This window comes from Humulus lupulus, chromosome 6 (assembly GCF_963169125.1).
Source record: "Humulus lupulus chromosome 6, drHumLupu1.1, whole genome shotgun sequence".
In the NCBI taxonomy this organism is placed as follows: domain Eukaryota; kingdom Viridiplantae; phylum Streptophyta; class Magnoliopsida; order Rosales; family Cannabaceae; genus Humulus; species Humulus lupulus.
Genome location: NC_084798.1, coordinates 21,871,204 through 21,943,292, shown reverse-complemented (window position 1 = coordinate 21,943,292; position 72,089 = coordinate 21,871,204). Strand labels below are relative to the sequence as shown.

General features: G+C 39.9%; 2 protein-coding genes across 9 annotated transcripts; both read left to right on the top strand.

The window, feature by feature from the left end:
• The first annotated feature begins 34,822 nt into the window (after positions 1 to 34,822).
• Positions 34,823 to 40,532, top strand: LOC133781859 (pentatricopeptide repeat-containing protein At2g22410, mitochondrial). Of its 7 annotated transcripts, none has more exons than XM_062220964.1 (5): positions 34,823 to 37,412; positions 37,530 to 37,725; positions 37,996 to 38,054; positions 38,773 to 38,889; positions 39,053 to 40,530. In XM_062220964.1, exon 1 carries the CDS (start codon positions 35,114 to 35,116, stop codon positions 37,178 to 37,180), a length of 2,067 nt encoding a protein of 688 aa, XP_062076948.1. In that variant the 5' UTR covers positions 34,823 to 35,113; the 3' UTR covers positions 37,181 to 37,412; positions 37,530 to 37,725; positions 37,996 to 38,054; positions 38,773 to 38,889; positions 39,053 to 40,530. The 7 variants fall into 7 exon arrangements, with proteins under 7 accessions (XP_062076948.1, XP_062076950.1, XP_062076952.1 ...); XM_062220966.1 differs by having other exon boundaries at positions 38,773 to 38,798; positions 39,053 to 40,529; XM_062220968.1 differs by having other exon boundaries at positions 37,535 to 37,725; positions 38,773 to 40,532.
• A 5,192-nt stretch (positions 40,533 to 45,724) lies between these two features.
• Positions 45,725 to 48,490, top strand: LOC133781858 (probable ribosome-binding factor A, chloroplastic). Of its 2 annotated transcripts, XM_062220961.1 has the most exons (4): positions 45,725 to 45,878; positions 45,972 to 46,332; positions 46,923 to 47,096; positions 48,203 to 48,490. In XM_062220961.1, exons 2-4 carry the CDS (start codon positions 45,976 to 45,978, stop codon positions 48,347 to 48,349), a joined length of 678 nt encoding a protein of 225 aa, XP_062076945.1. In that variant the 5' UTR covers positions 45,725 to 45,878; positions 45,972 to 45,975; the 3' UTR covers positions 48,350 to 48,490. The 2 variants fall into 2 exon arrangements, with proteins under 2 accessions (XP_062076945.1, XP_062076944.1); XM_062220960.1 differs by having other exon boundaries at positions 45,737 to 46,332.
• Positions 48,491 to 72,089: the final 23,599 nt, after the last annotated feature.

Sequence of the window (72,089 nt, the reverse complement as noted above, 5' to 3'; positions counted from 1 at the left end):
CAGAGTAGTTGACAAAGAATTTTGTCGGTGAGCTCGGACAAAAAAAGTTCTCTTTGTGGTTTCGGTTGTTCACAATGCGTGCAATTTGTAAATAAAAATCTGGGGGTATTTATAAGGACCAAAAACGTGTTTTTGATCTAATAGTTCGAAATGATCCCCCACATCGGACGGTCCTGGATCATGCAGGGGTTTTAATTATCCCACTTGAGTATCGGATCACGGTTTCCCCAAGTCACGATCCACGCCACCTCGATCCAATGGTCCAAAGGAAAGGAATTTCAAAAAATTTCCCATCCAACGGTCGTCAATAATGCAGGAATATTCAAGGATCCGTTCGTACAGATGGGACGCTTCGGAATTTACGCTGACGTTTGGTTGTCGCCACAATAACCAAGAGATTGTCTCCAAATCTGTCAGACGCGAGTACCATCGACGCGCCAGTTATAGGGAGACACGTGTGTGTAGCATGATGAAGTTGAACAGTCGAGGATTATCCAAACGACCTTGAAGTAAATGAACCTGGGCTCTGGTAAACAAACCAGGGTCCTGGTAAATGGATTGGGGCTTTGGGATTTGATCAGGGATGCTGACTCGGATGCTTTTTATACAAGTTCCCATCAATAAATCCCCCACGAAAACAGACCCGTCGCCTGAGGAACGAACAGGGATGTCGAGAATTGATCTGGGAAAGGAAGCAAGCCTTCATTGCGCAAGCACAGATAAAGGCTTGGGGGTAAATGTAATCCCCGTTTCCTCCCTCCATTCGGGAATCCGCACATTTAGTCCATGGGCCACCCTGAAGGGACTTACGGCCCAGATCAAGCCTAATAGACGGAGAGGGCGTGAGTCCCGACGACCCTGTAGCACCCACATTATTTTGATATAATATAGCCAATAATCACATGATTGCATTGCGTTACATATCATACAGTATGTATAATTTGATCATATGCATATTCTTATAAGTGTTTTCATGTATAAGTATAAAAGTTGTGTATATGATGTCTATGTGTATGTTCAACATTATTAACCTTGTGGCATTTGAGTTGTCTTTTATGGATGTTTTATGTGCTCAAGATATAAGAAAGGATGAAATATATGGACAAGGCATGAAATCAAGTGAGAAAAGTGAGATATTGAAGGCAAAAGATGTTAAGCGGTGAAAAATAGTACAATGTCGATTACTAGTATTTCAATGTAAAATTGAGTATTAGTGGATTTAGCAAATATAACTGAGGTATGATTAAGGTCTCATTGATGAGGTAAAAATGGTTTTAGAACCATTAGATCAAGTCTTGATGGGAGGTATACATAATCAGTGGTGTTGATGCAAAGTCAAAACGAGCTTAGCATAAGTGCGCTACACTCAGTCAGGTAAGCATAACTATTGGGTATGAACTCATATGGACCTATGGTTTGGTGTGAGTGTTTCACACATAAGGAGAGTAGGCCTAGGAGATGATTAAGTCGAAATTATTGAAGTGATAAAGTTTTCATAAGTCAAAAAGTGAAATGATAAGGTGAAAGGTGTCAAATTTTGATACAATAAGGCCAAATCATTGAAAATAAAGAATTGTCATCAACCTTATCACTTTTCACGACCATTACTCTAAAAAAACGAAGAGAAAAGAAAACCAAAAACATTTCTTGGCTGGTTTGAAGAGATTCTAAGGAGATCCAAGTGAAATCAAAGCCAAAGAAGTGGATTAAGCTTAGTTTTAGCCTTTTTATGGTAAGTTCTTGTACTTGGGAGTTAAACAACATTTTTGAATTTTTCTGAGAGCTTATCTATGGTGTTTTATCATTTTTAAGATATTTCTTGGTGGTTTTCAAGTGGTTTGAGGTTTAGAAAAGCTAGAAGAGATTGTTTTCGCCAAAAAGTGGCTCAAAAAGTGAAAAATTTGTGTTTTATAAGATTTTTGTGGTTCTTGGAGTACAAACTGATTTTTGGTTATTTGATTTAGTTTATAAGAGGGTAGATATGTTTATAAATGTTTGAATAGACGTGGATGCTCATTTAATTTGGGTGATGATCTTGGAAATTAGAATTTTATCAAAATCGGTATATGATAACTTTGTGATGAATTATGTTGGTATTTGGGATATGTGGTTATGACAGGTTATTTGATGTTGATTACTAATTGATTTTGATATTTGGGGTTAGCTAAAATTAAGGGGAAACTCTATCAAAATTTCTCCAAGTGTCTAAGATAAATCTAACGCTCGATCTAAGTGGTTTAAGACAATTTAAAGATGATTTGGATATGATGTTTTATGGATATTTTTAAATAATAGTTCAATGCCTTATTGCCATTATTATGATGTGAAATTCATGCCATTGTCAGGATAAGCACATCAACACCTAAGACACCACTTGTTACATGGTGAAATATATATTGGATAGAATGTAAGTAAAGTACTCAACTACAACACAAGAATTACATGTTATGTGAAAGTATGCATTATATGAATATATTGTGAGTAAGTGGTATTAACATACATTGACACTTCATCATAAATTTGTATGCATGACATAATAGTGATATGGTGAATTATTGTATGATAAAAGACCATGCATGATAATATGTGATGACTGGGTAAGTTTTATGCAACATAAAAATAAGTTGTAATAAGAAGTTTAAGTTCAATGCCACTATTTTGAAAAGGCAAATGAGAATGTAAGTAAATGTAAACGGAGGCCTATAGTTAGCCTCATAATGGCAGCCCAATAATTTGAGTTAGGTTTTAGTGAACCAATTATATTGTTTGTCATGTTCCCGTTTTTATTTCTCCTCCATATGAGTTATTGTTATATGTATTGACACCACAGTGTGTGGCCGCCTTAACTCTTGAGCCTGACGGGGCAACGATGGAATAAGGTTTCTAATGCGCCCTACTGTGGTGATGTCTAGCTGGAGGAGAACCCATGGGATTTTATATTATATGTGTAACAAGCCCTGTAGGCATTGGCCTAATCAAACAATGTGCATAATATTTAGGGGCCCAAAATTTATAAAGAAGTTTTGTATATCCATTAACATTGGGTAAACATTAGCATTGCATGCATTACTTTGCTTACTGAGCTTTAGGCTCACAGTTGTCTTGTGTTGCAGGTAGAGAAAGAAATGAGTGAATGATAAAGGAGAACTGAAGCATGTTCCTGACCATGATTTCTACATATGAATATATTGACCTTTTGTGGGTTATTTCAGTTTATCAGTGTGTATGTTTGTAATAAGGTGTGGAGTTATGTTTTGAAAACAAATTGGGTTATTTAATACTTATGTATAATATGTTTGAGACACACTTTATGTTTAATGTAACTAATGTGAAATAAGTTTTCAAAAAAAATAAAAATAATCCAGACGTCCGTTGAAAGTAATGATGATATAGTTTTAAAACATAACACCTTAGATATGGTTTTGACTAAAATAAGTGTGGGTGTTAAAAGTTGGTATCAGAGCTATGGTTAAAATCTTCTTGTAGACTGTTCATATGTACACATTGAGGAAAAGATAATGCTCAGTTCACCTGTAAGTTTTATGTGTACATTTATTATGTGCTGGTTGAATGTCTCATGTGCATTATTGGCTAAATGACATACGTTATGAGAATTTTATCTTAAGATATATATAATAATACAGATGGATCGTGAACATGAAATAGGGGCTACTGAAGGCTCTTGCAGTAATAAATATGAACAATAAATGGCTGAACTTCGAGCAGTAGTGAATAGACAAGCTGAACAAATTGAGAAATTGTTAGCAGAACAACGACAAAGACAAGCACCATCACCACCTACTGAAACTCCAACACCTCCACAAGCTCTACCTCCACAACCCCTACATGCAGTGCACCCCATGGAACCACTATATGAACGTTTCCAAAAACAATACCCACCAGTATTTGAAGGTAGCAGTGACCCATTTGATGCACAAGACTGGAAGAGTTCCATGGAAGACATCTTATAGTTTATGCAACTAAGTGACAGGGAAAAGGTTTCTTGTGCTGCACATACACTGAAAAAGGATGCTAATATTTGGTGGGAAATGGTTAAGCAGACAAGATAAGTGAATCAGATGACTTGGGCAGACTTTGAACTGGTCTTCAATGAAAAGTTTTATAATGAAGCTATGTTAGCTGCTAAAGTAACTAAGTTCACTAGATTACAACAAGGGAATCTTTCAGTGGCTGAGTACGCTAGGACATTTGACCGATTAGCCAAGTTTGCACCAGACTTGGTTAACACTGAAACTAGTAGAGTGAATCGCTTCTTGGAGGGTTTGCAACCAGAATTGGCTAGAGATGTGGATATGAGACGTACAGGGCCTCTTTCTTATGCTCAGGCAGTGGAGAAAGCTTTAAGAGCTGAACACATAGATGAAAAGATAACAAAAGCTAAAGCTGCTACTAGCATGCCTCGTAGAGACACTCCATTCAATAAAGAACAAGGCCGCTCTCCCAATGACAACAATAGAGGGACCCAAAATTTCCAATTTAGACAAGGACAGAATAAGAAATTTAAAGGAGGTCAGCAAAATAGGCAATCTGGATTCCAACAACAGCCACGATGTCAAACTTGTGGAAAGAATCATTTCGGGGAGTGCAGGATTCTAAGTAAGAGTTGCTTCAAATGTGGCAAAGGGGATCTTTTTATCAAAGATTGTCCATTGATGAAGAACCAATAAAAGAAGGATGAACCTCAAAAGACAAATGCTAGGGTGTTTGCGATTACTCAGGTTGATGCTGATACCAACAACTCTGTGGTGTCATGTGATATTTTTGTATCTGGTATTCTCACTCATGCATCAATAGATTCAGGTGCCACACATTCATTTGCATCCTTAACATATGTAAAAAGGTTGGGTAGATCGTGTGAGAAAATGTCAGAAGTTTTTAGTACAATGTTACCATCTGGAGAGATTTTGTATTCTACTCATTGGTTGAGGGGGGTTCCTATTTGCATTGATGGTAGGGAATTATATGTTGATCTAATAATGTTAGAGATGCACGATTATGAGGTGATTATTGGTATGGACTGGCTTTTAAAGTATAATGCCACTATTGATTGTAGAAAGAAAACAGTGATATTTAAGTCTTCGAAGGAAGATGAGTTTATGTTTATTGGAACGACATCAAAAATTTTCATTCCTTTAATTTTTGTTATGAAGGTCAGAAGACTGTTGGAAAGTGGATGTATGGGTTATCTCGCCAGTGTGGTTGACACTTATAAAGAACACAAGTTAAAATCGGAAGAAGTACCGGTAGTTAGAGATTTCTTAGAAGTGTTTCCAGAAGATTTACCAGGATTGCCTCCAGACAGAGAAATTGAATTTGTGATCGAGCTACTTCCTGGTACAACCCATGTGTCGAAGGCACCTTATAGAATGGCACCAGCAGAACTAAAGGAATTAAAGATACAATTGCAAGAACTCCTGGATAAAAAGTTTATCAGGCCTAGTTTTTCACCATAGGGAGCTCCAGTGCTATTTGTGAAGAAAAAGGATGGGACAATGCGAATGTGTATTGATTATAAAGAACTGAACAAGTTGACAGTCAAGAATAAATATCTACTTCCTAGAATTGATGATCTTTTTTTATCAATTACAAGGAAGAGGGGTATTTTCAAAGATTGACTTGAGATCTGGGTATTACCAATTAAATATTAGAGAAGAGGATGTACCAAAAACCGCATTTCGAACTCGGTATGGCCATTATGAGTTCCTTGTGATGCCATTTGGATTAACTAATGCTCCAGTTGCATTCATGGACTTAATGAACAGGGTGTTTAAGGACTACCTTGATAAGTTCGTAATAGTGTTTATTGATAATATTTTGGTGTATTGTCGATTGAAAGAAGAACATGAGGAACATTTGAGGTTGATGTTGGAGAAATTAAAAGAAAAACAACTCTATGCCAAATTTAAGAAATGTGAATTTTGACTAAAGAAGGTGGCATTTTTGGGCCATATAGTCTCAAAATATGGTATTTTGCTGGATCCATCAAAGATTGAAGCTATTAGTAAATGGAATAGACCAACAAATGTTTCAGAAGTAAGGAGTTTTCTGGGATTAGTAGGCTATTACCGAAGATTTGTTGAAGGATTTTCCAAGATAGCAATGCCATTGACACAACTGACGAGGAAGAATCATAAGTTTGAATGGACTGAAGCTTGTGAGAAAAGTTTTCAAGAGTTGAAGCAAAGAATGGTTTTTGTTCCAATACTTACTATTCCATCTGGATCAGGAGGACTTGTGATTTATAGTGATGCTTCAAAGCAAGGATTAGGGTGTGTGTTGATGCAGAATGGCAAAGTCATAGCTTATGCTTCTAGACTATTAAATGACTATGAACAGAAGTATCCAACACATGATCTGGAGTTGGCAACAGTTGTTTTTGCACTAAAGATTTGGAGACATTATCAATCTTGTGAAAAGTGTGAAATATATACCGATCATAATAGTCTCAAGTATTTTTTCAAATAGAAAGAATTAAATATGAGACAAAGGAGATGGTTGGAGCTAGTGAAAGATTATAATTGTCAAATACTTTATCATCTTGGAAAAGGAAATGTAGTTGCAGATGCACTAAGTAGAAAGTCTCATGGTAATGTGTCATTTTTGAGGAAATTGACAAGACCACTTCAGGAGGACATGTGCAGAGCGGAGATTGAGGTAATCACGGGAAGATTATCAGTAATGACTATTCAGTCTACCTTGTTAGAAAGAATCAAACAAGGTCAATGTGAGGATCCTTACTTAGTGGAACAAAAAGGTCAATTGGAAAGTGGGAAGGTCAATGATTTTAGTGTGTCATGTAATGGGATGCTACAGTTCAAGGAAAGAATTTGTGCTCCTAATGATGAGGATTTGAAGAGAGAAATCCTTACAGAAGCTCACAATACTTTGTATTCAGTACATCCGGGGACGACAAAGATGTATAATGACTTGAAAAGACACTACTGGTGGCGCAACATGAGAAAGGTTCTGGTCAAGTTTGTAGCCAAGTGTTTAACCTGTCAACAAGTGAAAGCTAAACGTCAGAAACATGCTGGTTTACTACAACAAATATAGATACCAGAGTGGAAATGGGAAGAGATTACTATGGATTTTGTAGTCGAATTGCCAAAGGCTTCTAAACAACATGATGCTATTTGGGTTATAGTAGACCGATATACCAAATCAGCACACTTTCTTCCAGTACGCATGACTTATAATATTGATCAGTGGGCTGAATTATATGTTCAGGAGATTGTTAGATTACATGGAGTGCAAGTATCTATAATTTTAGATCGTGATGCTCGATTTACTTCATTGCTTTGGGAAAGTTTGCAAAGAGCATTGGGCACAAGATTGAAGTTTACTACGACATATCACCCCCAATCTGATGGACAATCTGAAAGGACCATTCAAACTCTTGAAGATATGCTCCGAGTTTGTGTCTTAGATTTTCAAGGATCATGGGAGAAATATTTGTGTCTGATAGAGTTTTCTTATAACAATGGCTTTCATGCAACGATTCATGTAGCACCATATGAAATGTTATATGGCAGAATATGCAAGCCACCAATTCATTGGGATGAAATGGGAGAAAGTATCTTGGTCGAGATCTTGTCAGAAGGACAACTGAAGCAGTATAGAAAATAAGAAAAAGAATGTTAACTGGTCAGAGTAGACAAAAGAGTTATGCTGATCGAAAGCGAAGAGATTGAGGACAAATGTATTTTAGAAAATTTCCCCTATGAAAGGAGCAATGAGGTTTGGAAAGAAAGAGAAGTTAAGCTCGAGATTTATTGGACCTTTAGAGGTATTACAAAAGGTGGGAAAGGTAGCCTATAGACTGGCATTACCACCATCATTGTCGAATGTCCACGATGTTTTTCATGTATCATTATTGAGAAAATACATTCCAGATCATTCACATGTGATAAACTACGAGCCAATAGAAGTTGAACAAAATCTAACATATGAAGAAAAACCAGTGAAAATTCTTGACAGAAAAGAGAAAGAGTTAAGAAATAAGAAGATTTCACTGGTTAAGGTCTTGTGGAGAAATTCAAATATTGAGGAAATGACATGGGAACGGGAAGATGAAATATGATCCAAATACCCAGAGTTATTTGGGGAAGAGAATTTCTAGGACGAAATTTTTATAAGGTGTGGAGGATTGTAGCACCCACATTATTTTGATATAACATAGCCAATAATCACATGATTGTTGTGTAAAATCGATACGCAAGTGTACGTAATCGTAACAAGTAATAAAGAGTAAGTGAGATCGTTCCCACGAGGACTGTATATTATGTACCAAAACTTAATTCCTATTTCTATTTGGCTTACGATAATTGAGTCTCAAGAATTAACTAAAATTGTAAAACCAAAAATCTAAAATTAACTTCAAGAACTGAAAATAAACAACGTTAAGAAAATTCAATGGATTAAAAACTAGGGCAATCAATTTCATCAACCATCCTCTTTAATTCTTATTAACACAAATCTTACTATTCAATTTTTCTCTTGTGATAGCAGGTCAACAATAATAACTTATATTCGTACTAGGATATATAAGTCTCAATCTTATGCAAATTTTCTACATCTATGTGATAAATAAACATAAGATAGGCATTAAGATTAACAACCCTAAAACTACACAGACCACACAGGTACTCTCGTCCTAATATGAAATCTATGTTTATTCAATTATAGCATATTCAATTCTCACTTCTCAGATTTCGAATCAAAATCATATATTTCATGTCAATGGTGATCAATCATTCACAAGCATTAAATTCAAATTGAATGAATCACAAGATCAAATTGAAATCATAAAACTTGCATTAATTTAAAATAAAGGTTCAGGAGAATCCATTAACACCCTAGAAAAAGAGTTTAGTTCATGATCAAATTCATAATAACAATAGAAGAAATAAAAAGCATCCAAAATACAGAAATTCAAAGTAGAAAAGAAGAAAACTGTGACGAAATCTTCAATTCCGCTTGCAATCCTCTCCAATGTGCCTTCAGCCGTCTCCTCAGGTTAATCTCCCCCTTAAAAACGTCATTAAGAAAGTTTTTATAATCCCTAATTAATTATGTGCGAAAGGACAAAATTTCCCTTGAAAAATGCCCTAACTTCGGGTTCCGTACGGACTGGCGCCGCGGCTCTAATGCTGACAACTTTATTTTTGCCTTCTCTGTAACTCTTAGGGCCGCGGCTCTACACCATAGAGCTGCAGCTCTAATTCCATTTTTTCACCAAATCTTCAATTTGACCCCCAGTTTCACCTAGCTTCCATTCCTTAGCCCGTTTAACACCGTTTCTTCAAGAATCAAGCGCTTTTCCTTCAATTTCAAACTATTTTCTTTATAACCACACTTAATCTTGAAAACACAATAAACACCGGCATAATATCGCACAAAACCAAATAAAAGATTAAAATTGCCTCTTAAAATACGCCATAAAAACATACCAAAACTAGTCCTAACAATGATTGCATTGCATTACATATCATACAGTATGTATAATTTGAGCATATGCATATTCTTATAAGTGTTTTCATGTATAAGTAGAAAAGTTGTGTATATGATGTCTATGTGTATGTTCAACATTATTAACCTTGTGGCATTTGAGTTGTCTTTTATGGGTGTTTTATGTGCTCAAGATATAAGAAAGGATGAAATATATGGACAAGGCATGAAATCAAGTGAGAAAAGTGAGATATAGAAGACAAAAGATGTTAAGCGGTGAAAAATAATACAATGTCGATTACTAGCATTTCGGTATAAAATTGAGTATTAGTGGATTTAGAAAATATAATTGAGGCATGATTAAGGTCTCATTGATGAGGTAAAAATGGTTTTAGAACCATTAGATCAAGTGTTAATGGGAGGTATACATAATCAGTGGTGTTGACGCAAAGTCAAAACGAGCTTAGCATAAGTGCGCTACGCTCAATCAGGTAAGCATAACTATTGGGTATGAACTCATATGGACCTATCCTTTGGTATGAGTGTTTCACATAAGGAGAGTAGGCCTAGCAGATGATTAAGTCAAAATTATTGAAGTGATAAGGTTTTCATAAGTCAAAAAGTGAAATGATAAGGTGAAAGATGTCAAATTCAGAGACAATAAGGCCAAATCATTGAAAATAATGGATTGTCATCAACCTTATCACTTTCCACGACCATTACTCTAAAAAATGGAGAGAAAAGAAAACAAAAACCATTTCATGGCTGGCTTGAAGAGATTCTAAGAAGATCGAAGTGAAATCAAAGCCAAAGAAGTGGATTCAGCTTAGTTTTGGCCTTTTTATGGTAAGTTCTTGTACTTAGAAATTAAACAACGTTTTTGAATTTTCCTGAGAGCTTATCTATGGTGTTTTATCCCTTTTAAGATATTTTTTGGTGGTTTTCAAGTGGTTTAAGGTTTATAAAATCTAGGAGAGATTGTTTTCGCCGAAAAGTAGCTCGGTAATGAAATTTTGTGTTTTATAAGGTTTTTGTGGTTCTTGGGGTACAAATTGATTTTTGGTTATTTCATTTAGTTTATAAGAGGGTAGATATGTTTATAAATGTTTGAATAGACGTGGAGGCTCATTTAATTTGGGTGATGATCTTGGAAATTAGAATTTTATCAAAATCGGCATACGATAAATTTGTGATGAATTATGTTAGTATTTGGGATATGTGGTTATGGCAGGTTATTTGATGTTGATTACTGATTGATTTTGATATTTGGGGATAGCTAAAATTAAGGGGAAAGTCTGTCAAAATTTCTCAAAGTGTCTAAGATAAATAGTTCAATGCCTTACTGCCATCATTATGATGTGAAATTCATGCCATTGTCAGGATAAGCACATCAACACCTAAGACACCACTTGTTACACGGTGAAATATATTTTTGACAGAATGTAAGTAAAGTACTCAACTACAACACAAGAATTACATGTTATGTGAAAGTATGCATTATATGAATATGTTGTGAGTAAGTGGTATTAACATACATTGACACTTCATCATAAATTTGTATGCATGACATAATAGTGATATGATGAATTATTGTATGATATAACACCATGCATGATATTATGATGATTAATTATGTGATGCCTTGGCAAGTTTTATGCAACATAAAAGTAAGTTGTAATAAGAAGTTTAAGTTCAGTGCCACTATTTTGAAAAGGCAAATGAGAATGTAAGTGTAAACGGAGGCCTATAGTTAGGCTCATAATGGCAGCCCAATAATTTGGGCTAGGTTTTAGTGAACCAATTATATTTTTTTCCTGTTCCCATTTTTATTTCTCCTCCATATGAGTTATTGTTATATGTATTGACACCACAGTGTGTGGCCGCCTTAACTCTTGAGCTCGATGCGACAACGATGGAATAAGGTTTTTAATGCGCCCTACTGTGGTGATGGCTAGCCGGAGGAGAACCCATGGGATTTTATATTATATGTGTAACAAGCCCTGTAGGCATTGACATAATCAAACAGTCTACACAATATTTAGGGGCCCAAAATTTAAAAAGAAGTTGTGTATGTCCATTAACATTGGGTAAACATTAGCATTGCATGCATTACTTTGCTTATTGAGCTTTAGGCTCACAGTTGTCTTGTGTTGCAGGTAGAGAAAGAAATGAGTGAATGACAAAGGAGATTTGAAGCATGGTCCTGACCCTGGTTTGTACATATGAACACATCGACCTTTTGTGGGTTATTTCAGTTTATTAGTGTGTATGTTTGTAATAAGGTATGGAGTTATGTTTTGAAAACAATTTGTGTTATTTAATACTTACGTATAATATGTTTGAGACACACTTTATGTTTAATATAACTAATGTGAAATAAGTTTTTTTTTTTTTTAAAATCGAGACGTCCATTGAAAGTAATGATGATATAGTTTTAAAACGTAACACCCCAGATATGGTTTTAACTAAAATAAGTGAGGGTGTTACACCAGGATTTGGACAAACTGCTTCAGCAAGAGGTGAAAATGCATAAGGAGGCCCGCCAAGGGAAAAAGCAGGCATATGCCTTGTTGGAGGCCACCTTCGACGAGGTTATCTACATGGCCTGGCTCCAGGACAAGAACTTGAACCTCATGCTTTACCTCGATCCCGCCGCAAATAGAGCCGAATTCGAGGCTAAGGAGAAAGCTGATGCAGAGCCCTTGGCCGAGGAGGAGACAGATGGGGCCAACTCGGAGGCATCAGGGCACGATGAAACCTAGGCTCGGGTCTTTTATGTGTTTTTCTTTCTCTTTTTTTTTTTTTTGTAACACTTATATGGACGCGGGTGGGTCCAAGACAATTTTTGTGTGTATCTATTTTATCTTTTGCACAAGTTTTTCCCGTTCCATCCGTTAGAATTTCACTAAGTGTTTTACCACCTTGCATGAATGAGTCGAATGTTCGGTCCTGGTTCCAACGGCCGGGACCATTGGGGAAAATTTGTAGAAAATGTTTATCTCGTCTGGGGACCCATGTTCGGGTCTTTATGGTCCGGAGTAAGTCACCCCGACTTTATAATACGGGCTCCAACAGCCTGGACCATCAGAGATCTCTTTTTAGATTTTAATTTATTAACTCACTTTAATCCTGTTGTTCAGGTTCCAACGGCCTGGGCCACTGGAGAGTTAACAATTGTCACCAAATTTGTTTGTCTTGATTCTAGTGTTCAGGTTCCAACGGCCTGGGTCATCAGAGATTAGTTGATTAGCTTATTTTGGACCTATGGGTATGGTTCCCATGGCCTGGGCCATTTATAAGACTAATTTTAGATAATTCATAACTAGGACTCACGTTCCAATGGTTCTGGGCCATTATGGGGAAGGTGTGGACAGGTATTTGGTTATTTGGGACCACGTTAGGTCGACCGATTTTTAGGTTTTTTATACTCTCGGACCATGTATGTTCGAGTTGGGACTAGGCCTGAGCCTTACATCCTATTTGGTTAGTACCCCCCTGGCCATGTATGTCTGGGTTAGGGACCAGGCCTGAGACTTGCGTCTTATTAAGACTAGACTTGAGCCTTGCGTCCTATCGGGTCCGCACCCCCCAGACCATGTATGTCTGGGTTAGGGACTAAGCCTGAGCCTTTTGTCCTGTCGTGTTTGTTCCCCCTGGACCATGTATGTCCGGGTTGGGACTAGGCCTGAGCCTTGCGTCCTATTAAGACTAGGCCTGAGCCTTGCGTCCTATCGGGTCCGCACCCCCTGGACCATGTATGTCCAAGTTAGGGACTAGGCCTGAGCCTTGCGTCTTTTTGTTAGGAGTTGGGTTTATGCTACCCCCAGTCTGTATGGTCTGAACTAGGACTAAACTTTGCGTTTTGCATCCTGTTTGTTTTTATTCCCGGACTTATTCGTACGAATGGTTATACCCCCCCAAGTGAGTGAAGACTGTAGTCTTGGGTCACTTGTTTGTGAAGACGGACGCAAACTTTCATTTCTTTACAATATTTCTTTATGATGCTTTGTACACATCATTTTCATTGAATAAGAAACCGCCCTGGGGCTTGATAGTACTTACGAAGGTGTTATGCGTTCCAGGCCCTTGGGACCTCTGTTTCATCAAGTCGCCTTAAGCGATATGTTCTCGGACACACTTCATGTTGGATTTCATATGGTCCTTCCCAGTTTGGGCCCAGAACCCCCACTCCCGAATCTTGGGTTGCAGGGAAGACTCTTCTCAGGACCAGATCGCCGGTTTTAAACCTTCGACTCTTAACTTTAGAGTTAAAATGTCGGGCAATCTTGTCTTGATACATCTTCAGCTAAACCTGGGACTCTTCTCAGATCTTTTCAATGAGGTCTAAAGATTCTTGGAGTAAGGCTTGGTTCTGGGCGGGATCATATGTGTCTCGTCGGTGGGACGGGACAGCTATTTCCACTGGGATGACTGCTTCGCATCTGTATACCATGGAGTAGGGAGTATGCCCGGTAGATGTTCTTTCGGTGGTCAGGTATGCTCATTGTACGTGGGGCAGCTCTTTCGACCACTTGCTTTTGCAGGCTTGAAGCTTTTTCTTCAATTTTCCCTTCAAGATCTTGTTCACGACTTCTGTTTTCCCATTTTCTTGAGGCCTGGCGACCGCGGAGAAGCTTTTGATGATGCCATGCCTTTCACAAAAGTCAGTGAAGTGGACGTTGTAAAATTGCTTCCTGTTGTCGGACACGATCTTGTGGGGGAGGCCATATTGGCACACAATGTTGTTGATGACGAAGTCTAGGGCCTTTTTTGAGGTGATGGTGTTCATGGGTTCTGCCTCGACCCACTTGGTGTAATAATTGACGGCCACGATGGCGTACTTCACACCACCCTTCCCAGTCGGGAGTGACCTTACTAGGTCGATACCCGATATTGTGAAAGACCAGGGACTCATCATCAGGGTTTTTTCCGTTGGAGGGGCTCGCGGGATCTTCGTGTACCTTTGGCATTGTTCGCACTTGCGAACGTAATTGACACAATCCTTCTTCATTGTTGGCCAGAAATATCCTTACCTTAGGATTTTCTTGGACAAGTTAAGTCCGGCTGTGTGATCTCCGCAGAAACCTTCATGCACCTCGTGCATGATTGCGCTCATTTCGCTCCAAAAGAAAGGAGTTTACTAATAAACAGGTTCTCCTGCAGCAGTTCCTAATTTCTCTCACTTTCACAATTTATTGTTGTCAGTCATTAAGATTCATTGATTATTCCAAAATCTCAAAACTCCAAAATAATGACCAAATAATGGGTGTTCATAGCATTGCAAAGAGATATAAGCTTCAAATGACCATGTATAATAAAGGAAACCAGAGTAAACATTAAAAAAGACTGTAGTCTTCATTTAGATGTTTCCTATGAAATGTAACAATCAAGTTTCAAGAACAGATAAAACTTATACAAGAAAAACACATCATAACCGCTAAAAGCAACAGAGACTTACTCCTTGAATCGTAACCATCACCTCTTGACACCATAACCTGATACCGATCAGCAAGGGTGCGTTCTGCTAGGCATTCGAGTACAAGATAATTAAGTTATTTCACTCTTTGACAGTCGAACAAATAGATCTTGTCCGCTGGAAGGAAATTGTCGAATATCATAAAGATCTCCAAACCAGACGACGCAGCCACTGCCTTCACCTCTGATATCTGAGTTTGTATAAGCCGTACAGGAACAATTGCTCAGACATTTAGCCCTACATTCCCGTAGATTCATACTCTTGTTCACCCATGTATGTTGAGCATCCAGCAATTTCCAACCAGAAAATTTAAAAAAGAAGTGATAATTTGGTTAGTTTTTCATTCTTTTCCAGCAACCAAACAGCTGTTAAAACCAAAATACTCCGAGAAAGTAAAGAAAAGAAGAAAGTACCTGCTGTTTCCGAGGCTCTTCGTCCAGTGCCTTCTTTCGTTGTTCCTCATATTCTTCTTCTTCTTCTTCCATCTTCTTCCTTTTCATCTCCATGGTCTCGAGCCAGGCCTTCTCCCTCTCCTCGAACTCCTTCCTCTCCCTCTCGGACCTCTCCGCATCTTCGTTCTCTATCAAGTGTACCTGACTCGTCAAATCAACCATGCCATTCTCCGATTCACCATCGCCACTGCACGTTTGTTGAGCTCTACACTGAGAATGATTTGGGCAAAGATAGAGGAGAGTGGTTTGGGCAAGATAGAGGAGAACATGAGAGAGAAGTAGAAAAAAAAATAAAGATATATTTTTAGTTTCCCTCTAAATAAATTCACTCACCCGCCAACACTATAGCTCATTTTATATCCCATTCACGTGTTGCCCAATATAATACACTACCATAATACTTTTTTTATTAGTATTATATTCATGTGTTATGGAAATGGGTATTTGGTGTAGTGTCAAGCTCCAGATCTTCATAACTCAAAATATGATTCACATCAGATACATACCTCCGAAGAGCTGAAACATGAAACACATTATGCACGGCTGACAACGCCGAAGGCAAAGCCAATTTGTAAGCCACCTGACCAATCCTCTCCAGGATCTCAAATGGACCTACAAATCTGGGGCTCAACTTGCCCTTCTTCCCAAACCTCCTCACCCCTTTCCATGGCGAGACTCTAAGGAAGACATAGTCTCCCATTTGGAACTCCACGTTCCTGTGCTTGGGATCTGCATAGCTCTTCTGTCTACTCTGAGAAGCGAGCATCCGAGCTCTAATCTTCTCAATAGCCTCACTGGTCTTCTGAACTGCCTCAGGACCCAAGTATCTCCTTTCACCTTTCTCATCCCAATGAATGGGAGATCTGCACTTCCTACCATATAGCATCTCATAAGATGCAACTCTAATGGTAGACTGATAAGTTGTAGGAGAACTCTATCAAAGGCAGATACTTGCTCCAAGATCCACCAAAGTCCAGCACACATGCCCGCATCATGTCCTCCAAAATCTGGATCGTCCTCTCATATTGCCCATCTTTCTGAGGATGATAAGTTGTACTGAACTTCAGCTGTGTCCCCATGGCCTTCTGCAAACTCCCCCAGAACTTGGACGTAAAAGTGGGGTCCCGATCTGACATGATTGACCTAGGTGCTCCATGGAGACGCAGGATCTCTCTCACATAGAGATCTGCATACTGGTCAACTGTATAAGTAGTCCTCACTGGCAGAAAGTGCACTGATTTGGTGTAGCAAACCACTATTACCCAAATAGAATCATGCTGACCAACAATCCTGGGTAAGCCCACCACAAAATCCATTGTGATGTCCTCCCACTTCCACTCTGGGATATCCAGAGGCTGCAATAACCCTGCCGGCCTCTGATGCTCAGCCTTGACCTGTTGACATGTCAAGCACTTAGCCACATACTCTACTACATCTCTCTTCATCCCTGGCCACCAATACAGCGATCTCACATCTTGATACATCTTCGTGGTGCCTGGATGCAAAGAGTAAGGTGTAGTATGAGATTCATCCAGAATCTCTCGCCTCAAAGTAGTGTCCAGCGGAACACATATCCGCCCCTTGTATCTCAGCAAGCCTAACTCAGACACTGTATAATCTCTGGATGCTCCAGCCAGAACATCTTCTCTGATCTTGATCAGCTGTGGATCACTCAACTGACCCTCTTTGATTCTCTCCAACAATGTATATTGTAGCGTAATGTTAGCCAACTAGCCCACCAGCAACTCTATACCAGCTCTGGTCATATCATCTACTAACTCTCTGCTATCAGCCTCATACCATGAATCTGTCCCGGAGCCTTCCGGCTTAAAGCATCAGCTACCACGTTGGCTTTTCCTGGATGATACAGAATCTCACAATCGTAATCTTTCACTAACTCCAGCCAACGCCTTTGCCTCATATTCAGGTCTTTCTGGGTGAAGAAGTACTTCAGGCTCTTGTGGTCTGTATAGATCTCACACTTCTCTCCATAGAGATAATGCCTCCATATCTTTAAAGCAAAAACCACAGCCGCCAACTCTAAATCATGAGTAGGATATCTCTTTTCATACTCCTTCAACTGACGAGAAGCATAAGCTATTACCTTTTCTGATTGCATCAAAACACAGCCCAAACCCTGATGAGAAGCATCACAATAAATCACAAACTTCTCCTGATCTGTCGGAAGACTCAGAATTGGAGCTGTAATCAATCTCTACTTCAGTTCCTGGAAGTTGTTCTTACACTTATCTGACCACACAAATTTCTGACTCTTGCGTGTCAGCTCAGTCAATGCAGTAGCAATCTTTGAGAACCCTTCCATGAACCGCCTATAATAACCTGCCAATCCAAGCAAACTTCTAACCTCAGAAGCATTCTTTGGCCTTGGCCAATCTCTGACCGCTTCAATCTTCGTTGGATCTACCTTAATCCCCTCCTTACTGACAATATGCCCAAGAAAGGATACCTGAGACAGCCAAAACTCACACTTCTTGAATTTAGCAAACAATCTGTGTTCCCTTAGTCTCTGTAGAACCAACCTCAGATGCTGCTCATGCTCTGACTCAGTCTGAGAATATACCAGAATATCATCAATGAAGACGATCACAAACTGGTCCAAATAATCCTTGAACACTCTGTTCATCAGATCCATAAAAGCAGCAGGGGCATTAGTCAATCCAAATGACATGACTAAAAAATCATAATGCCCATACCTAGTACGAAAATCAGTCTTCAATATATCTCCCTCCTTGACCCTCAACTGATGATAACCAAAACAAAGGTCGATCTTAGAGAATACCTTCTTACCTTGCAACTGATCAAACAGATCATCTATCCTTGGCAAAGGATACTTGTTCTTAATTGTTAGCTTATTTAGTTCTCTGTAATCAATACACATTCTCAGATAACCATCCTTCTTCTTCATAAACAGAACTGGCGCCCCCCAAGGTGAGAAGCTAGGTCTGATAAAACTCAAATCTAACAGCTCTTGCAACTGTACCTTTAATTCTTTCAACTTAGCTGGGCCATTCTGTAAGGCGCTCTAGACACTGGTTCCGTCCCTGGTGCCAGTTCTATAACGAACTCAATTTCTCTATGTGATGGCAACCTGGCAAATCTTCTGGAAACACATCCAGAAACTCATAAACAAGTCTGGTATCTTCTGGTCTCACTGGCATGACCTGAGTGGTATCAACCACACTGGCTAAGAATCCAATGCAACCTCTTTGCAATTAATCCCTAGCCCTCAATACAGAAATCATAGGAATGCGAGGTCCATGCACCGCACAAACAAACACAAAATGATCCTCACCTTCAGGCTCAAAGGTGACCATCTTCCTTCTGCAATCAATGGTTGCCCCATACTTCGCCAACCAATCCATACCCAATATCATATCAAAGTCAGTCATAACCAACTCTATCAAGTTCACTGACACCTTTGCCAAATCTGACTAATTAGTCAGTACCATGCACAAGTGAGCAAGATATGCTAAGCATTCAATAATCAATCCATGTCCACATTTACACAATCAACATGCCTCAAGAATAATCATGCATGTCACATATGGGGTGCAATTTTCTTACCTCTGTTCGAGCTAGAATGAATAGAAGAACGACCCTTGAGAACGTTCTAGCTTTTAGTCCTTTAGCGGTCATCTAATCATAACCAAATATGGGACACCATCAATAAAATAATAATCAAGGGTTCCCAAACCAAGATCTAGCCTCCGGGACATCAATCCCCACTAATCCAGGTAGTAGGAACGATCCCGAGGCCTAAAACCATGTTCCCGGGACCAAAACACCCAAACGGGCTCAACCCTGCTCAAGGGCTGCGGCCCTGGCACCTTGGGCCATGGCCCCCAGCCACCTCTGAAACAAGGGTCGCGGCACCCAGCAAAGGCCATTTCCTCCCACCTGCTTCTTCGAGCTAGGGCCTCGGCTCTCCAAAAACAAGGCCGTGGCACCCAACCCAGAACACGCCCAAACTCGTTCTCCAACATCCCAAAGCCTCCAAAATCATGCCTAAACATTACCAAATCATAAAATCAAAGTTCCCAAGCTTCCCAATGCTCCAAAACCAACAAAACCCAAGGGTCAATCAAACCAAAAACTCAACAATTCACAAAAGCCAATCCAAAGCTTAGAAACTCTAAAATCTCAAAACTTTAAACTTAGATTACCTTCGATTGGGTTGTTTCTCATCAAATCCTTCGGTCAAGAAGCTTCTAATCTTTCCTAGGATTGATATGCCTCGATCCTCGCTTGATTCTGACTCCTAGAACTCAAGATATCTTCGAAAACGCTTCGAACGGTGAAAATGAGCTAATGGGGAAGAACGAGAGGTTTTTCTAACGTACGTTCTATCTGACAAGCTAATTCAAGATTAAGTAACCTCAAATAAAACCTAGTGCTCGGGGTCCCAAAAACACTCCCGGGGGTATTATAGTCAAAACTTCCAGAATTTCCTCTTGATCTCAATAATTCCCAATTTACCATCAAATAAACATTCTTACTACCCAATAACTGACCCCGTTATGACAAAACCGCTAATCCATTATATAGGACCGTCTCATGCCGAATAGCTCGAATATATCTCTATAATAATGGAATCTCATACACAAATCACATTATGCACCCAAACACACAAATTTACCCTCAATGGACCAAATTATCAAAACATCATAATATTCAAATGTGGACTCACATGCATGCATATAACATCATATTATAATATAATTCACATAAACATGCATGTATTCATTTAATGGCATAATTAAACAGTTATGGCCCTCCCGATCTACTAATCCAGCCACTAAACTGCATTAGGGATTTCAGGGCATTACAGTCAGCCTCTTTGGCTTTCCCTTTTTCTTGAGTCGGGTTAGAGGGGCCAACTTCGGGATCTTGTCCTGGAGGAGGGATTGGCCTCGTATTTTTGGGCACGTTGGCCCTAACTGGCGGGGCAGACGGTCGTGTTCCTAGAGGAGGAACAACTAGAGGGTTGGCCGCCAACCCTTAGGCAGCAATGAAAGCCTGCAGGGCCAGGAGGGATTCTTGCATCTAGCGAGTGGCTTCTTTCTGTTCAGCTATCTTGGCCTCTTGGTCCAGGACTTGTTGCCTTAGTTTAATCACCTCCGGGTCCTCCTGGTCGGGGTCTACTTCTTCTGGGATCGCAGGATCCTCAGCTTCATGATTGTGGTATCTAGGGCTGGCAATTCGTGTAAACATGTCAGATTCGTGTCAACACGATTATGACACGACACGATTAAGGTAAACACGAGCACGACACGATTATTAAACGTGTCAAAAATACGAACACGACACGATTATTAAACGGGTCAACACGACACGAACACGATTATGACACGATTAATCATAACTATACGAAAAAAATCATAAAACCTATGTAAAGTATTCGTGTTATAGTGTCTGACACGATTATGACACGACACGATTATTAAATGGGTCAACACGATTATGACACGACACGATTATTAAACGTGTCAAAAACTCAAACACGAACATGACACAATTATTAAACATGTCGTGTTTGTGTTTACCTTAATCATGTCGTGTCGTGTCATCGTGTCGTGACCCAAATTTCCACCCCTAGTGGTATCCCCTTTCATTTTCCTCTTCTTCCTCGTAGTAGTTTTCCTCGTAATCTGCCCCATCTTCATAGTTCTGGGACTCGTCAGGCTGGGGCATTTGATAAGGTGTATCCTCAGGTTGATTTTGAGGGAGAGGTTGATTGGGCAGTGGCTCTCCATTGCCTTGTTCTTTGTGAGCAGGATCGAACGTAGTATGTCTCATGTTCACCATTGTTACAAATATTTGATATCTTCTTTAAAAAGCTTTCTTCGGCTCTCAATGAAAGCACCAAAATGTTTACCGAGTTTTTTGGAAACTAGAATTATAAATGATAAGGGAGCTTAGAAAGAAATGATTAGAAATAATCACACAAGGAATTTTACGTGGTTGGGGCATTAAAGAGCCTTAGTCTACGAGCCTGTTGTATTAGAGCTTAAGGAACTTTAGTAATGGAGCTTTTCTCTGAGTTTGAGCAAAGTATATGCTTACAAGAAAAAAATCCGACCCCTTCCACAGTGCACATATGTTCATATTTATAGGCAGTTGAGTGCTCTGGGTTTGGGCTGGACTAATCCAGGCCCAATGAGGGTATAAACATTACATGCTAACTGGTGGAGGCTTAATACAAAGGAGTGTAATAAATAAAATGCACTAATCAGGGCCCATTAAGCCGACCGAAGTGTAACCACGCTATAAGACTAACAAATGTATGCAGCGTCAGTCCGGTTCGCGTGGGCTTCTAAGGAGATCTGAGGGACAGGATCCGTCAGAGCAATGGCAGTACGGTTTTGAAATAACAGCGCACATTTCGTATGTAACCTCTTCTTCAGGTTAGTTATGGGGACAAAACTCCGTGTTTCTCGGGGTGATGTCGGTATCGGGGGCAACTTATCACGCTCAAACTGGTCGCTTGGTCCGGGTTCGTTTATTAACATCCTTCTTCATTTACCAAGACCGTGGTTCATTTACCAGGATCCGGGTTCGCCTACTGTCGTCCCGGTCCATTTTTAGACTTGGAGAAATTAATATCCTTATTGCATCCTGGACACACCATGCGAAGGGTCCGGGAAGATGAAACATGCCAACCTCACAGTCCCGACTTTCACTCCGGGACAACGTTTGGGCTGTACCGATATTTGGGTCGTCGGACTCACGCCCTCTCCGTATATTGGGCCCGATCCGGGCCTTAAGTCCCTTCAGGGTGGCCCATGGACTAAATGTGCGAATCCGCGAATGGAGGGAGGAAACAGGGATAACAATCATAACTTAATTTTCTTAAATATCACTAAATTCATTGATTTAATTTTTTCTTCTTCTTAATACTCTATAATATAGAAATTCACCTCAATTTTAATAATTTTTTAAACATCTCATACATGTTTTGTCCAAAAATAAAATAAAATAAAATCATAATATTTTTACATTTTCACCGTTTTAGTATATTTATTATTGATGTCATTTGTAATGCCCCAAATTTCCTAATAAGGTTTATGATCTTGATTAGGAGGCCGAGAGGGCCATAATTAATTTATTATGTTATTAAATGATTATATGCATGTTTATGTGAATTATATTATGATATGATGATAAATGCATGCATATGGATCCATTTTCAATTATAAGGGCATTTTGGTAATTTGGCCCGTTGAGGGCATAATTGTGTATTTTCATGCTTGTGGGTGAATTATGAATAATACCACGTTATATGTGGATTTGTTCGAGCCATTCGGCATGAGACGATCATGGAATGCAAGTTTTCAGTCTGGTCATAACGGGATTAGTTTCGGGGCTCGGGGTGAGTCTCGAGTTGATTTGGTGGTTAGAACATTACCGGGAATTAAAGGGTAATGGGATATGATTTATTGACATTGGAGAATATTGAGAATAACGGGAATTGGAGGGTGTTAATTATAATTAACGAAATAGGCGGGAAATGATGTCTTTGCCCTTGGTGGTTGTTAAGGCTTTTATTTAGACTTGAAGGCATTTAGGTCGTTTCATCCTAAGCTTATAATTAGCCATTAGATGGCTGTAGAAGTTTACCAAAAACAGAACAAAGGTTCCTCTTTTCCCGTGCACCATTTCTCCACCTTTTCTCTTTAAATTTTTTAGCTCATTTTGGGGAATCAAGCTAGGGAACCAAGCTGTGATAAGCTAGGGTTGTGTTCCACCATTGAAGAGGATGCTGAGCTGAGATTGAGGTGAGATTTTAGCCATAGAATCTCTTGTTCTTGTTCTGTTTTCATTGGAGTTTCAATTTTGTTTTTGAGTTGGGAAATTGAGAATTCAATGAGAGTTTTGGCAAGGGATGATTGGGTTATGTAGAGTCCAAGAACTTTACTTAGCTAGTTAGATAGTAGTATTATAGTAATAGTAGTAGTATTTTTATGACTGTGGACTTTGGTTCATACCGGGATTTATTTGGACACTCATAGTAACACTTGTAGATTTTCTAAGTTTAACCTATAGTTTAAGAATATTAATTTTAACCTAAGGTCTGATTATTATGACTGATATTGGTGGTGATAAATATTATATTATATGGTTTAGATAGACCCAATAAGAAAGTAACACTTGTCATGTGTATGTTTAAAGATAATTAAGTATTTTTGAGGAATAAGTTTATTAAGAGTAATATTTGAATATCCTAGGGTCTATCAGTAGCTTTGAAAACGTTAGGGGACTTAGTCAAGGTTGTTTACTCATTTCAAATTAAGCTAAAATTGTGTAATTTTGTGTTTAAATATTCAGCGTATGTCGATATATCGCAGCTATAGGGGGCGATATATCGCAGTACGGGGATACAAAAAACACGAAACTTCGCACGATTGCCTCGGACATGCTGGCCCAGGCGATATATCCCCTACAGGGGGCGATATATCGTCTCCTTCAGTGCATTTTGAAACTTTTTGAAAATGTTCTCAATTCAAATCTTTAACCTCTTGATAAGTCCAGCATCTTTCTGAACGAGTCTTCAGCCTCTGCTGAACGATAATTCAAATATTTTTCACTTAAAAAGCCATTATTTTTATTCAAGTTAAATGATGATCTTTTCATTCATAAATTCTATAAATGGGACCTAGTACCCAGCCATTTATTCATTCATCAAACTAAGTTCAGAGGCTGCAAGTTGCTAGGTTATTGTGAGAGTGTAAACACTTGGGTTGGGGATTATAAGCTTGATCATTATAAGCTTACCAAACACTTGGGAAGTAAGGTTTATAACACATTTCGGTTCAAGGTTTAGATTGGTCATAGAAGCACTCAAGGTATTCCAAACTCTAGTTCATTTGATTTTATTTCTCTTTAAGTTTTTGTAGTTTTCTACTCAGCCTCCTAACTCTATTCTTTATTCTTGGTTAGGAAATCTAAAATCTTGCACATAAGGTGTTTGGTAAGTATATTCTTGATGGTATAGTTCTTTCATCACTTTCATCTCATTCTCTTTAGTATACTCACCCTTCCATTTATGGTTTTTAGGAGTGTTCCAAAGTCCCAAAACTGTTCTCATATCCCGGTATTTTTGGTAAGGAAAATAGGATAGGATTTATGTGTTATATGATTTATATGTTATGATTAATGTTATCTTATGATTATGTGTTATGTAATATGCTATAATATGTATAATTGTAGACTTGGGCATATGACCCGTACAACTAACAAGCCCCAATAAATTATGGGCATATGACTTGCTTAGCTAGCAAGCCCCACTAATCAAATGGGCATATGACTTGTTTAGTTTATGGGACCCCAAGTAATAATGACCATTATAGTATGTATGTGACATATGTGTTATGATATGTTTTATGTTACATTATGAAATTTATGTATATGGTTTATGTGTTATATTTTCCTTGCTGGGCATTAGGCTCACTCCTTTTATGTTTATATGTGCACGAAAATAGCTTTGATGGCGGGAAAGGTTCTTGGTAGTTTGGGCATGTGTATTGAGGCGGAATGGAATCAAAGGGCCGAGAGTTCGATTCGAGGATGAAGTTTCTTTACTTATGGTTTTATGTGTATTTTTCCGCACTTTATTATGTAATCCCTTTTAATTACAATTATGTTATGTTTTGATTTTAAAACAATGGGATCCCATATTCTACTTTAAATTTTATGTAAGTTTAACATTTATTCTTACAAGTTTTTAATAAAGTTATGATCATTTCACTTGTAAGTTTAATTAAGGATTAGTGTCTATGGATAGTTTTCGTTAATGGTCCAAAGTCTAGAGTAGTTGGGTCATTACAGGTTATGATGCCTAGGTTGTGTGTAGATGATATTTGGGTTCAATTGGTGGTTTAAATAGTGTTTGGAAGCTTTTGAATCAAGTTGGAAATGGTGGAATCGAAGGAGGGAAGAACCAAGGCGGTTCTGGCTGGTGCTAGCGCCATAGCGCCCACCCATGGGCACTATAGCACTAGCCAGGGCAGATCTGGCTCTGGTTGTAGCGCCTAGGCGCTAGGGGATAGCGCTACCCTGTTTTTCAGGATTCCCATTTTGAGTGTTTTTAAGAGTTTTTGGCTTGGGGTTTCAATTCCTAAGGCTCGAGATCGAATCTATTCACCGTTTGGGTACAATTCGGGGTCCCGGGAGTGAGGTTTAGGTCAAGACCCTATTATTGTTGATTTTCATTAATTGGAGATTGTATTTGGTTATGACTAGGTGACCGCTAAGGGATTAAAGGAGTGATCATTCTCAAAGGTCGTTCAATTGTTATTTCTCGTTTGAACTAGAGGTAAGAAAACTGCACCCAATATGTGATGCATGTGATGCACGAGAAACATGTGATTAGGGCATGCCATGAATGTTGAATATGAGATTGATCAGAGCTTGAGTCTCTGTGTTTATGCATGATCATAATTATGCTAGCAACTGTTAAGTAAGCATGTTGAATGCCCTACATTTGGATATTTGACATATGATATATGCCTGGTAGCATTGCTTACTTGTGCGTGGCACTGACTAAATAGTCAGAATTGGCAATGGTGTCAGCATTAACTGTGAAGCTATGACTCACTTGTCAAGTTCAGCAGTAATACTGAGCACTGATCACCTGATATTGACTAATAAGTCAAGGATGGTCTTAGCGTGTTTAACGCAGGCCGATAAAGATTAGATCTAATCGACATCTGCATTGAATGACTAAAATGAGCATTAATGCCGGACCGACCTCAAGTTCGATGAAAACTAAAAGCACTTGTCTAGCCTAAGGCTAGTCACTTAGAGCCAGGGCCAGAGAGCCCCAGTGACTGTTTAGTCACATGGCTATGGGTGTTGAGCCTGGGGTGACTTACCCAACAGTCACTCATTTGATTGGAGCTAGGGCCAGAAGGTCCAAGTGACTGTTTAGTCACATGGCTATGGGTGCTGAGCCCAGGTGACTGTTTCTTCGCATGGTTGTGGGTGTCAAGCCCCGTAGTGACTTGTTAGTCAGTCACTCATCTAATTAGAGTCATTGCCAGAAAACCCAGGTGACTGCTTCGTCACACGGCTATGGGTACTGAGCCCCTAGTGACTTGCTCGTCAGTCACTCATTATGGTTTAACAGAACCTCAAAGTGATATTCACTCATCTGTTCAGGGCTATAAGCTCTGTATGATCATAAGAATCATCATTTGCATGGCTGTGGGTGCTGAGCCCCGTGGTGACTTGCTTGTCAGTCACTCATTATGGTTAACGGAACCACCAGTGTTAAATCACTCATCTGATTATGATTGACTTGATAGTCATCCAATCAGGAGGGCAAGATTTCTTATCCTAGATTCCCCAACATTGTTTGAACTCATTTGCATGCTTGAATAGGCTATAAATTGCTAGGCATTCCAGTTATGATTTTGAGACATGATATTACTGTTCATGAGCATATTGAGTTTTCTTGTTGGGCTTCAGCTCACGGGTGCTATGTGGTGCAGGTAAAGGCAAAAGAAAGTTGAACTATCCTTGAGTTGGAGAGCTTAGGTGACGATGTGTACATATGTGGCTGCTCGTCCGCCACGGCCGAGGGTTGAAAGAGGAACTAGGGTTAAACCCTGTTTTTCTGCTTAGATCGGATGGTTGTAAATATTTTCTTATAATAAACCTTTAAATTATATTTTTGGGATCCCAATGTATATAGTAAACATTTTAGTGAAATGTTATATCTTATCCAAAAAATTTAATCGTAAACCGCTACTCATACTTAGTTACACGATTATGGTCAAATGACTCGGTTAGCGAGTTTAGCACTGTTCAAAATGCACACCGTAACGGTCCCTGGAGTTTAGGGCGTTACATCATTTTTCGTCAACTTAATTATGCAGAATAATTAAACAATCAAATAGGAAGAAAATAAAAAAAATATATATATTTTTACGTAGTTCAGCAGTTAAAATGTACTTAATGCATGCATCACTTTTTATCGAAAGCTTGAAGAAAAAGCAATTATCACATAGCGTTTCTCAGTACAATACTGTGCGTGTCCACAAATGACTAAATTCAGACTATTTATAAACCTAGTTACAACATAATATTCAAATTTAAATTCAAATGAATATTTGAATAATAATACAATTTAAATGCATTATTTAAATAAATATCCCATAAAAATAAGGATTCAATAGACGGTTTATGCAACGCCCTGGTTACTCAAGGACTGTTACTGTGAACTTTAAACTGTACTTAACTCGCTAAACGATTCATTAGGTTATAAGCGTGCTTCTAAGTGTTATTAATAGGCCAGGGTGAAAATTTTCTATCAAAAGGAATGGATATATTTTATTTAAAAACATTAAACTGTACATGGGCCCATAAAAGCGTTTACAAGTTATTTACAATCCAAAATGGTCATTACAGTATAAAAATTACAACCCGGCGACCTAAGCAGCAAAAATAGGGTTAACCCCTAGTTCCTCTGAGAAACACCTTGGCCGTGGTGGTCAAGCGACCGCATATGTACACATCACCACCTAAGCTCTCCACTCAATGTTGGGTGAGCTTTTCTATCCCTTTACCTGCACCATATAGCACACGTGAGCCAAGACTCAGCAAGAAAACTTATTACTGCATGTATACAATATCAATAAATGATTATAGTAATCATTCTGGGGATTGTAGCCCAATCAGATAAGTGAATATCACAAATGATTATGGTAATCATGCTAGGCCTTGTAGCCCTAATCAGATAAGCGACTATTGAGTCACACGCTGTGCAGGTGACTAATAAGTCAACCTCTAAGGATTTGTTCCCTGTATAGATGACTAGTAAGTCCACCTCTAGGGTTCTGCTCCTTAAATATATGGCTAATAAGTCCATCTATGGGGATCAACTCCCAAGCCATGTGCTTGTCGGTCACCTTAGCCTTTTGGCTCTAGCTTCAAGTGTTAGGGAAACTTTTACATGATCTTTATTTATTTTCATGTAGATCTAATACTAAACAAATTAATATGAGATAACCTAGAACATGTTTCTAAAATTGAACTCAAAGAGAAACAATGATAAGAATACTTACAGTATACGCAGCGAAATGAATGAGTCATTCTTTCAGTTTCTCTAACCCTTGTATCCTTTCTGTCGTAGAGTATTATCAAGAAACTGAACCAATCTTCTATTATCTTCACAGTCTTCCAAAGTATCATTAGAATCACCTAGACTAGAGTGAGCAATTCTCAACACATGAGATAGATACATAGAGAAGAAGATAAAAGAATAATAAGGGGCTTAGAAAATGACTTGTGTTTAGAGAGAATCTAAACTATCAGAAAACTAGTGATTAAACTTATGTTTTGACTTCTCTCTAAGCACTCATTTTATAAACTCAATTAGGATATTTAATTTAATTAAAAATAAAATAAAATAATAGCCAATTAATAGCCCTAGGTCGAAATTATCATGGGCTTTAGGCCCGTGAAATTTTCCATTTGATTATAAGCTCATTGGACTTAAAATCAAGACATGTATTATTTTCTATTGATTTAATTAATTAAATAATTATTTAAATCCTTTATCAAATTAATTATTTATAATTTGAACCTTGATTTAAACTTATTTATTAATTTAGATACCAATTTATCTTAATTAATAAATCTGCCATAATTTCTCTTTTCTTCTCAAAATTACATAACTCTGTGAAACTATCCAAAATTAACCTGGTCAACTTTATGATTCTAATTGATAATTAAATCAATTAATTAAGACTATCTAGATGATTTTATCCAAGGTACAGTGGGGACCACAAGCCTATGAAATCAAGCTCTAATAAGTTATCACAAATCTAATAAATAAATTTATTAACTTATTAATTCCTCGTGACTCCACTATAGACTTGGAATTGCACTCTTGAATTCATAGAACGCTCTATAACAAATATAAATATGCTATTAATTATCCATTGTTACAACCATAATTTTCATTCAATCCTCTATAGACGGTCTACAATGAGATGAGACTAAAATACCGTTTTACCCCTCATTGTATTTTATCCTTAAAACACTTAGTTCCTTATAAATGATATTTCAGTAAACTAATTTAATTACTGAAATGGGATCTCTATCATTTAGCACCTTGAACCAAACTAAAAGGAAACCATCATTTCACTTCTTTATTAGAAGCTATAGATGTTCATATCTATGATTAACACTCCCACTCAATTATACTACCGAGTTCCCAAGATGTAAGTATGAGCTAGTCCGTAGAGTAAGCTGGTAACGAACAAGTCAAAGAACTCAAATAATACAATCGGTTAAAATACTAATGTAACGACCCAAAATTACTAATAAGGCTTAAGGACCTTGATTAGTGTGCCGGGAGGGCATAATTGGAGGTTATGTGAATCAATAGTGTGAGAATGCATGTTTATGAGTATTGGGTGAGCATGCGGGCCCTGTTCGACTGGTAAGGGCTTAATCGTAATTTTGGCCCGTTAGGGCATAAACGTAATTGTGTGTGATAAATTGTTGAGACCACATTATTATGTGGATAAATGTGCAGCCGGTGACTTGGGGCGATCCTAGGGAGCTAGATAGCAAGAAGGTCACAACGGGGCTTAATGCTTGACTTTGGGCTAGTCAGGGGTACTTTAGGTATTGTGTAGTGATTTGGACTATCGGGTGATGAAAATAAATATATGGGGATATATTTGAGGTTAGAATGTTTAGGCGGGAGTACTGGGGAATTTTACTATTTTGCCCTCGGGGACGTTTCCGGTACCCCAAGCTTTGGGATTAGTCTAACAACCTAAGGATATACTTGGAAAGACTTAGAAAATACTAGATAGAAAATGTAAACCGACCTCTCAGCCTTCTCCCCCTTGTCTCTCTCTCCTCTCCCTCTTAAGGAAGAAAAAATCTGATTTTGTAAAGGGAAACCAGCTAATTTATGGGAACTGAAGAGGATAAGCTAGAGGATTAGCTCAAGAACTAATTAAGGACTGAATTAGAGCCAAGGTAAGCATTGATTTTTGTTTTGTGGTTAGGAACTTTAAGAAAAATGGCTAAGTTTTGAATATTTGTGGTTTTGGCATTTAGGGTGGAATTTGAGGCTGGAACTTTGAAGCTAGGTCAGGGAAACTTGTGGAGAGGTGATACTGCAGCTAAGGTAAGTTTCAATTTAAAGTTTAATGGTCGAATTCTAGAAATTCCATGGCTGGTTTTGAGTTTGTGGGTTTGAAATCTCAGAAATTGGAATTGGGATTTTGGTGAGTTTTAAGTTGGATTTCTGGTTGGATTGCGTTGTTTAAATTATTCTAATGATGTTGTTATTAATTGGTTTTGAGTTGGGGGCTTTGGGATGGCTTAAGATGAGGTTTAGAGATTGAAAATGGTGGATTTTTCTGGGTTCGAAGGGTCGGGTCGCGGCATGGTTCTTGGTGAGCCGCGGCCCTTCGAGGTTGCTGCATGCTGAGGAAGGAGGGTGGGCCGCGGCATGGTCCAAGCAATGCTGCGGCCCTTACCTGTTTTTGTGCCCATGGAGGGTTCTGTCAGGGGCCATGCCGCGACATGGATGGCCCATGTCGGGGCGCTTAAGGGATTTTGGGATTTTGAGATTTTAGGCTTGGGAATTTAACCTAGGGTGCTCGGGGTTGAGTCTTTTACCATATTTGGTGAAATTCAATGTTCCGAGGACTAGAACTTGGTTTAGAATATCATTTAAGATTGTTAATGGTATCCTTTATCTTGGTTGTGACTAGGTGCTAAGCTAGGGCTCGGGGATCGGATCGCGCTCAAGGAGCATCGCTTATAACTAGCTCGTTTGAAAGCCAAAGGTAAGAAAGCTGCACATGATTATGTGGCTAGGTTGGGACTAAGTGTTCCCTATGTTTGTATGCATTGTTATGTGAATGTGATTAACCATGTGGACACGATGGGACTAAGAGCTCCCTACACTTGTATATCATGTCATGAGATGGTATTATTATTCCATGGGACATGCGATAACCGGCCTAAGAGTGTCGGAATCAATATTTGCGCACAGGGTGCGGCTTGGCCACTGGTAGCTGAGGCAGCTTATCTAGCATTGAGTTCGGTTAAGCTGGCCGGAGTCAGTGAGTATTACACTGGGGGTGGCCCAAGAGAGCCGAAGACAGTGTATTAAATAGAGGGTGCGACTAAGGGCGCTGACCCTGAATATCATTTGATGATGTGATAAACTGTTGGTTATGATCGTGAATATTGTGTTATGAACGTGATTTGTTGGCTGTTTGGATGACAAACTGTTAATCTGATGTTTGTTATCACTGATCGGATAAATGTTATGAAATGCTGAATTCCTGGTTATGCATTGTGAAATATTTGATAATGATGTTGATCTTGCTATGTTATCATGCTTATTTGCTGGGCCTCGGCTCACGGGTGCTACGTGGTGCAGGTAAAGGTAAGGGTAGGCTGAATCAACCATGAGTTGGAGAACTTTGGGGGCGAGGTGTACATTGTCAGCTGCTCGGCCGCCACGGTCGAGGAATTGTACAGGGACGGAAACCTAAAATGTATATTTTGCCATTAGAGTGGCTTGAATTATTTGTAACTCTTGGAATTTATTGTAACTAAGACGTCTAAATCCTGTTTTGAGTTTCCATGTATTAAACTGTCATTTTTAATGAAAATAGTCTGTTTGTGACCAAAATATTTTACTCCTAATCTGTTGATGACATTGAATTCACACTTTGTTTAAATGACTTGATTAGCAAGTCTTGCACTATTTTAAACACACAGTGTAACGGTCGTGGTTATCCAGGGCGTTACAACTAACTACTCAAAATTGAGATTGAATTGACCTATGGTCAACTATATGGTATGACTAGAATAGATAATAACGGTATGTTTACTTATCCTATCAACTGTCAATATTGGTTCAGTCCGATGTAACAAATACATACGATCTTATCTACTTTGCTAATGTTCTGGAAAGAACATAACACTACAATGTGTAAGTAGATCATATCGTAGATTGGCAAGTCAATGTAAATCCTATGCACTGACTAATCTTAGGACTAACTTATTGTGAATATATAATCATATTTATATTCCATTGTGATTACGTCACTATAAATACAATTGGCTATATGCTCGGGATTTAATATAAGTTTATATCAAACAAATAATCATGAAAATAAAACATGTGAGCAAAGTGATTGACCAAGTCAAAAAATAATTTCTATTATTTTATTGATAATAAAATGAGATTACAGGGAATTTGGATTTTAATTAGGGCATAAAACCCCAACACTAAGTAACTAGCCTTTAGACTAGACAATCGCTTTTGTTTTCATCGAACTTAAAATCGGTCAAGCATTTCATGCTTATGTCGATTAGATCTAATCTTTTTGGCTTGCGTTAGACACGCTAATATCGTCTTGACCCATAGGTCAATTCCATATGACCAGTGCTTAGTACCACTACCGAACTTGACTAATAAGTCACAGCTTCACAGTCAATACTGACACCATTGTCGATTCTGACTAATAAGTCAACACCATTCACAAGTAAGCAAGACTGCTATGCATTTAGTATGCAATCAATGTCCACATATAGAGCACTCAACATGCCTCATCAATGACCATGCATGTCACATATTGGGTGCAATTTTCTTACCTCCGGTTCGAGCGTGAAATAATAAAAGAACGACCCTTTGAGAATGATCAATCCTTTGGTCCCTTAGCGGTCACCTAGTCACAATCAAAATGGTGTCTCAAAAGTTTGAATTTTAAAACCTAATCCTGGGACCAATCCCGCGCTCTCAGAATTTCACCAAACAGGGTGGTGGAATCGCCTCTTGAGCCCTCGGGCCAAAACCCTAAAAAGTACCCAAAAGCATGCCCTGGAAAAACAGGGCAGTGCTACAGCTCTGCCTTCCAGGCGCTACAGACAGAGCCACCAACCCCTGACCAGCGCTGTAGCGCCCTACACTAGGAGCTGTAGCGCTAGAACCAGAGTTCCCAAACTCTGAGTTTTTCTCTTCGTGTTCTCCGAGTTTCAAACCTCAAAAACTAACCCCAAACCTCAACCAAACCCACAAATGAACCCAAAAACCAGCCCTACATGTCTTAGACATCATAACCAAGCTTTGAATCATTAAAAACCACCTCAAATAGCCACTTCTATAATCAAAACTCTAAGCTCAAAAACTAACTCAAAACAGAGCAAAAACCAAAAAGTTCATGGCTGAATCCTTACCTTAAACTCAGGTTTGCATCCCCTTCAATGACTGAACTAAAGTCCTAAGCTCCAACCTTGATTTCCTAGCTTCAATCCTCAAATTGAGCTTCAAAATTCAAAGGAAAGAAAAGAGGAGAATGATGATCGTGAGGAAGAAGAAAATGGCTTTGTTTTGCTGCCTAAGCTTCTACACCTTTCTAACTTAACATATATCCCTTGGTCAAAAGACAAAAATGCCCCTAGGTCAATCTTAACTTCTTTACAGCCCCCCAGGGCAAAACCGTCATTTCCTGTCTAATCTCGTTAATCATAATTAACATCATCCAATTCCCGTTATTCCCAATATTCTCAAATAATAATTAAAATCATATCCCATTACCCTTTTATTCCCGGTAATGTACTAAGCATCAAATTACCCCGAGACTCTCCCCGAGCCCGGTAAATAACCTCGTAATGACTAAATTGTTAACTTACATTCTAAGATCGTCTCATGCCGAAAAACTCGAACATATCCACATAATAATGTGACCTCATCCATAATTCACCAACATGCATGAAAATATACCAATATGCCCTCAACGAGGCCAAATTACCAAAATGCTCTTATAATGAAAAGTGGACCCACATGCATGCATTTATCATCGTATAAATATAATTCACATAATCATGCATATAATCATTTAATGGCGTAATTAGTCAATTATGGCCCTCCCGACATCCTAATCCAACCATTAAACGTCACTAGAGATTTTGGGGCATTACAGTTTAACCTAATCCCAAATAAATTGCGATTTCCTAATAACTTTCCGTGTGTATATTTAAAGCGTATTCGAGCTTGATCATTGCCTCAACGCACTTTCGAGATCACTCGAAGCCTCGAGCTCACCATTTTAATTATTACCAACTCCTTGCTGGTTTAGTTGTTCGAACTCATCTCTTGGAGGAGATTGACGCTTTCGACACTGCAACTCATGCTCGAGCGCTAAAGACGTAGTTGGAGAACCTCGTGACAATTTGTACAAGTATAATGCTAACACTTGTTAATCGTGAGATTTACTCTTTACGAGCCTACATTTCGAAGCTGCTTATTTATTCTTGAAATTTAGGCGTGACATGTATGTATGCATATGTTTGATATTACATATGCAATTTTTTTTATTATAAAAACTGTAATTTTTTTAATTTTATTTTATCAAAAGCCATATTTATTTAATTAATTAGTATTATTTTTATTTTTCTGAAAAAAATCTCTATAATATAATATATAAGCCTAATGAGTTAGATGGTTCAATTCACCAGCTAGTGTTAATTTCCCGCCAACGTCGAAATGCCTCCAATCAACTCCGATGACTAGCTTTTCGGGGTTAGGCGGCGGCTTCCGATATCATCGCTAGTGTTAATTTCCGATATATAAGCCTAATGAGTTAGATGGCTCAATTCACCAGCTAGTGTTAATTTCCCGCCACCGTCGAAATGCCCCCAATCAACTCCAATGACTAGCTTTTCGGGGTTAGGCGGCGGCTTCCGATATCATCGCCGGTTGCCGACGTCGTTTTCGTACCCATTTCTTTCTCTCATTCATACTCGCTCTTCAATTCCGTCTCACAAACACAAACCCGCCACCAATTGGAACATAACTCACGCCCTTGTTCAAGCTAATCCACTCCTTTCTCTTCTTGAATGTTCTAAATCCATTTCTCACTTGAAGCAAATCCAAGCTCGGATGACAATCACTGGTTTGATCACTGACCCGTTTGCTTCCAGTCGCCTTATCGCCTTTTGTGCGCTGTCTCAATTGAGAAATCATGATTATGGCACTAAAATTTTGTTCAACACGGAGAACCCAAATGTATTTTCTTGGAATGTAATGATTAGAGGGTATTTGGAGAGTGAATCACCGTGGGAGGCAGTTGTTTTGTATAAGAGGATGCTGGGAGATGGTGGGTCTCGGCCGGATAAATTTACTTATCCTTTACTGCTCAAGGTTTGTGCTTTGTTGCAGTCGAGTTTGATGGGGTTTCAGGTTCTTGGACATGTATTGCAGCTGGGTTTTTGTTTTGATTTATTTGTTCACAATGCTATGATTCACATGCTTGTTTCATGTGAAGAATTGGATGAAGCACGCCAACTGTTTGATGAAAGTTTTGTTAGAGATTTGGTTTCTTGGAATTCTTTGATTACTGGGTATGCTCGGGCTGGACTAGCATCTGAGGCGTTAAGGTTGTATCAGGGCATGGAAGCGGATCGAGTTAAGCCGGATGAAGTAACAATGGTTGGGTTGGTTTCTTCTTGTGCCCAACTTGGGGATCTGAATAAAGGGAGAGAATTTCATCGGCTTATTGAAGTAATTGGATTGAATTTAACTGCCCCTTTGGGTAATGCACTTATGGATATGTATGTGAAGTGTGGTAATCTTGAATCAGCTCAAAAAATATTTCATGGTATGGTGAATAAAACTATTGTCTCATGGACTACAATGATAGTTGGTTATGCCAAGTTTGGGTTTTTTGATGTTGCTCGAGAGCTTTTGTATGAAATGCCAGAGAAGAATGTTGTGCCATGGAATGCATTGATTAGTGGATATGTCCAAGCAAAGCGTGGTAAAGAGGCACTAGCTCTGTTTTATGAGATGCAGGCTAGTAACATAAAGCCTGACGAGATTACCATGGTTGGATGCTTATCAGCATGCTCACAACTTGGAGCACTTGATATTGGAATGTGGATTCATCGTTATGTTGAAAAACATCTCATTTCTTCCTACGTTTCCTTAAGAACTGCTCTAGTTGACATGTATGCCAAATGTGGAAACATCACAAAGGCACTTCAGGTGTTTCAGGAGATGGCAGAAAGAAACTCCTTGACTTGGACGGCTATCATTTGTGGTTTAGCTGCTCATGGCCAAGCGCATGATGCTGTTTCTTACTTTGAAAAGATGATTGATACAGGGTTGGTGCCTGATGATATAACATTTATTGGGGTCTTATCCGCTTGTTGTCATGGAGGTTTAGTTGAAGAGGGCCGCAAATATTTTTCCCAAATGAGCTCCAGATTTCATCTTTCCCCTAACCGTAAACACTACTCCTGTATGGTTGATCTTCTTGGCAGAGCTTGCCTTTTGGAAGAGGCTGAAGAGCTTATCAAGTGCATGCCAATCAAGGCAGATGCTGTAGTTTGGGGTGCATTGTTTTTCGCTTGTCGTATGCATAAAAATATTACAATAGGAGAAAGATCAGCTTCTAAGCTTCTTGAGTTGGATCCTCATGATAGTGGGAATTACATCCTGCTTGCAAGTATGTATGTGGAAGCAAATATGTGGGAGGAGGCAGCTAAGGTACGGAAAATGATGAAGGACAGAGGAGTGGAGAAGACTCCTGGTTGTAGCTCAATTGAGGCTAATGGCATTGTTCATGAGTTTACCGTTGGAGATCATTTACATCCTCAATCCAAACTAATATATGACTTCTTAGTTTTGTTAACAAGAGAAATAGAGACTCTTAGTTCTGAACCAGATTATCTTACATTCAGGGATAGCTTTATGCTTGGTTCAGATTTTGGCTAATGGATTCTTTTAGTAGTTAGCGCAAGAAGCTCATTTTACCATATTAGCAGATGGAAAATGTAAGAAGGAAGAAGAGTGTTGAAGGATGCAGTGATTAGAATGGTGAAGAGGTGTCCATAGAGTGCATTTTAAAGGAACACTTAAATCTTTTTATCTGTCTGTCAGAATATGAACCCTCAGAAATTGTTTCTCTTTCCTTTATGACTATGAAATCTTTCATCATTCCCCATGAGTAAGTATTTATATAACATTATGATGTTGTTTTGATATTTCTTAATAAACTCTCATATGTTCTAGGAACATAACTTGCTTTTCTTTTTTGACTGAAAATATTTTACCATATGTGTAGTGCAGGTGTTTTAACAGGAAACCTATAAATTATCCCTTGAACTATTTTCAAAAGGAGATCTTATGACTCAGCAAAGGGAAATCTTCAGGCCGAAGGTGCTGGGGAAAGTCGGCATGTGTGTTTATGGATTTGCTGTCTACAATCTTAGCCATCTCAGCCATGCCCAAGCTGCCATTAGTTTCCATGTCCTCTACAGGTCTCACATATGTAAATATTTTGATTTCTAATTCTTATATTGCTTACTCTATTTCAATTACAATGTGTTTTTTTTAATAAATTAATGATTTTGAATTAGGAAAAAAATTTCTGTAGTAAAATATGTCAACTTTCATATTTTTCTGTGAATTGGGGAGTCATTCAATAAAATATATATTTTTACTTTAATCAATATTATTAGATGATATTTATGGAAATGAGAACTTTATTAGCAGGAAGTAATCATCCTTTAGTTGATATGATATTGCAGATACAGCATTTGGACTATGAAGTCACAATGTACGCAATTGCAATGATGTTGATGACAAGGTGGGCATTTTGAACCATATTGTTTTTTCTGATTTGATTGCAGTTTGCTCTATTTCTCAAGCTTCGTGTTTTCGTTTGAGCTAGTTCATTTTTTTTCCTCTCTGTCACCATAATAGTTTGTCAGGATATAAATTGACTTAATTTTTAAAGTTGTGAATATATTGAACTGTGGAAGTTAGGAACCATCTTTTCATAGAGTGTAATTATGTAAAACTTTACAAGGCTCTCTTTCTTTCTAAACAACATCCTTAACATTCCTATGTTTAATCATTATAAATTATTTGTCTGATAGATCTTTTAATTAATAAAAAACTTAGTGTTTATAACTAGATGTGTTACTGTTACCTGATGGTCTTACTCAACTGATGATTTCATCTCTGTTATCATTGAATTTGGCTGAAACCAAGTATTTAAATTATTTATTGGCATATGTCCATTCATGGGGTTGGTTTGATCATACGCTGGATGGTCAGGGAAAATGCATGAAAGGAATAGGAGAGAAAATAGAAAGGAAATGGTAAAATTAATTTACTTCATATATTTTGTTTTACTACTTTCGTTTATTTAAAAAATGTTTTTCCTGTCTATTAGAATGATACCTAAATCTTGTTTCTTTTCTCCTCAAATTTTGCTCTTCATGAATATGAACTGTTCCTGCACCTAAAGCCCCGTGTTATCAGTGTTCATATTATGATGACTAATATTGGAATCTATGCAGATTATTCATCGGGCAAATGAGATTGGGTAAGATCCATTAAGTTTAAGTAATTGTTATTGCTAAGAATACCTTCCTGACATGGATGCTCTTCAGTGTCTCCTGGATTTAATATCTCTGGTATCTATTTTTCTGATCATATTAATCATAAATTAAACACCCAAACACCTACCCCATACATAGACACGTAAAAGAGAAAAGGATTTCAGTATCAATTAGGGGTGCTTTCTCATATTTGTGATGATCTGTTTTATTTTAATTTTTTTTTCTTCATATTTTGCAGATTATCAACAATGACTTTGCATATGCAGTTGATGAAGTATTCTTTGCTGTTGATAAATTCCCAAATTATGGTTAATTGTCTTGACAAAAGTTTGAAAATAAGAGAGCTGGTGGCTCAACGCTCTCAATCGTACCTTTGCGTCCTCTAAATTTACTATTATCTCTGTTTAAGTTGCTGCTATCAGTAGTATAGAGAAGAAGATGAAGAAGAAGAAGTTATTATTGACCCTACCTTTAGGGAGGCACTTGACACCATTTTGAATGTTCCAGCCGCTCAAGAGTCCATACATGCACAAAAGGAGTCAAATGGCGACAAAGATTTAGTTTTTTTAGGTAGCCACAGTCAAGAACAACACATAAATAGTCTCTCAAGTATTCAAACTCTTTTCTCAAAGCACTTGAGTTTTCACTCTTTTCTCAAAGCCCCAATACACCCAATCTCACAAAGAAGGCACAAGTTGTTCTCTTTTTGAATGTAACCCAATGATATCTCTTCCAAAAGAAAAGAAGAGAGCTATATATAGAGGCTGACTTACCATTTCAGGTAAGTCCTTTTTTACCCAACTTAACAGGTTACTATATAAGGAAAGTGACAATCTTGAGTTCTTGATCATAACTGGATTTGGATGATTAATCCAACAATAAGCAGTTAACTCAGAACTGCTTATTTGAAAGCTTCAACAGTGGCCATGAACTCAGCTTCTGTAATGGATAAGGCAACCACAGCTTGTAGTTGTACTTTCCAACTTACACAATTCATGTTAGTAAAAAAACACACAAGAAGTTAGTGAGCTTATATTATCTTTGTTTGAAGCAGAATCTCTGTCTACAAAACCAATAAGAGTAGTACAACCAGAAACTCTATCATAAATCAAGCCATACTTGGAAGTACCATTCAAGTATCTCAGTAACCATTTGAGAGAAATCCAATGCTTCATTCCCAAATTTGACATAAATTTATTGAGCACACTTAGAGCATGGACCAAGTCAGGCCTTGTGCTAACCATAACATGTACGAGGCATCCTAAGCCATACCTTATGGAATGCTTTCCATCTTCTTTTAATATGCATCAATTGACAATTTGAAATGGCCTGCAAGTGGGAGTGGGACAAAATGTGCTCTTGGCATCTTCCATAATGAGTTTTCTTACAACTTGATCAATGTAACTAGACTGTCTTAATATCATTTTCCCTTCAGACCTATTTCTGAATCAAACATAAGGATCTTCCTAGTTGGATTGAGGTCTTTCATTTCAAATTCTTGGTTCAGTTTCCTCTTGATATCTCTTATAACATACATTTGTTCCATCACAAGGGTTAGTTGCACAATTATTGTTAGCACAAGTCTTGATTGTTTTGTACTTTACTATAAGTGAGAAAATGCTGTATAGTCAATGGGAAATTTGACTTTTTATGCTTAATGGTGTGCTGTAATTCAAAATAATGCTAGGCATTTTTATCATTACAAAATAATGCAAAAAGTTTTACTAGTACCCAAAATGCCCTTGTCACAATTCCCCCAATCCCCCTTTTGATTCTACTTCTCTCTCTCAAACTCTCGGTTCAAACTCTCCCCCCGATCGACCAACTAACCAGAACCCAAACCTGTCGCAGCCCCCGTCAAAGCTACGCTGCCCCCCGTCGTAGCCCTCGTCGAAACCTCGCGCTATTGCCTGTCGTCTCGCCTCTCGTCGTTCGTCCGTCATCCAAAACCCACGGCCTCTCGCCTCTCGCCTCTTGCCGTCTGTCTGTCATCCAAAACCCACGGTTCGAGTTTCTCCATACCCAAAACAAAGGCAAGCTCTTATTTTTTATTACATTGAATTTGTGTTTGCAGTGTTATATTTTAAGATTGTTTGTGTGTTTATGTCTGGTTTTCGGTTTGAATCTGGTTTGTTTTGGGTATGAATTAGTGTGGGTATGTTGAGAGTGAAGTCTGGGATTTTTGTGGGTCTGGTAAGGTTGCTCGATGGTGGTTCGATGCATGCTCGATAGGGGTTCAATAGGTTAAGCCGTTAAGGGTTCCAAGTTTAGGTTCGATGCTTGATGGGGGTTCGATGCATGCTCGATGGTTGTCAATGTTGGTTTGATAGGGTAGGCCTTAGGGGTTCGATGTTGGTTCGATGTATGCTCGATAGGGGTTCCATAGGTTAAGTCGTTAAGGGTTCTAAGTTTAGGTTCGATGCTCGATGGGGGTTCGATGCATGCTTGATGGGTTGGGTATTTGTTGGGTTCGATGGTTGTCGATGTTGGTTCGATGGGGTAGGCCCATTATGGGTTCCAGGTTTAAACTTAAGAAATTAGATGCATGCTCGATGGGGGTTCGATGCATGCTTGATGGATTGGGTCTTATGTTGGGTTCGATGGTGGTTCGATGCATGCTCTAGGGGTTCGATAGGGGTTTCAATGGGTACTCGATAGGGGTTCGATGGGTGTTCGATGGTTGCATGTATGTTTATTGATGGATTTTTCACACGACTTTGTTTAACTGTATTATTATTATTTTTTTTTTTTTGCAGATGCCGAAGTTTCTTTTACCCTTGACAGATCACTTTCCTGGACGAGTCACATATAGGGGCAATAGTTACTTTAAAACAATCAAGGACAAGTTTGAGGAGCTCGGGTTGATAGAAAGAGTGAAGGAATCCCCTTTCAAACAATTTTTCATGGCTAATAAGTTAGACTTCTCTGCATCTCTCATACATCAATTAATGTTGCACAAGATCCAGTGCATCAAAGAGAATGAGTTACATTTACATTTGGGATCTAGACCCTGTAGATTTGGTAGAGGCGAGTTTGCTTTGGTTACGGGGTTGAACTTCAGTTCCGGGCCATCTGAGACTGATTTGAAGAATCACTTGACTAGTGACCGCTTAATCAATGAGTACTTTAATGATGAAGAAATAGTGAAGATAATGCATTTGGAGGCTGCTTTAAAAAATTGCACTGTAGTTGAAGATGCCACAAGTTGGGCATATGTTTCTTTGTTGAGGGGGTTTTACTTGCATGAGAGGGCAAGTTAAATGTCTGGATAGATTCGCTGAAGATGGTGGAGGACACTGAGTACTTCCTTACTTATCCATGGGAGAAGGTGTCTTTTAACAAGTTTATGGATTCATGTAAAAAAAAACATGCATCATCAGAAGATGAACTATGAGAAGAAGAAGGAAGTTAAGGGGAAACAGAAAGAAGCAAAATACAGTTTGTATGGTTATGTCCCTGCATTGCAGTATTGGGCATACGAAGTCATCCAGCAGTTTGCACGTGAGTATGGTATTAACCATGGAAACCAGTTTCCGAGGATGCTCAGTTGGTCGAGCAATAAGGAGCGTCCTATTTCGAAGGCCTACCTTGCACCGATGTTCAAGAATACGAGTGTAAGTTCTGCTATATTATGTCAAAATAGAGTATTCTTTGGTGGTTTCAAACTAACTTAATGCTTTGTATTTGATGCAGTTGATTGTGTTGTCTATGTTGAAGCCCTGGCCTTCGGAGATAGATTATTATAGCGCTCTGACGGAGGGTGATGCTCCCTTGTATCTCGGGTTGGGACAAGAAGAAGAGGTAGAAACTCCCACTGATTTTGAGAAGGTGGCGAAGATAGCTGCTGAGGTTGCGAAGACAGCCAATATTTTTGTTGATGGCCTTGATGATGAGGACACCCCAGTCCCCATCGACCCCACACCCTCGGCCCCAGCCCCATCAGTACACCCCAGTCCTGATCAACCTGATATCCTGACGACTCTCGACTCGCTCCAACACCTCCCGTAAATCAGGTTGATCAGGACTGAGGTGTACCGATGGGGCTGGGGCCGATGGGGACTGGGGTATCCTCATCATCAGGGCCATCAACAAAAATATTGGCTGCTTTCGCAACCTCAGCAGCTATCTCCGCCACCTTCTCAAAATCAGTGGGAGTTTCTACCTCTTCTTCTTGGCCCAACCTGGGATACAAGGGAGCATCACCCTCCGTCAGAGCGCTATAATAATCTATCTCCGAAGGCTGGGGCTTCAACATGGACAACACAATCAACTGCATCAAATACAAAGCATTAAGTTAGTTTGAAACCACCAAAGAATACTCTATTTTGACATAATATAGCAGAACTTACACTCGTATTCTTGAACATCGGTGCAAGGTAGGCCTTCGAAATAGGACGCTCCTTATTGCTCGACCAACTGAGCATCCTCGGAAACTGGTTTCCATGGTTAATACCATACTCACGTGCAAACTGCTGGATGACTTCGTATGCCCAATACTGCAATGCAGGGACATAACCATACAAACTGTATTTTGCTTCTTTCTGTTTCCCCTTAACTTCCTTCTTCTTCTCATAGTTCATCTTCTGATGATGCATGTCTTTTTTACATGAATCCATAAGCTTGTTAAAAGACACCTTCTCCTATGGGTAAGGAAGTACTCAGTGTCCTCCACCATCTTCAGCGAATTTATCCAGACATTTAACTTGCCATCTCGTGCAAGTAAAACCCCCTCAACAAAGAAACATATGCCCAACTTGTAAAAATCTTCAACTACAGTGCAGTTTTTTAAAGCAGCCTCCAAATGCATTATCTTCACTATTTCTTCATCATTAAAGTACTCATTGATTAAGCGGTCACTAGTCAAGTCTTTCTTCAAATCAGTCTCAGATGGCCCGGAACTGAAGTTCAACCCCGTAACCAAAGCAAACTCGCCTCTACCAAATCTACAGGGTCTAGATCCCAAATGTAAATGTAACTCATTCTCTTTGATGCACTGGATCTTGTGCAACATTAATTGATGTATGAGAGATGCAGAGAAGTCTAACTTCTCAGCCATGAAAAATTGTTTGAAAGAGGATTCCTTCACCCTTTCTATCAACCCAAGCTCCTCAAACTTGTCATTGATTGTTTTAAAGTAACTATTGCCCCTATATGTGACTCGTCCAGGAAAGTGATCTGTCAAGGGTAAAAGAAACTTCGGCATCTGCAAAAGATAAAAATAATACAGTTAAACAAAGTCGCGTGAAAAATCCATCAATAAACATACATGCAACCATCGAAACCCCTAGAGCATGCATCGAACCCAACATAAGACCCAATCCATCAAGCATGCATCGAACCCCCATCGAGCATGCATCTAATTTCTTAGGTTTAAACCTGGAACCCATAATGGCCCTACCCTATTGAACCCAACAAATACCCAACCCATCAAGCATGCATCGAACCCCCATCGAGCATCGAACCTAAACTTGGAACTCTTAACGGCTTAACCTATCGAGCATGCATCGAACCCCTAAGGCCTACCCTATCGAACCCCCATCGAACCTAAACTTGGAACCCTTAACGGCTTAACATATCGAACCCTTATAGAGCATGCATCGAACCACCATCGAGCAACCTTACCAGACCCACAAAAATCCTAGACTTCACTCTCAACATACCCACACTAATCCATACCCAAAACAAACCAGATTCAAACCGAAAACCAGACATAAACAATCCTAAAATAGAACACTACAAACACAAATTTAATGTAATAAAAAATAAGAGCTTACCTTTGTTTTGGGTATGGAGAAACTCGAACAGTGGGTTTTGGATGACGGAGAGAGGCAAGACAACGGGTAGCAGCGCGGGGTTTTGACGGGGGCTGCGACAGGTTTGGGTTCTGGTTAGTTGGTCGGTCGGGGGGAGAGTTTGAGAGAGAGAAGGAGAATCAAAAGGGGGAATTGTGACAAGGACATTTTGGGTACTAGCAAAACTTTTGGCATTATTTTGTAATGATAAAAATGCCTAGCATTATTTTGAATTACACCACACCATTAAGCATAAAAAGTCAAATTTCCCTAATCAATTCCCTTCAGTGGTTAAATCTTTTAGCCACAAGCCTTGCTTTGAATCTCCTTGGCTTCTCATATGTAGCACCTTTGTCAATTGACTTCAGGTTACTAAGCAACCAAGTTTGGTTCTTACTAAAATAAACTCATTTCTTACTGCATTGCTATTCTCCATTCTTTTGCAAGTTCTTTATTTTATTTCATATGCTTGCAAAAATGAGGAATGAGAGAATTTGACCAGGTAAGGAAAAAAATAAATAAGAATATTTCTTCTCCAATCACCCAAATAATCTATTACCAAGGCTTCTATTTGTTTTTATTTTTATCTTACTGTTTTTTAATTTAAAATCAAACCTACTTTATATTTATATTTTTTTATATATAAAAAAAGCTATTCAACCAATTTAACTATTTTGATTACGTTACATAATAGGTGAACGAGATAAAATAATTTTAATTCTTATTTTTCTGTGTATTAATAAATAATATAATACAAAAAAAATGATTATGTATAATTCTATAAATTTATTTTAATTCACATTACATTTTTATTTTACAAAAAATCAGATTACATTTTAGTAATTATGGAATTGAATGAAATAAAAATAAATTAATTTTTATTAAGTTTCTTTTATTGATTACAATTTAAAATATTGCCATTCCAATTACTTTTCTACTATTATATTGGAATTAATATTCTTTTTTTAATAATTATAATCTATTTCCATAATTATTTGGCTGAAATTATAAACCTTTGCACTAAATGATTTTTTATCAATGATCATTGGTCTTTTGTCCAGAAAATTAAAAAAAAAATTATTTGGCTGAAGATGAAAGAAAGCAAAGATAATTTTGAAAGAACAGTTTAACCGCTAACGTTTTGTGGGTGGGAGTAACAAGATAACTAATTGGGGTGTCGAACCAGCACAACTGAGAACTGAGGACTGAGGAGCCCTCCCTTTTCATCACTTTCCACTCCAAATTTCAACCCAAAACCAGGCCCTGCTCCTGGTGAGTTTCTCAAAATCCATTATTTTTCGGATTATGTTTTAATTTCTGTCATTTAGGAAATCGGAAAAAAGGTGAATTTTTTTGAGAGTTTAGAGCAATGTCACACCTGGTTCTCCACTGTCCACCGCTCTCGCCCTCCCAGTATCGTCGTCACACTCCGTCATCACCACCGTCTTCATCTTCGTCATTATCGTTATCCTTAAGTTCAACGGCGTGGAGTAACCCCACGAGTCATGGGGTTCGCCTCAGTTCGCGGTCTTTAACGATAAGGTGCATGGCGAAGCCACGGCGAGTGGCAATGGTGGCTAAGCAGATTAGAAGGGAACTCTCTGATATGCTCCTCACGGACACCACCTTACAGTACGCCATTTTACCTGAAGCTGCTTTGGGAGCTGACCGTTATCTCTCTTCTCTCACCACTATTAGCGATGTTGAAGTTTCCTCTGACTTGCAGGTACCTTTTTCTTTGGTGGGTTTTCTTTGTTTTCAGTTAAAAATTTATCAGGTTGTCTCTTTTTTCCTTTTGTTGAAATTTAGTCGGATTTGTGGGTTGATAGGTAATTTAGGTTTATAGTTAGGTCATTGCTCTACTAGAATAGTTTCAACATAAATGGGACTAGGAGCAAGTATGTTTACTGATTTTAAATGGATTATCTAAGCTAAAAGTGATTATTGGAAGTTTTGGACTTTGGTGAGTTTGAAAGAAGGGGGCAAACATGGTGGTTTAAGGACCAGTATTGTTCCAATTTGGGTTTTGAAGTATGTTTGATAATTGATATGTAGAAATATGAACTTTTTTTTTTTGAGTGCTCATATTAGAGAAATGTTGAGCTAGTCAGTGAAATTGGAGGTACCTTGTTTTGACTAGAGAAGCTGAGCAGATGTTTGGAGTTGGATTGAACTGTTGTTCAGTAATCGTTGATGATGTTGGAGTTAATCATGCAGAAAAAAGAAATTGTATGTGTGTGTGTATATATATATATATAAATATATAAATTGGAGGTCGTCCATTTATGTGATCATTTTCCCTTTAAATGTATGTAGGTGGTTAAAGTATATGTATCTGTTTTTGGTGATGAAAGAGGGAAGGAGGTTGCCCTTGCTGGGTTAAAGTCGAAAGCTAAATATGTTCGTGGTGAGTTGGGAAGGCGTATGAAGTTGCGATTAACTCCTGAAATTCGCTTCATAGAAGATGAGTCTTTAGAAAGAGGAAGCAGGGTGAGTTATAATCATATCTTTCTTGTTGTGACTATATGGTACAACTTCAACTAGAGAGCTTATCATGATTCATGTTCTTGAATTTAAAGTACATGTTTAATTTTGAACTTAAGACAAATTGTTTTAGGTCACTCATAATTTCATCAAGGTTGCTATAAATTTGAACCAAATGCTTTTATGTAGAGGTTGACAAGACTGTTATGATAATTTGTTTGTAGGATGATACTGGAAGTGAAAAAATCCTTTTTAGTGTACTCTTTTAGATTGACTTGCACAAACTACCTGTATTGTTTATTAGAAAAAATCTTAGATACAGAACATTAGAAGCAGACTCATGTTCACGAGTTTGTTCACATTTTTGTTAGGTTTGTCTGTGGTTGTTCCCTCTGACTTACTGCTAAGAATGTAAACTTTAAATACCTGGAATGTTTAAATCCCTTACCAATAATTTTTTGCTTTTTTGCAAAATCTAATTATTAGGGTCTTCATTTCATATGGACTTCTGTTAGTATTTTTTTGCTAAGTTGGTTTTGCAGGGGTACAGAAAATAAATTGATTTAATCCTTATTGTCCAAGAGTTAGGTATCGCCTGCCAATTTCTTTGTATTATTATCATTTTCTTATAAGAGAAAATTCTTTTTCGTGTAACAGGTTTTTAAAATTCTCTTAAAGAAATTTCTGTCATTTTATTTGACTGCCCTTGCTCCCACAACCTTTCATACAAGAAAATGTGTTGTTTTCTCAAGAGAAAGTTGCTATATGCTGTAAGAGCTTTGTAAAATTCTCTTTTAGATGTTGCTGTTATTCCATCCCACTTCCCTTGCTCCCTCGTCATTTTGTATGAGAAATTTCGTTTAAAGATCTGGTACTTGCTGGCTGTGATTCTGCGATTTTTTTATTGAACTATTTAAAGTTGCCTAAACTTCATCTATTCTTTTTAATTAGTTAGTTTATGGTAAATGATTGGCTTGGCTATAGTTACTTTAGAAAGAATTATGTATAAATGTTTATTAAGTGAGCATACTTTGGTTTAGTTACTTGGTTGATTAGTTAAGATTTGACCGCTTTTTAGTGCTACGCTAATCAGTTAAAGTTGATTGTTTCAGGTGATAGCAATTTTAGATAAGATAAAAAACGAAAAGAAGACTACAGAAAGTGAAGATGATGAGGAAATAGAATCATCTGATGCACCTGAAGATGGCAGAGATTGGCGGAGTGATGATCCTGATGAAGATATTATTTACATAAAGTAATTTTTTCTCAAGGTTGATTACCATTTTACTTGTTAAATTGAGGCATAGCTTCGCTTGCCACAGGTTAGTTGTAAGAATCACAGTGAGATTACAAGCTTGATATTTTTCATTTCTGATCAATAGATTCGGTTATTTATTTTTTGCTGCCCTCTTCTCTTCTCTAGTAATAGATCATGGAAATAACTGAGAGCCTTATCTTGGTTTTTAATCATCATAATAAATGTTAATATGTATTTGTTTTACCTTTGTTGTATATTTTAACATCACTTTTAGTGCAATAATTTTTTTTTAATTCCCTTCTGATGCTCTCTAATAGTAAAAACACAAATATTTATATATGGATAAAGAAAAGAAAGAATTCCCTCTGAAGGCGTTTTTCTCATTGTTTTCAATTGAGCAGTGCTAACATTGGGATCATTTAGGAAGAACATATATTGATAAACAAAAACAGAATATCTCCAGTATAGTTATTGTATTGAGCTCCATAAGGATAGATTAGTTATTGCTTTAAAATAGTTTCAATCGATTCTAAGTTCAGCATATAATTGTTTGTTTGTTTTTTTAGTTTCTTTTTTATAAAATGGCCAAGGGTTCTTCAACCTAGTTTCTCTTAGCTAATTGGTGCCTAGTAGCAAGTAGTAACAAATGAAGGGAGTCAACTGCAATAGTATGAAGCAACTTATGCTATGAATTAGCCGTTTGTTTCAACTATGATTAACTGGTATTTGACTTCTAATTCTCAATGCGAGGAAGGAACCCATTTAATTTTTTTTCTTAATGACATTCTTTGTTCTGATCATTCTGAATTAGACAGGTGAGTAAAATTTCAAACTTGGGCTACTTAGTACTCAAGAAGAACCATTGTTAATAGTTCACTTTTAACTTAATTTCTTAGCTTTTGAAGAATTTGTTTAGAGCATCTGATATGTAGTACTAGAAGACTATATTTGTTGACGCCCTGGTAGGCGTAGCTTTTAGCTTTTTAAAAGCACTTTTTGGAGAAGTTCATATTTGTTGATGGCCTTGGTAGGCTTAGTTTTTAGTTTTTTAAAAGCACTTTTTTGGAGAAGTTCATATTTGTTGACAACCCTGGTAGGCTTAGCTTTTAGCTTTTTAAAAGTACTTTTTTGGAGAAGTTCATATTTGTTGACGGCCCTGGTAGGCCTAGCTTTTAGCTTTTAGCTTTTTGAAAGCACTTTTTGTAGAAGTGTTCATATTTGTTGACGGTCTTGGTAGGCCTAGTTTTTAGCTTTTTAAAAGCACTTTTTGTAGAAGTTCATATTTGTTGACGGCCTTGGTAGGCCTAGCTTTTAACTTTTTAAAAACACTTTTTGGAGAAGTTCATATTGTATTTGTTGCTTAGTAAAAAATTCTTTTATAGAGTAAATCCAACCAACCTCCAAAGTAGATTCTTGGTTAAAAAATAAAAACCGCGACTTTGGAAGCCTAGCCAACATCACTCTATTGTATAAAATTGGTATATATTTGATTTTATTGTGTGTTAGGTATATTATTAATTTAAATTAAGATTACTTAAAATTTGAAAAATTATAATATAGTTAATTAAATATTCGTTTTATTTTTAATATAACTTTTCTTTTTAGTATGTTTTTTTTAATTAAAAAGTAGTTAAAATTCAATAAATATATGGGTTTTTACCAAATATGATGTAACATAATAAACAGTTTTTAAATTTAATCTTAATTAGTCTAGCTTAAAAAACATTAATAAAATGTTGTTTCTATTAATACATTGTTTTTTTCTTCCTCTTTTGGCTTTTTTTTTTTATAAATAATTAATTATTTACAAATATAACTTTGTGTAAATTAATATAAATATCCATATAGAATTTTAAACTATAAAAACTACTTTACACCAGTAAAATATGGATGTAAAAAATGACAACATATAATTAAAAAAAAGTAGACCAAACATAAATGATATTGTAGAAGAGTGGGAAGAGTGTTTTTTAAACAGTAAGTTTGTACTTATTAAAATTTTAAAATAGTGTAAATAAGTTTTTTCAATTTTTTATTTTGTGGAAGATGTAATTTAAAAGGAGTGAGAAGTGAAAAAACAAAAACGTGTGTTTAGAACAATTTTTTTTTTTTCTTTCAAAATTTGCTCAACATGCGACTATCATTCAAATATTGTGGACATACATTCTTGATCAACAATTGGAAAGAAATAACATGAATGGCCGACTAAATGCATGTGGCGAGGGCTGATTTAGTGCAAAATCTCAATTAAAACCTCCATTGAGAGGTCTTGAAAATGTATATTCATTTGTACTTTGTGATTTATCCTATCATTTTGTAAAAATCTTCAAATAGACCAAAAATTTGATTTTGATTAAATTTTTTTAAATTAAAATTACAAATAATTAACCAAACTAACAACTCAGAATAAAATCATGACTATTTTGCCTAACAATTATATTGTTATATTCAATTTTTTGTTCATCGAAATCAATTTATATTTAATTTTTTGTTCATCAAAATTAGGCTTAGGAGTTTGTACGCCTTAATTCTCCACGGGCTATTAGCGAACTTAGGTATGCCATAATTATATATCAGCCACGTGAATGCCATGTACCCGGAGCTACAGTTACCAGGTCCCACCTCTTTAGCTCGAGGTAACCAAAGGCTTACTAAAGTTACTAGGGAGTCAGGTCAGAAGTATGGACACCGCGGGCTAAGAAGACATCCAGCTCGAGGTACGAGCTTGAGTTGGCAGCAGTGACCCCTTATATAGTAAACCACGCAATGTAAACGTGCATATATCAGACATCACGTATCTGATATATCCCTGAATTTTCGGACACGCAGCATAAACGTGCGTGTTCAGACACCCACGGCTGGGTTGGGCTATGCGGCCCATTATCCCCTTACCTATTGATTAGACCACACTTCATTTGTCAGGTTTTAGAAATTAATCATGAATGTCACAGAAGTGACATGATGGGTAAGAAGGTCACGGGATGGCCCCCCTTGCCAACCCCCAGGTGCCCTCTCCTATAAATATGGAGACCCTGGGAGTTGCAAAGGGTTGGATTCTATTGTGTAAAGAAATACCCTGTAAAGAATACCAGAAAAATAGCAATAATATTGGCTGGCGGAGTAGAAGGATTTTAACATTTGAACCACCTAAAAAAGTATTTGTATCACCATTTTATTTTAAGATCATTTGTCTGTTACGGTTCGTTACTTAGCACTAATCCCATTCTCTTATTCTATTAATTACCTATTGGCGAAGAACCGCGTCAATAGTTTGGTGCTTTCATTGAGAGCTTGTTAGATTGGTGCTATCGCAAATACCCAACCATGGTGGTCACTCGCTCAAGACATGGTAACGAGGCGGACCAACGTGATGGGCAGGAGGCCCATCATGCCGCCATCTCCGATGATCAGAACCCTGAGGTTCAACAGCGGTCGGGCAAGCAGCCAATAGACCAAGATGACACTGGAAGTTCGGCTCCCCGGCTACCTAATCTGAACCCAGATTTCTACACGGCGGTATAAATGGAGAATGCACAGCTGAGGAGTCAGCTGGAGAAAGCTAACCAGCAGATTCAAGAGGTTTTGGTACGACTACCCCCTCTTACAACCGACGATAACGTCGGAAAGAGGCAAGGCGAGACTCATAAGTCCCGTCGGGGTAATCGATCCAGGCCTAGCCGGTCGGCCAGACTCCCGACGTCCAACTCTACTCCCACATCGCACCACCAGGAGACCACCTTTGAAGAACTACCTAGGGCCGAACAACAGTACAGCCGATCGGTCCGAACTTCAACTCCCAGCTCACTTCCACCCTCGAGTGCGCTCAGGAGGGCTCGAGGGAATTCGCAAAGGAGATCCGGGGAGAGCTCACAGCGACAGCCCGTCCCAGCCAGCCATCCTGCACCCCGCTCAGACCGCCGAGCGCAGGATCCGGAGGTTGGTAGAGCTGAGCGGCTCCGACCTAACCTAATCCGCCCTGACGGGACCAGGATTGCATCCCCGGTCAGGCATCCTCCTTTACCGATAAGATATCTGTCTCCTCCTCAGCCAGTCCGAGATATTCCAGCTCATGGGAGCAGTAGGAGGAATCCACCTTCCGCAGGGCCTTCCCATCATAGCAGGGCGCCCAGAGAAGTCCCGAATCCTCATCCCCAGAGGCGGGCTCCAAGCTTCTAAAATGGGAGCTATTGGACTGGAAGCCGTCGAAGTGACCTTTCTGGTGGAGACCTGCACCAATGCTTGAGCTTGGCGCAAAGTCCTCAAGCTGCCCCGAGGGACGACCTCCGAGACCATCTAAACTCTCAAAGAGGAGACCCGGCGGGAAACGGCAGCCGTGCTCGCCAAAGGGAAGACCTGTTCGAGGTACGAGACAGCGGGAATGTCCCATATAACCTATCTCAAGATAGGAGGGACAATAACCCGCCAAACGTGTACAATGGATCCGGGGCTGTTGAACAGCCCCGGAACAACCAAGGAAATCAGGACAAAACCCTTGAGCGCTTGGCTCAGATGGAGGAGTTGATGAGGAAGCTCCTGTCAGAAAAAGAAAAAGACGAATATGATTCAGGGGACGAACTTGAGCTCTTCGCCCCCAGCATAGCAGCAACGACGTATCCACCTGGATTCCGTATGCCTCACTTGTCCAAATTCAACGGAGACGGGGATCTGTCAGATCATCTGGGTATGTTCAACACCTTGATGATGGCCCAAAACATTGGCCCCGAGCTGAGGTGTTTAATATTTCCCTCCACCTTGACTGGGCCGGCCAGACAGTGGTTCAAACAGAGTAAAAAATAGTCAATCAGCTCGTGGAAAACTTTCTCTACTGAGTTCAAGAGAGCATTCTAAGCTTCCCAGGCTGCCCGCGTCAAGGCCGACACCCTGGCAAACGTAAGGCAGCAACCCGACGAGCCTCTGAAGGCTTACCTGAGCAGATTCACGAACGTCGCTGCTCGGGCCAGAGACGCAGATGACAGCTCCAAGCCCATGGCTTTGAGAACGGGAATCCTCGTCAGGGGGGGGGGGGGGGACTCTGGAATGAAATACAAAGGAAGGAATTCAGCTTCGTAAATGAATTCCTAAATAGGGCCCAGGGATGGATCAACCTGGAGGAGGCGCAAGCCTCAGCCGCAGGAACCTGCCAGGTCCCTAAACAGCCCGCTGGAGTGGGAACGGAGGTCGTGACAGCGACCCAGACCGTTGCGCAGAATAACCAGTTTGGTGGAGGCAAGAGAAAGGGGAGCAGCGAGGGCAACCAGCACGGCCCAAAGAAGAACAAATCTGTAGAAAAATTTAAGCCGGTCTACGCGACTTATACGGAGCTCACCCACTCTAGGGAGAACATCTTCCCAGCAAATTCTGCTCGCCTCCCCTGGAAGAAGCCGAAACCGTTAAAGCACCAGAAGGGAAAGCGAGATCTTTCCAGGTTCTGTCGGTTCCACAACGACATTGGACACAATACCGATGACTACAGGCACCTGAAGGATGAGATCGAAACTCTCATCAGAGCCGGACCTTTGGCTCAGTATGCGCGGAATAGAGTTCCCGCAGGCCATCCAGCTCCGGAAGTCTCGGTCAGTCAGCCCGGGTCTCGGGTAGATCAGGACATCCCTCCTCCCGTGATAGGAGGAGAGATCTCCACGATCTCTGGAGATCCTCATTTGGCTGGCACGAGCAGAGGTGCCCAAAAGAGATACGTCAACGAACTTAAAGCTCATAATGGAGTGGAGTTTGTCCCCGAGCAGCATCTACCAAAGTAGCGGCGATTGGAAAGGCAACAAATCATATTTACTGAAGAAGATGTCAGCCACATCCAGTTCCCTCATAACGACCCTCTAGTCGTAGCAGTGCAGCTCACTAATCGGAGGGTTAGGAGAATGCTGGTCGATAATGGAAGCTCAGTAAACTTACTATTCCGGTCCACGCTGGAGAAGATGGGTTTATCTGTCACCAAGATGAAGGCAACCTCCATGACGCTTTATGGATTCTCTGGAGAAGGATCGGCGGCAATAGGAACGATCGAACTGGTGATCACCTTGGGAGAGGGACCTCGGACAGTCTCGAAACTCCTCGAGTTTGTGGTCATCGATTGTCCCGCTGCGTACAATGCCATTTTGGGTCGACCAACGCTTATAGCGTTTGAAGCCGTTACCTCCATCCGCCACCTCGCGCTGAAGTTCTCCTCTTCCACGGGGATATGCACGGTCCGTGGCGATCAACTTGCTGCCAGGGAATGCTACAACATTTCCATGAAGGGAAAAGTAATACTCGGGCAGTTAACGATGACCGTCCAGAGTGGAAACGAGGAATCTCAGGAACCTTTGCCTAATCCTGAGATTGAAAAATATCAGAGTGTCGGAGGGGAAGATATCGTCTTAAGTGATGATATCGACCCCAGGATAGGCGAGGATAAGTCCGAGCTCCAAGCTATTGAAGAGCTTGAGGAGGTAAATATCGATCCACAGAATCCCTCGCGGATGGTTAAGCTTGGAAAAAACCTCTGTGACGAAAGGAAGGTGGAGTTGATCAAGTTCCTGCGGGAGAACCTGGACGTGTTCGCATGGTCTCATGAGGACATGGTGGGAATCAGCCCGAGTGTCATCATGCACACCCTCCATTTGGATGAGAGCGTGCCAGCGAAATCCTAGAAATAGAGGCGCCTCGGAACAACCCGAGCTGAAGCCCTAGAAGAGGAAGTAGCCCGGCTCAAAAAGTGCGGCTTTATCCGCGAAGATAAGTTCCCGACCTGGGTCGCTAATCCTGTGTTGGTCCCGAAGCCCAACGGGAAATGGCGGACCTGCATCGACTTCTCCGATCTGAACAAAGCTTGCCCCAAAGACTGTTTTCCCTTGCCAAGGATCGACCAATTGGTAGACGCCACGGCGGGGCACGAGCTCATGTCCTTTATGGATGCATACTCGGGCTATAATCAGATCGACATGAACCCAGCGGACCAGGAGCACACTAGCTTCATGACCCCAACTAATGTCTATTGTTACAAGGTCATGTCGTTCAGGCTGAAGAACGCCGGGGCTACATACCAGAGATTGGTGAACAAGATGTTTGCCAACCAGATCGGGAAGAACATGGAGGTGTACGTCGATGACATGCTGGTCAAGTCGAAGGCTGCTGATAACCATGTTTCCGACCTAGGAGAATGCTTCAAGATACTGAGAGAATACGACATGAGGCTTAACCCGCAATAGTGCACTTTCGGGGTTGCATCTGGAAAATTCATGGGTTTCATTGTCAACACCAGAGGAATCGAGGCGAACCCCGATAAGATCAGGTCGTTGCTCGAGCTGCCCTCACCTCGGTCGCGAAAGGACGTTCAAGGCCTAACAGGAAGGGTGGTGGCCCTCAATCGATTTATTTCTAAATCCACCGACAAGTGCCTGCCATTCTACAACCTGCTCCGGGGGAATAAGAAGTTCAAATGGACAGAGAAGTGCGAACGTGCCTTCCTTGACCTGAAAGCACATCTAGCCGAGCCGCTCATATTGTCCAAACCAACGGCAGGAGAGCCTCTTTCCCTTTACCTAGCTGTCATAGAAGATGCAGCTAGTGCCATATTGGTCCAAGAAGAAGACCGGGTTCAAAAGCCAGTCTATTACATCAGCAAGAGGCTTCTCGGGGCTGAGTCCCAATACCTGTTGATGGAGAAGATGGCATTCTGTCTTATCACGACCTCCCGAAAGGTCAGGCCGTATTTCCAGTCCCACTCAATACATGTCATAACCGATCAACCGTTAAGGTAGGTTTTGCAAAAACCTGAAGCATCGGGACGTCTGTTGAAGTGGGCTATTGAGCTCAGCCAGTTCGAGATTTTGTACACTCCGCGAACTGCAATAAAAAGCCAAGCCCTGGCTGATTTTGTGGCAGAATGCACAGGATTCCGAGAAGATCCTGTGGAAGATTCACCCCAGGTCACCTCGGTCCAGGCGTCATGGAAGGTCTTCATAGAGGCTCATCTAATGAGAATGGCTCCGGGGCTGGAATCATTTTGATATCCTCAGAAGGACATAGATTCCACTCGGTGTTGAGATTCGGGTTCAAAGCATCCAAAACGAGGCTGAATACGAAGCTTTACTGGTCGGGCTAAGGGTGGCCCAGGAGCTGAAGGCCAGCTCCGTTCAGTGTTTCAGCGATTCCCAGCTTGTGGTAAACCAAGTGCTGGGTGAATACCAAGCACGGGGAACCAGGATGGCTGCTTACTTGGCCAAGGTAAAAGTCGAGTTGTCTGCATTTGAATGGGGCTCAATCGAGCAGATACCTCAGGAGCAGAATGCCAACGCAGACGCCCTCACAAAGCTCGCTACCTCCGAGGAGACGGACACTTTGGGGTTAGTACCGGTAGAGTTCTTGGAGAAACCAAGCATAGAAGTCTCGGCGGAGGTCGAGATGATCGACGCCAGACCGACCTGAATGACCCCCATCTTCGAATATCTCACCGAAGGAAAGTTACCTGAAGAGCGTAATGACGCACGGCGGGTACTTTACCAGGCTCCAAGGTATACAATGGTAGATGGGATGCTATACCGGCGTGGGCACTCTCTACCCCTCTTACGATGTGTTCTGCCAGGCGAAGCAAAGACCATTTTACAAGAAGTGCATGAGGGTTTTTGCGGAGATCACACTAGGGGGCAAAGCTTGGCCCTGAAGGTCTTGAGGCAAGGATACTACTGGCCCACTTTGTCGAAGGACTCGATCTCGTACCTCAAGAAATGTGATAAGTGCCAGCGATTTGCCACAGTTGCTCGAGCTCCACCAGTTGAGCTGAAGATGATCTCGTCCCCGTGGCCATTCGCGGTCTGGGGAATCGACTTGGTTAGTGCCCTCCCTACTGGAAAGGGAGGGGTCCGTTACGCAGTGGTGGCTATCGACTACTTCACCAAGTGGGCAGAGGCAGAACCCTTGGCAACAATCACTTCAAAAAGAGTCCTCGACTTCGTTGTCAAAAGCATTATCTGTCGGTTCGGGCTGCCAAAAAAGATCATATCAGACAATGGAACGCAGTTCGACAGCAACCTCTTCACCGAATTCTGTGAGAGGCACGACATTGTAAAGAGCTTCTCCTCCGTGGCCTATCCCCAGGCAAATGGGCAGGTCGAGGCCGTCAATAAGACGCTAAAAGCGAGCCTTAAGAAAAGACTGGACGAAGCCAAGGGTGTAACGCCCCAACTCCTGGGACCGTTACGGTGTGCCTTGTAAATAGTGCTAAACTCGTTAATCGAGACATTTGGCCAAAATCGTGATCTAAGTATGATTAGCGAGTTAGGGATTAAACATTTTGGTTAAGATATAACGTTTCACTAGAACGTTTAACATATACATTGGGATCCCGAAAATACAATTCAGAGTTTATTACAGAAAATATTTACAACAGGCCGTTCTAAGCGGCAAAACAGGGTTCAACCCTAGTTCCACTTTAAACCTCGGCCGTGACGGACGAGCAGCTGCATATGTACACGTCATCACCTAAGCCCTCCAACTCAAGGATGGTCTAGCTTCCTCTTGCCTTTACCTGCACCACATAGCACCCGTGAGCCGAAGCCCAGCAAGAAAACATAACACTTTTCATAAACATTATCAAATGATTATCATTATAATCACACTGAATATAAAGCTTTCAAACCAATGGGTGCACATCACATGATTCTAGCGGGAGAGTGGCTGTTAAGTAAGCCACCCGCCTCCAAGCTCTGTTTTGTAGCGGGAGAGTGGCTGTTAGGTAAGCCACCAGCCTCCAAGCTCTGTTTTCTAGCAAGAGAGTGGCTGATAGGTAAGCCACTGGCCTTCAAGCTCTGTTTTCTAGCAAGAGAGTGGCTGATAGGTAAGCCACTGGCCTTCAAGCTCTGTTTATTCATCGACCCTCAGGGTCGGTCAGGCATTAATGCTCCTTGAGTCATTCAATGCTAGTAATCGATTAGATCTAATCTCTGTTGGCTTGCGTGATTCACGCTAAGGCCGTTCTGACAAGTAAGTCAGCGCTTCCTGACCTGTGTCCAGTAACACTGCCGAGCCTGACAAATAAGTCACAGCCTCACAACTGATACTAACACTTTTGTCGATTCTGTATTCAGTCCATACACAAGTAAGCAATGCTATCAATATGTATCATATGCCAGTTATCCAAGAATAGGGCATTCAGCATGCTTACTAAACAGTTTCTAGCACAGTCATGATCATGCACAAACTCAGAGACTCAAGCTCTGACCAATCTCATATTCATCGTTCATGGCATGCCCTATCACATGTTTCTCGTGCATTACATGCATCACACTTAATTATCCAGCATGCCTCAACAACAGTCATATGCAAATGGGCAAGATTTGCCAAGCATTCATTATGCTAACAATGTTTACATTTAAACGTCCAACATGCATCAATCATAGCCATGCATGTCATACTCAATAGCCAATCAACATGCATCATAATAGCCATGCATGTCATGCTCAATAATCAATCAACATGCATCCATAATAGCCATGCATGTCACATATACACAGGGTGCAGTTTTCTTACCTCAGATTCGAGCTAGTACCAATATAAGAACGATCCTTGAGAACGATCAACCTTTAAGTCCTTAGCGGTCACCTAATCATAACCATATATGGAACACCATTAATAACATGATAATAAAAGGTTCCACACCAATATCTAGCCCCCAAGAGATCAATCCAAACTAATCCAAGTAGTAGGGACACTCCCGAGGCCCATAACTAAGTTCCCGAGGTCAAAACGAGCAAACGGGGTGAAAACAGGGCAAGGGCTGCGGCCCTAGCACCTTGGGCCGCGGCCCCCAGGGTTCTTTGAGGCAAGGGCCGCGGCGCCCAGCAAGCACAAATTCCTGACACCTGCTTCTTCGAACTAGGGCCGTGGCGCACAAGAACTGTAATGCCCCAAATTTCCTAATAAGGTTTAGGACCTTGATTAGGAGGCTGGGAGGGCCATAATTGCTTTATCATGCTATTTAATGATATTACGCATGTTTAGGTGTATTAAATATGCATGTGAACCCATTTGTGATTAATTGAGTGATTTTCATATTTTGGCCATTTCGGGCATTTTTGGCATATATGTGAAATGGGCGTGGTGCTTTGTTATTATCTGGTTATGCCAGGGTTACCCAGCACAAGACGATCCTAGGAGGTAAGCTAGTGGGAAAGTCACAACGGGATTTAAGCTTGACTTGGAGTAAGTCAAGGGGTATTTAGAGCATTACCGGGTTATTGGGTAATGGGAATTAATATTTGGTGATAAATTGGGAGTTAGTAAGACCAGGGGAAAATTCTGGAAGTTTTGACTATAATGTCCCCGGGGGTGTTTTCGGGACCCTGAGCATTAGGTTTTATTGGAAGCTACTTAAGCTTGAAGTAACCTTTTAAGAAAGAAAAGAAACGTTCTGTACGTTCTCTCTCCCTAAAGTTCCCTTTTCGTCTCCCGATCACGTTCTTGAAGATAACTTGAGTTCTAGGACTCGGAATCAAGCAAGGATCGAGGCATAGCAATCCTAAGGAAGATTAGAAGCTTATTAGCCGGAGGATTTAGTTGGAAACAACTCAATCAGAGGTAATTCAAGTTTAAGTTTTAAGTTTTTAAAAGTTTTTAAGCTTGAATTGGACTTTGTGAATCGTTGAGTTTTTAGGTTGTTTGAACCTCGGGTTTTGGTGGTTTTGGACCATTGGGGAGTTTGGGAACTTTGATTTGATGATTTGGGAATGTTTAGACATGTTTTCGGGAGGTTTTAAAAGGTTAAAACGAAGGAAAAATGGCTGCCCCGAAGTTGGGCCGCGGCCCTGTTCTTGGGCGCCGCGGCCCTTGCTCGAAGAAGCAGGTGCCAGGATTTGGCCTTGCTGGGCGCCGCGGCCCTTGATGGAGGGCGCCGCGGCCCTTGATGGAGGGCGCCGCGGCCCTAGCCTCAGAGAACCCTGGGGGCCGCGGCCCAAGGTGCTAGGGCCGCAGCCCTTGCCCTGTTTTGACCCCGTTTGCTCGTTTTGACCCCGGAAACATGGTTTTGGGCCTCGGGATCATTCCTACTACCCGGATTAGTGAGGATTGATGTCTTGGAGGCTAAGTTTTAGTTCAAGGGTTGGTTTTAGAACTTGAACTCATTGGATCACCATTTGTGGTTGTGACTAGGTTAACACTAGAGGCTTGGATCAGGATCGTGCTTGTGGCTCATTTGTTGGTAACCTGTGCTTGGACCAAAGGTAAGAAAACTGCACCCCATATGTGACATGCATGGTTATGATTGATGCATGTTGAATGTTTAAATGTAAACATTGATAGCATAATGAATACTTGGCAATCTTGCCCATTTGCATATGATTATTGTTAAGGCATGCTGGATGATTAAGTGTGATGCATGTGATGCACGAGAAACATGTGATTAGGGCATGCCATGAATGATGAGTATGAGATTGGTCAGAGCTTGAGTCTCTGAGTTTGTGCATGATCATAATTATGCTAGCAACTGTTTAGTAAGCATGCTGAATGCCCTGTCCTTGGATAATTGGCATATGTTACACATTGATAGCATTGCTTACTTGTGCATGGTACTGACTAATTAGTCAGAATTGGCAAAGGTGCTAGTATCAACTGTGAAGCTGTGACTCATTAGTCAGGTTCGGCAGTGGTACTGGGCACTAGTCACGTTGTACTGACTCATTATTCAGAATGGTCTTAGCGTGTATCACGCAAGCCATCAAAGATGAGGTCTATTTGACTATCAGCATTGAATGACTCAAAGAGCATTAATGCCAGACCGACCCCGAGGGTCGATGAATGAAATAAGCGCTTGGAGGCTAGTGGCTTACTCAGCAGCCACTCTCCCATTTGAATTAGTGACGTGCTTGTCAGTCACTCAGTAAGGTTTACCAGAACCTATTGAAGGTTAGAGGCTTACCCAACAGCCACCCTTCCATTTGAATTAGTGACTTGCATGGCAGTCACTCAGTATGGTTACCAGAACCTATTGAAGGCTAGAGGCTTACCCAACAGTCGCCCTTCCATTTGAATTAGTGACTCGCTTATCGGTCACTCAGCGTGGTTTATCAGAACCTCAAGTGTTGCGACACTCATTTGATGAATATCATAAGCGCTTGAAGGCTAGTGGCTAACCTAGCAGCCACTCTTCCATTTGGTTAGTGACTTGTTTGGCAGTCACTCATCTGATTAGGATTGACTTAATAGTCCTCCAATCAGAAGGCCAGGATTTCTTATCCTGGATACCCCAGCATCTGTTTGAACTCATTTGCATGCTGAATAGAGCTATGATAGCTAGGCATGCCAGATATGACTTGAAATCATGTTATGACTGTTTATGAGCATATGAGTTTTCTTGCTGGGCTTCGGCTCATGGGTGCTTTGTGGTGCAGGTAAAGGCAAAAGAAAGCTGGACCATCCTTGAGTTGGAGAGCTTAGGTGATGACGTGTACATATGCAGCTGCTCGACCAATACTTGGGCGAGGTTTGAAAGTGGAACTAGGGCTGAACCCTGTTTTGCCGCTTAGTACGGCTTGTTGTAAATAATCTTTTGTAATAAACTCTGAAATTATATTTTTGGGATCCCAATGTATACATTAAACGTTCTAGTGAAACGTTACATCTTAACCAAATTTTTTAACCCCTAAACCGCTAATCATACTTAGTTACACGTTTATGGCCAAACGACTCGATTAGCACTGGTTGCAATGTGCACTGTAGCGGTCCCTGGAGTTGGAGCGTTACAAGAACAGAGCCGCGGCCCCCAACCCTGGGCCATTCCCAAACGCATTTTAAACACTCCAAATCCTCCAAAAACATACCCAAACATTCCCCAATCATCAAATCAAAGTTCCCAAGCTTCCCAATACTCCAAAACCTTCAAAACCCAAAGCTCAAACCGACCAAAAACTCAACAATTAACAAAGTCCAATTCTAAGCTTCAAAACTTTAAAAACTTAAAACTTCAAACTTAGATTACCTTCGATTGGGTTGTTTCTCGTCAAATCCTTCGGTTAAGAAGCTTCTAATCTTTCCTAGGATCGCTATGCCTCAACCCTCGCTTGATTCCGACTCCTAGAACTCAAGATTTCCTCAAAAAGGCTCAAACGGTAAAACGGACTGTTTTGGGAGAGAACGAAAAGTTTCTAACGTACGTTCTTATTTGTCAAGCTACTTCAAGCTTAAGTAACCTTAAATAAAACCTAGTGCTCGGGATCCCGAAAACACCCCCGGGGACACTATAGTCAAAACTTCCAGAATTTCACCCTGATCTCAAATATTCCCACTCTATCACCAAATAAACATTTCTATTACCCCAAAATTGACCCCGTTATGACAAAACCGCTAACTCGTTATATATGACCGTCTCATGTCGCATAGCTCGAATATATCTCCATAATAATGAGATCTCATTCACATATTACAATATGCACCAAATTTACAAATATGCCCTCAACAGGCCAAATTATCAAAATGCCCTTATCATTTTAAATACTCCCATACGCATGCATTTATCATCATATAATAATATAATTCACATTAACATGCATATATTCATTTTATAACATATTAAATCAATTATGGCCCTCCCGGCCTCCTAATCAAGGTCCTAAACCTTATTAGGAAATTTGGGGCATTACAACTATCCCCTCCTTACAGAAATTTCATCCTCGAAATTTATCTGAACAGCCCGGGATAAGAATTCCACACAACCAATTCCAGTTTCCCAGGTCATTCTCTCGACCTCACTGTTTCTGCAACATACCTTAAATCAAGGTATACTTTGTTCCTCAAAATCTCATAACTCAACTCATGAGTTCTTTCAACCCATGTCCACTGCATGGAAATGCACAAAACAATGTACAACTATCGGAACCCAAACTATGGTCCAACCAAAAGATAATCTGACCAGTCCTATCCTGGACTTAAACTGTCATACCAATCTAGGCTCAACTTTCCTTTACTCATCACCCCTTACCATGGTGATTCTTTAGGAAGACATAACTTCCTACCTGGAACTCCATGTTCCTGCTTTTCAGTTTAGTATCACTTTCCATTTATTCTGAGAAATGAGCATTCCTGCTCCAACCTCTAGTAACCTCTATGGTCCCCTGAACCATCTCATGATCCAGATGTAACATCTCACCCATCTCATTCCAATGTACAGGTGATGAACATGTTCTACCATACCTTATCTCATAAGGTACCCTTTCAACACTGGACAGTTCTCCCTCTGATTATAATCAGCCCGAGAATAACGATTTGTACAAAATTCCATCTATCTATTCACCGCCGTCTCTCACCCTTCCATAACCTGGAAGTAACATTAGAGTCTTCATCTGATAAGATGGACCTTGAGTTCACGAAGGCTCTCTATCCTTCTCACAAGGAGATTCAAATATAGATCAGTTATACTTTTCACCTGTCCTTACTGATACACTAGACTCACTTGGACTACCAGTCCAAAATGACTTAATGCCAAATCATTTCAATCCATCAACCTGGGAATCCCACCGCGAAAACCATCGCGATGCTCACACATTTTTCTCCACCATGAAATACCCAAAGGCTGTAATGGCCTTGCTGTTTCCTGACACACTGTCTCGACCTGCTAACAGGTTAAGAACTTTATACATGCCCATTCATCTCAGGCCATCACTATAAAATTCCCATATCATGTTACCCTTTCACGATGCCTGAATGAAACGAATAAAAGAATAGCATGAGATTCATCCAAAATCTCCCAGTTAATCTCACTGTCCATCGGATCCCAAGTCCGATCTCTATACCACCATAAATCCACGTCTGTCGTTACACAACCCTTAGCCAAACCAGCTAAAGCTTTCTATTCAATCTTGCCCGTCTGTGGCTCACTCAATTATCTTTCCTTTCTATCCTTCTTGAGATAATAATCTCACACAATAAACTGGCCACTTGGCCCATCGGAAACTCTACTCCAGTTCTGGACAAATTCTTTCATCAACATGTTGCATAGGTAATCACTTCTCTCTATCACTAGGATGTCATAACAATCCTCAAACTGATCATGGTCTATAACGACCCAGCACTTTCCTTCCCAAGGCACCTGAAATATCTTTACTATTCATGGACACTCATGTCCCCAAGGCACTCTTCACTCTTGGCAATTCTCCACAGAGAAAACACCACTATACCATCGTCCAAGACGATCACAAACCCCATTCAAATCCACCCTTGAATGCATTATTCATCTGATTCACAAACACTTGGCGATAAACCAATTCTCAAGATATACTCAGCACTCACAGTGCTCTAATCTAATACCAATTTAATCCCTTACATAATTTTCTCACTCTGATCTCTAACTGGTCTTAACCAGATCCAAGATCCACCTTAAAGAGTTTCCATCTTACCCAGCAACTAACTCTTTAATTCCTACAACCCCACTGAGCCACTCGAAACAATGTTTACATCTGATTCCTTCTCTGGCACTAAATTAAACACCATTCTAGTCCCTTTTCATAAAAAGAGCCCTGGCAGATCACTTGGGAACACATTCAAAACTCACAGACTAGTCCAGTCTGTCTTGATCTCACTAACACAATCTAGGTGGTACCCACCACACTGTCTAAGAGCTTCATGCACCTCCCTGCACAAACTTCAGCCTTCACATCCGGTATCATAGATATATTGAATCCATGCATAATGCCAATTGTCACAAGACTCTTCGCTAACAAGCTCAAGAATTACTATACTTTCCTTGCTATTCAAAACTGTTCTAAAATTATTTAACCGATCCACACCTTAGATCAACCATAGCCAGTTACTCATTAAACCAACGATGAGTCCTTGCCATAACTCAACTTACCCCTTAAGTTACCAATACCGTGCTACTTTTCCCATCACAACATAACCATGTGATCTAAATATACCATCAATATACCCTTCTCTGTATACATGCCAACAAAAGAACAACATGGCACCAAAGCCAAACAACATAATTCACAACTCAGAACTAAAAGACTGACCTGTCATCCCCGACGAACTAGTCTCGGTCTCAGATTCTGACTGCCCTGGAACAAACACTCGAGCTGGATTCGAGCTGCCTATCCCCTTTCGCTCAAGTTCTCTTAGCCTTGGGCAATCCTTCTTGAAATGCCCAACCATGCCACAAGAAAAACATGACCTTGCTCGGCATTCCCCCAAATGCCGCCTCTTGCACCGCGTGCATACTGGACGAGTCTGCCAGCTTTTCTTCTTACTTGCTCCAATAAGTGGAGGTACCACTATCTGGGCTCCATGCCTCATGGCACTCTTTTCCTCATCTCTGATGCTCTCAACAGCAAGACCCTTCTCTACCACCTGAGCATAGGTAAAGACTTCATGCACTGGGGCAACTCTAATGCCCTGAGCTATTCCAGGATTCAGCCCCTGAAGAAACCTTTTCTTCCGAACCATATCTGTGGGTACCATGTCTAAGGCAAACTTGGCCAACTCATCAAATTTAGTAGCATATTCAGTCACTGACGCACCACCCTGTACAAGATTCAGAAACTCATTCATTTTGGCAGTCTTAGCTACATCACAATAATACTTCTCATTAAACAGCTGCCTAAACTCTTTCCAGTCCATCACAGCTGTATCTCGTGTCTAGGATACTACTTCCCACCATGTCCGGGCATCATCCCGCAATACACATGTAGCACAGATCACCCTATCATGACCTACCAGCCCCATACTATCAAGAATGGAGCTGATCATGCCCATCCATTGCTCAGCTCTGAATGGATCTAGGCCTCCCTCAAAGATTGGAGGATAAAACTTCAGGAATCTTCCACAGAGAAATTCCCATCTATTCTCAACCCTAGGCTGAGCTAAAACTGATGCCACCCCTGGCATAGCAAAGGAAGAGGTACTCCCCAGCAGACTCCGTTGTTGCTTCAAGTACCTGATCTCTTCCTCCTGCCTCTGCAATCTTAATTGCAAATCCGTAAGCGTCTGCTGAACATTCAGAGTTGCAGACGAAGAACTAATACCCTGGCTGTAACTCCCAGCCCCTGTGTAACTTTCACCAGGCCTCATAATCTGCCTTTAATATAAACCTGCTGATTGAATCTGCAGTCAATAACTTGACCCATTAGTCACAATAACCATATCAAGGGCTTTCCCCACGGGATAAATCTTACCACACCACAATCATAGTCTACTTGTAGTGTTGCAAACATGCCCATGGAATTCATACTTTACTCATATTCCCTGCTCTTCCAATACTCAAACCATGCCTCCAATCCCAGCATGCAAATAACACAATTATATATTCATGGAGCAGGCAAACATATGATCACAGTCATATAGATATACACGGAGCATATAATCATATAGTCAAGAGCCAAGCTCTATCAGAATCTCATGCTCCCTAATACAATGTACAGGTAAAGCATTCACATTTTATTCAAACAGCTATACACATAGCTACAGAAATGATTACCATTCCCTAAGTGAAGCTATCTTCAATGATGAGTGTACATGCCCAGCTTGTCTTCAGGAACCATAAACCTTGGCTCGCTCTGATACCAAGTTGTAACACCCCAACTCCTGGGACCGTTACGGTGTGCCTTGTAAATAGTGCTAAACTCGCTAATCATACTTAGATCACGATTTTGGCCAAATGTCTCGATTAGCTAGTTTAGCACTATTTACAAGGCACACCGTAACGGTCCCAGGAGTTGGGGCTTTACAAAGGGGGTCTGGCCAGAACAGCTCCCCCAGGTACTGTGGGCATACCGGACCTCGCATCGAACTCCGATAGGTCATACTCCTTTCTCCCTAGCTTTTGAGAGTGAGGCGGTCCTTCCTGTCGAGGTAAAGGTAGCCTCGCATAAAGTCCAGGCATATGACCAGGACCGCAATCACGAACTGGTCTGCGTGTCCCTCGACCTGATTGATAAAAGACGAGAAGATTCACAGCTCCAGCTCGCGCATTATCAGCAAAAGATTACTCGTTATTTCAATTCAAAGGTCAGAAAACGTGCCTTTAGCATTGGCAACCTGGTCCTCAGGAAAATCTTCTTAGCCAGTAAAGATCCCAAAGATGGAGTATTGGGACCGAACTGGGAAGGGCCATATCAAATAATCGAGGTCATAAAGGAAGGAACATAGAAGTTAGCTTGGCTTAATGGAGAAGCAGTCCCACGAACTTGGAACGCAATCCATCTGAAGAAATATTATCAGTGATACCCTTGTAAGGCTTAATCAGAAATGCCATCTTTTGTTTATTAAGCAATGAGAATTAAATATTTTTTCATTATTGTGTATATTTGTGGATGTAATCTCAAGTAACCACGAAAGACCCTTTCCTAATTACTTGGGGGGCATACGGTGCCTGGATACAACCAGATTATCTTAAAGACTTAGAAGTTAATTCAAATCGATTGATCGTTGTTTTTCTTAAAAAGCACGAGATAATGATAAAGGATTAACGCGAACTAAGTCGTATCCTGAATATAACCGGGTCATCCTAAAACTTAGAAGTTAATTCAAATTGATTGATCGATGTTTTTCTTAAAAAGCACAAGATATTAATCAAGAATTAACGCGAACTAAGTTTTCAAATTAACGTCCTGGATGTAACCAGGTCTTAAAGACTTAGAAGTTAATTCAAATCGATTGATCGTTGTTTTTCTTAAAAAGCACAAGATATTGATAAAGGATTGCCGCGAACTAAGTCATATCCTGGATATAACCGAGTCATCCTAAAACTTAGAAGTTAATTTAAATTGATTGATCGGTGTTTTTATTAAAAAGCACAAGATATTAATCAAGAATTAACACGAACTAAGTTTTCAAATTAACGCCCTGGATGTAACCAGGTCCTAAAACTTAGAAGTTAATTCAAATTGATTGATCGTTGTTTTTCTTAAAAAGCATGAGATATTAATAAAAAATTAACGCAGACTAAGTTTTCAAATTAACGTCCTGGATATAACCAGGTCCTAAAACTTAGAAGTTAATTCAAATTGATTGATCGTTGTTTTTCTTAAAAAGCACGAGATATTAATAAAAAATTAACGCGAACTAAGTTTTTAATTTAATGTCCAGGATACAACCAGGACTTATCTTAGAAGTTGGTTCAAAATTGATTATCGGGTTTTTCCTAGAAAAGCACAAAAAGTCAATCATAGCACCAACAGAAACTAAGAGTATTAAAAGAGAAATGAGATAGAGGCAAAAGGATGTAAACCAATTAAGAATAAAGTTGATAAAACCGATTGTCTTGAGGTTAGAAAACCTCATAATACAAAGTTACAAAATATATATATATATATGTTTGAAGAGAAGCCCGCCCCGCCAGGCTGCTCCGATGAGGTCACCACCTCGCCCTCTTGCTCGGCGGCTGTGGAAGTCTCCCCGGTCTCGGAGGGCACCTCTTGCTGAAGGCGAGCTTTGAACTTCTCCAGGAAGGACTCCCATGCATCCGCCCCCAGAAAGGAGAAGTCACCATCTGGGTTGAAGACCCAGCAGTGGAACAGCATAGCCTCCATGGAGGAGCTGGAAGATGCCCTCTCCGTCACCAATGCATCCTTGGCCTCCTCGGCCTCGGCTTTCGCGGCGTCCAGTGCGGCCCTGGCCTCCTCGAGCTCAATCCTCGCAGCAGCTAACGCGGCCTTGGTAGCCTCGGCCTCCTGCAGCTTAGGTCGAGATGCGTCCAGCTCAGCCTGCACGGTCGCCAGGGCATCCTTGGCATCCTGTTCCTGCTTTTGGGTAGTCTTAAGGGCAGCTAGAGCAGTCTGATGCTCGCCCCTCATGCCCTCGAGCCTGGCCCTAAATCGGGATATGCTCCGGTAGTGAGCCAAGGCACCCTACAAGACCAAAAGATAATAAGGCAACTGCCTTAGAGAGAAAAAAAAAAACAAAACAACAAACATGTGATGCATACGAGCAAGGAATGCAAATGGCAAGGCCAACTTACCGTGAGAGCCATCCCCAGTGAAGACTCCATCACGTTCTCCGGGCTCCTTGTCTCGATCGCCCGCAGGTCCCTCTCGACGACATTGTAATCATGGTCCACGGTGTAGCTCGCCGTTTCGTAGACTGTTCCCTGAAAGACATCGGGGATCTTCTCCAAAGCCCGAGGATTCACCGGAACGCGCACCTCGGGGGTTGTGGTCGACAAGGTCCCGGGGGGCACCTCCGTTTCCCGAACAGAATCGGGAGCTCGCGGAGGAGGCAGGGGCATCTTCATTGCAGGAGGGGGTGGAGCCACTTTCTCCTGAGCTGTCAGGGCTGTTGCGATAATTTTGCTATGCAAGTGCACACAGTCGCAAACTCGTAATAAAATGGTAAAACCAAGTATCGTCCTCAAGGACTGAGTTATCAATTACCAGTCAATTAATCTCTTGTTCTATTTGATGACTTAAAATTCTTGATTTTTGTAAAATACAGCAAAAGAACCAATAAAGTGCAGAAATAATAATAATCGACAATTAAATAGAATAATAACTAATAGTAAGACTTTTAATTTAATCACTGAGAAACAATTAGAATATTCAATCTCATCAACTATCCTTCCTATTATTCCCTAATGCAAAGTATGAATTCTTCTTCTTTTTTTTTTACCTAATTCAATTAACAAGTTGAAACAGCAACCTATAATCATACTATGAATTATAAACTCAACCTAGGTGACAATTTCCTATATTTCTATGGTAAATTGAACCACAAAGGTAGCATTAAATTCCACAACTTAATAACAGTTACACAATTAATTCAGATACTTTCGTTCTAAATTAGAATTATGTCCAATATAACCAAAGCATAATTAAATCTCACTTCTCAGATTTTGACTTAAAAACATATGAATATGACTAAAGATGGCCAATCAATAATCACTCTATAAGAACAGATTATATGGAATTGAAGAAGATTGAAGAAGAGGAAATTAAAATTGCATTAGGTCATAACAGAAATTCAAGAGATTCAATTGAACATCCTAAATAGAAAATTAGTTCATAGTCATAGTGCTAATCACAACAGAAATTAAAAATAACATCAGGAAGAAAAACATGTAAAAATACTCTAAGCTTGAGCCTTCAAAACCATAACTCCTCCCTTCGTCCGTACGTACTCCTCTCTTCTTTTTCGTCATTTAAAACCTAGGATTTCAGATTTTTAATGAGGCGGGCCGCGGTCCTACATACACTATGCCGCGGCCCGTGTCAAAATTTCTGGGCAGAATATCCTTTCAATGCCGCGGCTCTCTGAAGCCATGCCGCGGCCCGCATCGTTGTTTTCTGGGCAGAGTGCCCATCCATGCCGCGGCTCTATCTAGCCATGCCGCGGCCCGAAGATGTCCTCAAAAACCATGCTTTTGTTTCTCCCCCTAGCCGCGGCTCTACTTTGATCATGCCGTGGCTCTTAAGGAATTTTTCAATTCTTCAAGTTTTCATCCCAAAATTTCACCAACACTTCCAAATTGTGTTGAGAACCATTCTTGATCAAAATATGATGAAAAACTCGGTTATTTCTTTCCTTTCTTTGACATTTTCTTCCACATGCTCAATTCTTCCTGATATTCACAAAAACAACCAAACAAAGCGTAAACCCGCGCTAAAACAAGGAAAAACAAAATAAAAGACTACTAAAAACATCACCAAAACATAATAAAAACTAGACTCATCAAACTCCCCCAAACTTAACCTTTACTCGCCCTCGAGTAAAGACCAAGTTACACTAACAAAAAGAAACAAACACAGACGAACAAGCTAAACCATCATTACCATCTACACTGCTTTGCCAAAACTCATGAAATCTCAATTGCAATATTTATAACCAGAATTTCAGCTCAATTGCCTTAAAGTCCAACTTATACAGTTCAATTAGGGAAATCAATAATATATCATGAAAATGACTACAACATTTGGATTCTATCATATATACTCAACTCATTCCAGACATTTCCACAAACCAACATCTGCAATATGCTTGCATTACTTGACCTTCTCCACTAATGTCAACAACACATGTTTTGAAATCAAAAGGACTTTCACAGGTTATAGTGTTAGGCTTAGGTAAAGGTAGTTGAAATTCTCATTTAGGCTCAGTCGTTACCATAAGCATAAAAAAAAAACTTTGAAACCCACCAAATTTCTCTTTACCACACCAAAAATCACCCTTTTATACAATTAGAGAGAGAGATGACAACACTTTTCATTATTTTCTTCTTTTCTTTTTCTAGACTTATCACTTTTTTTTTTTTTTTTCAAATCACACTCCCCCAAACTTATTATTTTCTATATATATATATGATCAAGGAGTGTGACAAAGTGATATTTTTTTTTTTTTTTTCAAAGACTTCTCTCTCTCTCTTCTTTTTGTACAATCATACTGTATTCCAATCATACCAACTTCTTACTATTTTTCCTTCTTCTTTCCCACAGATTATATGCTTATGATAACAAAAGGAAAGGAAAACAAAAATAAAGAAGTTAAGAAATTTAGGCTCAAATAGTATGATCAAGAACAAAAACCAAGTTCAAGGCTCAAAAAGGGTAACTAAGGATAATTAACTCAAGGTCGGCTTGAAAGGCACAATCGATCCAATAAAATTGCCTAAATCACTTTTCTAAACACATGTCATCAAGAATTTCGCCTCAAAAGCCAAATAATGCAAGTTCTATTAGATTCAAATTGTCATTCCACCAACCCTAGTCAAACACATATAATACAATCCAAAATGTTGTCTTTTCAAAACATATTAAAAATTTCCCACAGAACTT

Excerpts from the sequence above, each read along its gene's own strand:
- LOC133781859 (XM_062220968.1), top strand. The coding sequence starts at position 35,114 with ATGACTAGCTTTTCGGGGTTAGGCGGCGGCTTCCGATATCATCGCCGG.
- LOC133781858 (XM_062220961.1), top strand. The coding sequence starts at position 45,976 with ATGTCACACCTGGTTCTCCACTGTCCACCGCTCTCGCCCTCCCAGTAT. Across the intron at positions 46,333-46,922 it reads AAGTTTCCTCTGACTTGCAG|GTGGTTAAAGTATATGTATC; the intron begins GTACCTTTTTCT and ends AAATGTATGTAG. Across the intron at positions 47,097-48,202 it reads CTTTAGAAAGAGGAAGCAGG|GTGATAGCAATTTTAGATAA; the intron begins GTGAGTTATAAT and ends TGATTGTTTCAG.